The following is a 70,465-nucleotide window of genomic DNA, read 5'->3' as shown; positions in this document are numbered from 1 at the left end:
ATCACAATGAACTTAATTACTCTGCATTTTCATATATTTATATATTTAAACATTAATTTAATACATTTTAAAGGAGTTTGGTTAAAAGGAATCAGAAATAAATGAAAAGTTAGTACCAAGTATGTATGAGACTCAATTCTTTGGAAGATCATGCATTCCAACTCAGAAATACTGTTAATAATCCAAATATAGCAAACCCCAAAAAGCATTTCTGAACAACCTCTGTTGGTTTTCCGTCAATAAGTCATGAAGCAGCAATGAGACTGTCTTAGCTGTAAAATGTAGTATTTCTCTAACCTTTTTCTATTAATTTAGCACATTCATCCAGGAATGCTTTTAGTATTAGTTGCTATTTTTGAACCACTATAAAACCAAGCACAAGAACAAAGAAAATGTCAAGCAGGAAAGCATTTTAACTGCATTAATACTTCCAGCCACCTGAATGCAGCAAACAAAGCAAGATGCTGACTTTGCTTCCCTCAGAACACGTTTGTGCATGGAACATTTGGATATTTGGCAGGAAGTTCTGTCCAGAGGGGTAAGAAAGACAAACCCCTCCAGGGCTGTACCCACCTTCCAGCAGTTTCTGCAGGCTGCTCCTCATCACATGGATGTTCTCTATGCCAATGAATTTAAAACGAATGTTTTCATAATTATCTTCATTCTCATAGCCCTTCCCAGCAGCTCTGTTGGCCATGGCATTCAACTGGCAAATTCAAAGAGCAGAAGAGAAAAGAAAGAGAAAATCACAACAAAATTCAGAAAAGCTGTTTTGCAAATACTTTTTTTTTTTTTTGTTTAAATCTCCCAGAAAATGTACTGGACAAAGCTGTTACTCAGCTGTACTTCCCCACCTCCCAGACAGTTCTTTCAGCTGTTTCATTAAAATTACTGCAGTTCATTAGTCAGAAGCTCATTAAAACCCTGCTTAGGGTAGTATAAACCCCCAGTTTCCACTATCAGAGACACTAAACCTGCCCAAACTGAGCTTACCTAAGGAAATTCAGAGACAGCCACAGGAAAGCAGAACTAGGGAACCATTTTTAACATTTTGACATACATGGTATAGAAATAGTAAGGGAATTCCCAATTTTCACAGACATACATGCACAGAGAAAATTAAGCCACCTGAGGGAAACACAGAAACATTGGAGTTGAGCAGAAAGAATGGAGCAACTGCAAGACAGAAGCAGAAATTAAGCCAGTTGCTCTAACATTCCCCAAACCAGTTCAAGAGCTACCAGGGCATCTCTGGTGGGACAGAAAACAAAGCAGCTCAACCCCCCCCTTATCAATTTGGGTAGCTTTTGGGAGGGAAGAGTCAGATATGGTGCAGACACCTCTAGAACTGTAAAATAAGCCCAGTGCCTCAGTTCTGCCAGAGTGGGACAGGCTGGCTTACAAGAAGTGTCACCAGTTATAGATGTTCCCCTTATCACCAAATAGCACAAATTGACACCAGTGAAGGATTTCAGAGGCACATCCCTGCCACTGGCAGCTGTCTGTACAAGAAATGCACATATCATGGCAGAACAGGGATCTCCAGGGAATGTCACACTAAAAACCAAAATACCCACTGAAGCAAGATGGGAAACACTCCCTGTTTTCCCTAAAAATACACTTTCTTTCTTGCCCTTCCCACAATTTAACTAAACTTGTAGTTTATATAAAATAAATGCAAGATCTGAACAGTGGAGCGGGTTCTCAGAAAGCTCCATTTTCAAATAATCAGAGCAATTTAAATCTTTGCATTTAAATAATTGTGAGCCATGAAAACCCTTGTGTTCTAATTGGCTCCTAACAACACTCCTAATCCATATGTTTACAGGAGAACCATTGGAATTAGTTTCTAAACCCAGTTTCTCAAGATGACAGTCATTAAAATTTTCATTTTGCAAATACTTCCTTTCAAATAAATCCTCAGCTGTCAAGTTCCAGCCCCAAATAGTGGGGCTGAGTTGTATTAAGCTCCATCATGAGTCTTATTTTTAAAAAAAGGGGAGGGATTGCTTTTCACAGCTTCACTTCCTCCCAGATCTGCCAGTAAAAGCACTTCAGCCTTGTGGAACTGAATCCTGAGGCTTCTCTCCAACTCCACTTCCAGTTCTTGTCTTTATCCTTTAGGACTCTGCAGGAAAACGCTTCACTGTCCCAGCCAGGTTCACAACTGCCAGTCCCATCAGGTCATCCTGAACACAAACTTCAAACCCAGGATGCTCCAGGAGGCAAAACTCCTTAGGATCAACTTCACATTCCATTTGTACACCCTGAACCAGGAGCCCAATCCCACACTCCTCTGCAGGACCAACCCAGAACTGTGACAGAATGAACTGGAAACAGCACAGCACATTCATACAAGAGATTTAAAAGCAGCCCAGAGCCCATGGAGGTACCTTTGGCCTCGTGTCTACAACATACATGAAGGGGCAGCCGGGGTTGGCCTCTCGGATGGCCTGGAGCATCTGCTCGTCCTCCAGGCAGCGCGCGCTGAACCCGGCCAGGGGCTGGCTGCAGCGGCACAGGGCAGCCTGCAACACACACACAGACACACACAGGGTCAGCCTGCTGCCACTGCCCCAGAGCTCACAGCTCCAGCCCCTCCTCCTGCCCCAGAGCCCTTGGAGTCACAGTTTAACTGCCCCCTGTACTCCCTCTGAGGAGCTGCTGCTGAGGTGGACACACACTGGGATGTTTCACAAGTGACAACTTTGGGGAACTTGGAGTAGTGAGGGTGAGGAGGCTCTGCCTGATGGTCACCATCCCAAATGTCAGCAGTTCATGGAATCCCAGAATGGTTGGGTAGAGAGGACCTTCAAAATATCTCATTCCACCCCCTGCAATGGGCAGGGACACCTTCCACTATCCCCAGGTGCTCCAGCCTGGCCTTGGACACTTCCAGGGATCCAGGGGCAGCCACAGCTTCTCTGGGCACCCCGTGCCAGGACCTTCCCACCCTCCCAGGGAACAATTCCTTCCCAATATCCCATCTGACCCTGCCCTTTGGCAGTTTAAAACCATTCCCACTTGCCCTGTCACTACGTTCCCATATAAATTCCATCTCCCTCCTTTCCATGAGCCTCCTGAAAGTACTGGAAGGCAGCAATTTCTCATGTTTTCCATTTGGTTTTTATGTCCAAACCATTCTTTTAAGTTTTCCTTATCAGTTGTTGCTGTTGGACATTCAGAGCAGCACAGGGTGCATTTTAAGGAAATTTCATTAGTTTCCAGCACAACTCCAGGCAGTGCCCAGGTCAAGGCACACTTCCTCAGGAAAACAACAATTTGGCTGTGACTGAATTTTCCTAAGATCAGCATCTAAAACACTGCTGAGGCAGCAAAGTTATAAATTTACATTCTGGTCTTTAGTGGAAAAAAAAAATGAAACCTTCACTTATTCTGAAGTAGTGGGGATTTATTTCAGGGTGGTTCCTCCTCTTCAATACTAAGAAAATCCAGCCGAATCAACATATAACTTGGTAAAACATTATTCAATATAGCTAAAGAGGAGATTAAAAAACCCCACATCAGAAGGAATTGCTGAAAGCTGATTAAGAAAAAATTCCCAACAGGAAGCTTGGAAAGTCTGTGCTTTTGGCAGAGCTCTGGATGCATTCCAAGTGATTGCCTTCAGCTCATTCTGTGACTCAGAATGAAAGCCATTAGGAGAAGCACAGTTCTCAAAGGCCTCAAATCTAATAATTATCTTATTCTTTCCTTTCATTAGAAGGGAACTGGACAAAAAGGAGAGCCCTCATCCCCCCCAGGCAGCAGGCAGTGAAGCACTAACATTGTTTTCCTTGTACAAGTAAGAAAGCACCGGAATCCGCCCTCGGCTCCTGAACCTTGAACTTCCCATCACCACGGCCTTGGTGGCAGCTCGAGGCACCACGATCTCAGGAGGGTATGTGCTGCAAACCTGAGGGAAAACAGAGAAAAAAAAACCAGATATTGCTCCTGAGCACTTCAAAATTAATGAAAAATTCATCTTTAGCTTATTAGGTTACAAGGTATTTAGGAAAAACGCAGGAAGCAATCAACTCTGCAGCTGAACCTAAAAACTGGACCGCACAAAGCAGTTTCAAAGAAGTTCTTTAAATCCAGAGATGTCAGGCAAATTTCTAAATTAGAATCACAGAATGGGTTGGGTTGGAAGGGTCATTAAAGCCATCCCTGCCCTGCCATGGGTAGGGACACATTCCACTGTCCCAGGGCGCTCCAAAGCCCTGTCCAGCCTGGCCTTGGACACTGCCAGGGATCCAGGAGCAGCCACAGCTGCTCTGGGAATTCTATTCCAGAGCCTGCCCATCCTCCCAGCCAAGATCTCCTTTCCACAAAAAAGAAATTAACTCTATTTTAAAAGTTCTCTCTAAATGTTATGCAACTTGAAAGGCACTTCCAGCACTCAGGTGGAATCCTTAGAGAGCAGCTTCATCCCTTCTCCACAAACAAGCAGTCTTTGCAGCATGGACTTCAAAGATAAGCTGCTCTCCAAGCCTGGCTTTACATCAGGCTTGACAATTCTAAAACACAGACTGGAAACCGTGAGGAAACTCTAAAGCACCTGAGAGTTCCACTGCAGCAAGCAAAGCCTCTGAGTGATTACTGATTTGAGATGGCCACAGCAGCTACTTCTCACATCAGAGCTCAATTCAGGCCCCGTAGGCACAGGCAGGTAAAACTGGCAGTCACCTCTGACAGCACAGGCTTGTATTTCTCCAAGCCAGAGCTTAAAGTAAAGAAAGTTACCAGGGAAAGAGATTCAGGGTTATGAATATGTTGGTGTCTTCCTTGAAGTTGCTTGCCTTGCTTTTCAACAGTCAGGTCTGACTGCACACAGCCTCCAAGGAAATAAAAAGGGAAATAATGTGGAGCAGGATTTTGAACAAGCTTGTTGACAAATGTTTTTGTTTCATGTTGTTTAGATCCAAGTTGGCCTTTCAGGGGAAATAACAGCAGCAGGCAGCTCAGACTGAAATGACAGAGGGCCCTTAGGTAGCAGAAGATCCAAATGAGAAAGCAAAAAAGGCTCTGTTTTCCACTGCTGTTTTTCCCTTCCTTCCTTCCCTAGTCCCTCTCCACTCTGCCTCATTTCCCACCAATCCAAACTGCTGCCATTTCCTTCTCTCCTCCACATCTGTCACCAGCCAGGTGGGACAGGCTTTGGAAATACCAAAAGCAGCTCAGGGTACTTGAGGCTTTGCCTAACAGATGGGTTGACATTTCTGCAGAAAAACAAGGCTCTGCTCCCTTGCCAGGGGGATCAAACACAACATGGGACTCTCCTGGAGCATCATCATCATCTGCAACTCCCCATCAAGATGACTGACTCAGACCAAGCGAGCTCCTTCCTCCCCAGAGGCAGCAGCAGGGCTGTCATGAATAACAACAAGGAGATAGTGCATGGCACAGCTCCTCTGGGCAGGAATTACCTCATAGTCCTTGTTAATATCCGTTATCTCCCAGGAGTCGTTGGGGATCCCCATGCGCTGGTAATCCAGTTTCAGATCAATCAGTTTCCAGCCCATCTCCCGGCTCTCTTTGGACATTTTAGGGTTGTAAGAGAAAGCATAAAGTTCTTCGTGTTTCACTGGGAAGGAGAAAGAAAAAAATCAACAAGTTAGAGATGCAAAGACACCCAGGGAGGCCAAAACTTCTGGAAATCAATGATTGAGTGCTACAGAGGAGCATTCAAAGAATTTAAGACTTCTCAACCTTTTATAGATTTTTGTTTTGGGATAGTACCAAGTGCTGAAATTCATCCTGAAATCCTCAGGAATTTCCAATACTCAGTTCCCAAATGCAGGGAGATAGATTAATTCTAAGAAAGTGCTTTAGCCCAAGTTGGAAGAAGTACTTTTTCCTAAACTAATGATTTCCTCCTGAATTCACTGTAGTAAGCATGTTAGATGGGATTTGTATCATAACCATTAAGCCACACATGAAAACATGGAATAAAAGATCTGTTTTCTGTGGAGAGTTCATACAACAGCTCCTGCACACCTGTAAGGTCCTTGCTCAGCAACAAATTCTGAGACTGGAAAACATGAGGGATGTCTGGAATATTGCTGTCAGCCCAACAGAAGCTTCAGGCTGGCTCTGACAAGTGCCCATTTACCATCCCAACCTCCTTCCCTCTCACAAAATGCAAATCCAACCAATAACTCATCCAGCTGATTCCCAAGGCAGCTCCAGAGACAAAGGGAAACCTGTCAGAGGCTGATAAAGCAGCTGGGTACTGAGCAGGTAGGCCAGAGCTGTCCATCATATGTGTGCAAATAATCAGTAGTGATGTGATCTGCCAAAAATCCATGAAGGGAGCACACTCAGACATCTTAAAACAACAAAAATGTGCTGTTGCAATCAAGAAGTAGAAGAAAAGAAAGAGCTACAGCATGTACACAGTTAAGTAGAGACCAAAGGAAACTGGTGTGAGCCCCTGCAGAGACACCTCCCACACTTCAAGCACTACCCAGACCTCTAATTTTCAAACCTCAAAGAGCAGTGACAGCTTTTACATGTAACACCACAAACCTGCCAGCTACACCATCAGAGGCAGAACTTCAGAACTAAGAAAACTCCAAAGAGCACAAGGGGGGTTCTGGGAGTAGACACAGGCCTTAATATCAAATTAAAAAACATCTAAACTGGGCAAAGCCCATTTCTCCTACAGGATTTCCAGCCCAGCCCTGTGTGAAGGCCAGCAAGAAGCTGCCTGGTGCCATCACTCCCCTCCCTCAGCCTGGTGACACCATCACAAATTGCAACTACAAATGATATCCTTGTAATAACACAACTCCAAAATGGGTTCCAGCATCCCAAAAGCAGAGGCTGCCAGAGGCAGAAGCCAGGCAGGAGCTCAGTGGAATGCTGTCTTGCAAGAAAAGCCTGAAGATTCATCCATGCTGGAATAAAAAGCTGGAGCTAGAAGAGAGCACAGGCTTTTGAGGGTGTCTGGCTCACACAGCAATAATGACTCCAAGTCAGGGCAGGGTGAAGCACGGGCTTCACTGAGCAAACACTGCAGAGCAGCCTAACCATGCTGCTGGAAACACAGCCAAGATGCCAAACTGTGGGATTTGGGAATTCTGTGAATGCCTGGATCAGCTGGAAAGGGCAGAACTGCACACAGCCAACAGCTGGGTGACACAAGGGACAGGCAGTGGCCAGGTCTGGGATATGAACTTTGCACAGCTCTCCAGAAGTTCCTCATGGGAGACCACAACATTCCCACTGCCAGAGAGTGACAAAATCACAGAGAGGTTTGGGTTGCAACAGCTCATCCAGTGCCACCCCTGCAGGGACACCTCCCATTGTCCCAGGCTACTCCAAGCCCCAATGTCCAGGCTGGCCTTGGAACTTCCAGGGATCCAGGGGCAGCCACAGCTGCTCTGGGCACCCTGTGCCAGGGCCTCACCACCCCCACAGGGAAGGATTTCTTCCCAACATCCCAGCTAACCCTGCTCTGTCATTCCTCCTTGTCCTGTCACTCCAGGCTCCTGTTAACAATCTCTCTCCATCCTTCTTGGCTCCCAAGACTGTGTTTAGTTCAGAAGCAAATGTCCTGCTCCACAGAGCTCAGCTCCCTGAGCCCTGCCATTGTCCCTGCTGTTGGATGCTGATTCTGACTCCACTCCCTCTCTCCCAAACCCAAGCTGGGGCAGCAGAGCTTTCCCAAGGCTCAGCTTGGAGCATTCCAGAGATTCCCAGGACACATTCCCAACCCCAGCACCTGGCTGGGAGAGCTTGAGCAGGGAGGTGAACACGTCGTGGCAGTCCCTCTCCTGCCCGATCACAAAGTGAGCCACGTGGAAGTTCTTGCAGTGGATGAGCAGGGGGTACCCAGCCGTGGTCAGGGGCAGCTTCTCCACACTGGAGATGTGGTGGTGCAGGATCTGGAGAAAAGGGAACAAACATCATCTGTCACTGACAAAGCGGTGAGCAGTGCAAGCAGATAGGAAACCTCTGTAATACAATCAGGTGATTATGCCTCCTGCAGCTAAGGAGCAGCAGGAAATGAGTTTATTTGTGACATCAAACATAAACTGCACCCAAAACCCAGGGAACTAAAGCAGGACCGAAAACCCACAATTTACAAAAATTACTTTCAGAGACAGATGTGCAGCTCAGTTTACCTGATGCACTTTGCTTTCCTTTCACCTCCATATGAAATACATTCTGTCATTCCCATTTCACCTTAGGATTAACAAAACAGGCTCATTTCAGGCTAAATCTGCACTTCTAAAAGCTGCAAATTCACATTTAGTGGTCTTGTATATGGATTTCGAGTCAGGAAATTACAGAAGTTTTTCACATTCCTTGAACTGACACTAACTCCATGAGTGAACTCTATCAAGTCACGTCACCATTGTGCTCATTTCCTTCCAAACCAACTGTTTCTGGGAAGCATTTGGGATCAAAATGCTCTACAAGACTACTACAGCTCTGGAATTCCCAAACCTGCTCATTCTGGAAATGAAAGCATTACGCTCCAGGACAAGGGGGAATGGCTTCCCATTGCCAGAGGGCAGGGATTGATGGGATATTGGGAATTGTTGCCTGGGAGGGTGGGCAGGCCCTGGCACAGGGCGCCCAGAGCAGCTGTGGCTGCCCCTGGATCCCTGGCAGTGCCCAAGGCCAGGTTGGACATTGAGGCTGGAGCAGCCTGGGACAGTGGGAGGTGTCCCTGCAGGGGTGGAATGGGACGATCCTTCAAGTCTCTCCCCATCCAATCCATCCTGTGACCTGAAGCAGCTTTCCCAGGTGTGTTTGCAGCCCACCATACCCATGTTTCCTTCCTGACTTCAGCAGAGGCATCCACGTAGATCAGGTGTGTGGCTGTCAGGTACAGGGTCCCGCTCGCTGCCTTCCTGCTGGCGTAGCGATCCAGCAACTTCACGTTTTCCACCTGCAGCAGGAACAGGACATGAGAACACCACAGAATCCCAGGAGTGCTGAGGTTGGGAAAGCCCTCTGGGATCATGGAGTTCAGCCTGTGCCCAATTCCCACCTTGTCACCCAGCACACATCCAGGTGTTCCTTGGACACCCCAGGGGTGGGGACTCCAAGTCTCTCTGGCAGCCCCTTCCAAGGGGAAATTCCTCCAAGTCCAGCTCTGATGGAAGCACTGCCTAAACACCTGTTGAGCTCCATTCTTTCAACTTCTAATACACAGCTCATGAAGCAAGACAGAAAAACACAAGATCTTAAGTCCCCCCTGCAACACCAAGCCACCCTTGCACCATAGACTCAAATTATTTCTCCATGAATTAAAGCCATAAAGGTTAAGCAAACAGCCGTGGTTCAGCACCAGCAAACCCTAACAGGATTACTGGATTTGTAGCCAAGATGATCCCAGTTTGTTACTGTGTGAGGCTGCAGAAATAACAAGACAAAGAACTGCAAAGGAAAGACTTGCCTGTGCTCAGGGTGACCAACATGTTGCTCTGAAAGGAACAGCCCTCTCCAGTCTGACTTCCCACTGCTCATTCCCTGTTAGTAGCTACTTCTTGTAACTCACTTCCTGGCCTCCAAGTGTTATTTCATAAACCACACCAAGCTAATTAATAAAAAACAGCTTTAAAGAACTCAGCGCAGACATAATAAAATATGTTACAGCACTGGATTGATTTTCTCCCGGCCTATTTGCCGCCTAATGAACGCAGATGGAATTTTTCTTTCACCATTAAGCAGAAATAATAGGAAAAAATAATTGGATGGGCAATGATAACAAATGTTTCAGCAGTAAATGATATATTAGTTCTGGGTATTGAATGTGCGAGCCTCCTTATATCTCAAGTACAAATGGAAAATCTCTGCAAATAAATTGGAGAGCTGAGGCCTGGGCTCGGTGTCCCCTTCGCAGGTTTTGTTTTTCAGCAGATATAACTATCAAATACAATATTGCCCTTTTCAGGGCACTACAGACACGCAGCACCAGCGGAGCACCTCAGAGCAGGGGGTGAGGAGCATCCCCAAACTAACGTCCTACAGAATAAAACGAGGAACAATAACCTTCATTGCAGTGAAGGAGAAAATTCAATTATTAACTGCTGCCTGAATAAATGCAATTCCTTTTAGCACAGCATTACCGGAGCTCCTGTTTGACTTAATTCAGTGGGATAAAAAAAAGCACCCTTTGGTTCCCTCCTTGGGAGTGAGAGGGATCTCCGCGCTTTGGCAGAAAGGAAACATTCCAGAATCGCCCCCAAACCACCTGGGGCTCTGCCCAGCCCTGCAACCCCCTCCCCACAGAGCGCCGGAGCCACCAACACCGGGGGACCGCGGCTGTGATCCCCCACCCGCAGCCCCGAGGGCCCGACGGCCGTTCCGCGGCGGGGGAGCGGAGGCGGCGGCGGCGGGGAGCGGGCCGGGGCCGCGGGCGGCGGGGTTACCTTGGGGGTGCTGATGTGCTCCATGGCCGCCCGGCCCCGCCGTGAGGGGCGGCCCCGCCGCCATCAGGGCGCGCGCGCCCCGCCCCGCCCCGCCCCGCCCGCCTCGCGAGAGCCGCGCGCCAGCGCCGCCATCTCGGCTGAGGGCAGCGCTGAGGGCAGAGCCCGCCCGGGGCCGCCGGGGCGTGCCCGGGGAGCCGGGGATGGGCCCGGAGAGTACGGGATGCGCCCGGAGAACAGGAAATGGGCTCGGAGAGTACGGGATGCGCCCGGAGAGCACGGGGTGCGCCCCGACCTGCTGCCCCGAGCCCCCGGGATGTGCCTGAAACTCCCGGGATGTGCCCAGAGCCCCCAGGATGTGCCCGGAACTCCCGGGATGTGCCCGGAGGCCCCGGGATGTGCCTGGAATCCAGGATGTGCCCGGAGCCCCCGGGATGTGCCCGGAACTCCGGGGATGTGCCCGGAGCCCCCGGGATGTGACTGAACTCCCGGGATGTGCCCGCAACTCCCGGGATGTGCTTGGAACCCGGGATGTGCCCAGAGCCCCCCGGAGCCCCCTCATCCTCCTCTCCATCCTGCTGCAGTCCCACTCTCTCCCCGTGTCTTTTCCCCTGCCAGCACCGGCGATCGCGAAGCTCTCGGGGAATATTTCAGGAAAAAACACCATTTTTTTCCCCCCTCAAAGCATGCGGCCATCAGCTGTGCCGTCTGGGTGAGCAGCAGGCTGACAGCATCCTCCCCTCGAGAAAGGGGTTGGAGGCGCATTTGTCACTTTAACACTTGTCACACTTCCCACAGCTAGTAACACCTGCTCGTCCTGTTTGCCGTGTGTTTGAAATTCCAAGCACGATGCTGCGTCTCGTGGGTGCCCAGCCCGAGGAACTGCTGGAATTGCTGTTCACTGCTGCAATGAATGTTGGTGTCTCACAGCCCCAAGGGCAGCAGCTCCCAGGAGTTTGTTCCAAGCCAAACTTTGAATTACCAAAAAATCCCCTTCAGGAGCCCCAGAATGTACCGGTTTAAAATGTTGGTGATCTTGTAGTGAGTCTGAAAATTTAAAGGTTTTAATTATTGGTGATCTCGTATCGAGCATGAGAATTGACAGCTTTTAATTACAGCAAAATCCGAATCCCAGACTGGTTTGGGTTGGAAGGGATATTAAAGCTCATCCAGTTCCAATCCCTGCCACGGACTGGGACACCTTCCATGGGCGTTATTCCATATTCTATAATTTCTACCGCTTGTACAAACCCACACAGCCTTAGATCAAGGGAAGAGGACACACACACAGGCTGTAATTCCCTGTCATTCCCGGTGCGGAGCAGCACAGACTCCTCCTCGGCAATTAGTGGGGGCAGCGCTCGTTAATTAAGGCTTTGTGTTTGTGCTCCACGTGATCCAAAGTCGTTTTTTCCCCCGGTAGCTTCTCCTGGGGTTTACAGAAGCATGAGCATGGTTTTTAAGTTAATAATAAACGGGGTGGGCATCACTTAGGGACTTTGCAGCACTGCACAAAATGTACCTGAGGAATAGCAATGCAGCTTCCTCCTCTTCCCTAAGGAAAGTGCAAAAACAAGACAAAAATAAAAAATGAGGGAAGAAATAAGGATGTGGAATGAGAAGAGCTGAAGGAACAGCTGCATTGCTCAGCCAGGCTTCTCCCCAGACTTGTGCCACAGGGATCAGTTTGAGTGGGAATCTCAGGGAATAAAGAGCTGACTTATTCCAGGGAGCTTTTCCCAAGTCACAGGTGGGTTGTGCCCATCTTGTGTCTGAAATCTGCACTTTTGGAGCCTGAGGAGATGAGGCAAAGGGAGGTGTCAGAAGAAAATAAACAGAGAACGAGACCATGGTGTGAAGCTTAGAAAATGCACTTTGAGTACATCTGAAGAGGCTGAATGCATAAAAACCCACCCAGATCAGAGATAAATTGGACTTTAAAAAAGGAGCTATTCCACCTCTCCTCCAGCTGCTATGGATGGATGGATGGATGGATGGATGGATGGATGGATGGATGGATGGAAGGAAGGAAGGAAGGAAGGAAGGAAGGAAGGAAGGAAGGAAGGAAGGAAGGAAGGAAGGAAGGAAGGAAGGAAGGAAGGAAGGAAGGAAGGAAGGAAGGAAGGAAGGAAGGAAGGACAGTGCTGGACATGTCCTGTCCAAGGCCACCAAGGCAATGTCCCATCCTTGACTGAACTGCTGAGTACAGCCCACAGCATCTTCAGGACACCCATTTTTTGGTGTCATTTGAAGTCACATTTATTCCAGAATTTCCCCTGTACTACAGGAATCTGTAACTCTTTTGGTCTTGCTCTGAGTTCCTTACATTGGCATTGATTCTGCCATTCATCCTCATGCTGGACAGGCTTTGTGCTGTGAAAATTTAGAAAAGCGATTTTCTAAATTTATTTTGCAATTTGCAGATCAGTTTGAAGTTCCTCAGCTTATAGGAACAAGTGAGCTAAATTGTAGGCCTCGTCTGTTCCCCACCAAGCAATTCCTGTAATCTCATTTTTATTACTCACTCCCCACTTAGGAAGTGTTTAACAGGCAGAAAAAATCTAGCACAATAAATCCCTATCAACAAACCAGCGAAATCTTGTGTGATGCAGATGAAAATGACATTTTGGGGGGAGATGTTTGAGAAAAGAACAATTTCTTGTGCTATTTTTACTTCGAGAACGTGGGAGGGGGCATTACCAGACACCCACACTGAGTGGCAGAGGGGCTGTTGCAGAGCCTTGTCTACAAGTGTCATCAAGAGAATGCTGCCAAAAATACCCTGAGATGATGAGTTTAGATACAATTCCACCCCCAGCACCTGCCCAAACACTGGCTCTTATAATTTGGGAAGCAGAGAGCCCAAGGAATGTGCAGAGAGTGCCAAGGCCAGCTGAAACACCAGCAGGAATTCAGCCCTGGAGTTTGTTTTCCTCACTTGAGGGATAGTCAAGAAAGAGCTCTCTCAAAAAGAGCCTCAGGGAGAACAGATCCTGCCTATAGTTTAGAATTTTGACTGCCACAAAGAGATTGTGAAGTGTTTTCCCAGAGAGGAGAAAGGAGCTTCATCCGGGGAGTATGAGGCTGCTGAGAGGAACGAAAGCAGAGCTGGGCAGGGGCTCCTGTGGACTTTAACCCTTGGGACTTTTCTTATCCCCAAGGGATTTTTAAGTGAGTTTTGCTCTCCTGAGCTGGTGTCAGGGTCCTTGTGAGGAGTTGCACATCCCTGTGTAAGCTGGGCTAGGGAAGGTGTCCCTGCCAGGGAGGGGCTGGATGAGCTTTACGGTCTCTCCCAGCCCAAACCAGTCTGGGATTCTGGGATTATAATTACAGCCTGTGCTGACAAACATGAAATTATGCAACTGAAGGCTGGAAAATAATCTGTGCTGTTTCTTCCACCTTTTCCTGCTGACATCCCTGGACAGGGATGATGTTAGTGCCAGGAGTCTGGAGCAGTGCAGTGGTTGCTGGGGTTGGATTTCCATGCCATGGGATATCCAGGGATCTGCCGGCCCAAACACAATCACCTTATGCTGCTGAAGGAGTCCCACAGGTGCTGCCTCTGAGCTGATCCTGCTGCAGTAACGCCAAATTGCAGCCCCTGCTCTCCCTTCCAGAGGTTTTACAGCAGGCAGGGGCTGTGATTGCAGCAGCCCTGAGGACTCAGCATGCAGGGCCCATCCCTCTCCTCCTCTCAATTCCCTACAATCAGGTGGAGCAATCAGGTGTCCTGGGTATTTTTAGCCTCCCTGGTTGTGTTGCTCTGCCTTGGATTAATGACCTGCTCCCCACGCTGTGCTGGGGCTCTGGGACAGGCCCCCACCCTGCTCCCAGGCAGGAGATGGCATTAATTAAAACATCACTTGCAGAGATGGAAAATCACTGAAGGGGCTGTGAGGGAAGCAAAGGTTTGGTAGAGTTGTTTCTTTTCCCTTTACAGTTGCTGTGGCTGGATGGCTTTAATGGAAAGAAGATAAAATGTCATCTTAGTGGGTGTGATGGAATCACCTGACACTTGTGTCCTCTTCCAGCAGAGTCCAGGAAGGGAAGTGAAGAACACAGAGTTTCACTGTCACTCTTGGGGCTGAACTGGATGTATGACCAAACAGCTCACACAAGGAACTTCCTTCTCTGTTCCAGTGAACAGCCAGGAGCAGGTTGTGATGATTCTCAGTTTCAAAATTATTCTTTGAGATTCTTCTCGTTTATTGTCTTGCAATTTGAGCTGCACTTCTTGTTTTTAACAGTCCAATAATTTGGGCACATGGTTTGCACCCCTGAATGGGAATAGCATCCTGAGCATCCCAAGGCACACTCACAGAAATTCTCCTTGCTCTGAACCTGAACAAACAGCCATCAGTCTGCCTTTCCCAAGGAGACAGCTTCCTGAGAACTCCCTGGCATGAGCATTCACAGACTGGGAGCGGGAGGGAGGGCTGAGCAAGGCCAGAGCAGATGTGTTTACAGCTCCAGACAAATCTCTGCAGCTCAGGCAGTGCAGCGTGTCTGTCACTGCTGCAGAGCACAGCCTGTCAGTCTCCAGCCCTCCTGCATCCCCCAGGACAGAGCTGCTCTCCTCACCCTGCTGCCAAATGCCAAAGTTGTCTCCTGGAACTCTTCTTTACCAGCTCCCATTGCACCCTGTGCTCCCAGCTGGATTTAAGCCCTCCATGGATGAATGAGCCAATGACAGAACTGGGAATTATTGTCTTCCCCTTGGCACTGTGCTGAATTTGGTGTCTTCTGTCTGCCACTGACACCTCAAAAAAAGCCCCAGATCTTGTTGAACCAGCTCTAGAGCAGAGCAAGTGCCCTGTGAGGGTCTGATCTTCCTCCAGTGCAAGACCTGATCTACAAACTCAAGTGATCCAGTGCATTCCCGAGACTGAATGGAATTTCCTCTGCAATCCAAACATGTTCCAGGGTCTTAAACTCTTTGTTCCTGCTCACAAAGCTCTGACCCAGTCAAGCTTGTTAGCAGTGGCAAATTTATTCCTAACTGCTTTTCTTTGATGCGATGGAGTTGTTCTGAGGCATCAATCCCTAGTGACAAAGGGTGGATTATCTGCCTCCCAGCAAGACACCGAAACCCATCCCAGGGAATTCGGATGTGTGCTCGGGAGAGCTGTGGAAAACATGCCAAGAACTGCATCACCCAGGAAGGAGAGCAGCCATGGGACTGGAATGCAACATGCTGTTAGGATGTTCATGGCATCTGCAGAGCTGAGCTGGTGTTTGGCAAGTGCCAGAGAGGGGTGGAATTCAGGATTGGAGCCAGACTCCAGCTTTACTTGGCTGCAGACAGAATCTCCTCTGGGCTTTTCCCCTGTCGTCCTTAGGAAATTGTTTTTCCCCTTTGTAATGAAGCTCAGATTTCAGGATCTCTGCATGTCTCTGTGTGCAGGATATTTCAGTGAGAAAATTGGCTCGACCTTTTCCTCAGGCCCAGCTTTCATTCCTAGGTAAACAGAGGGGCTTTTGGGCAGAGCTTCTTGTTAGACAGCAAATTAAGGAGAGGTGTCCCTGGGGCTTGCAGTGGGAAAAATACTTCAGGATTCAGGATGCTGTTCTCTCCAAGAGCCTCCTTCTCCATCTTGTGCCAATCTGTGGGTCTGACTCTCTTGTTTAATTACAGTTCTAATCATCTTACTCATGCTTCATTTCTCACTGTAAATAAAAGGAATTATAGGCTGCATTTCCCTTTTTTCTTCCAAGTGGCTGAGTAAATTTGCCCCTTTTTGAGAAGTGACTGATTATTTTATTGTGAAATTGTGCTCACCCAGTACACATGGCTGGGCTGAGTCAGCCCAGGGTCAGGGGAGCACCCGAGGGACAGAGGGACAAGTGCAGGGTGTGTCACCAGCAGCGTGGGGAGGACTCAGGCTCTGAGTGAGGAAGGACAGTGAGGTGACTTTGTCCTTACCCAGGAAAACCAAACACACTCTGCTGAAAGCTTTGCTGGCCTTATCCACGGGGACAATGGCAGATTGACAAGGCAAACTGAACGTGGGTGTTTTTCCTGATCAGCCCACTCATCCTTGACCCCAAGGGTTTCCCTGATCTTTCCAGGGTCATGCCTGCCTGTTCCAGTGGGGCAGAGTGCTTTGTTAGGTTCCATTTCCCAGGAATACCATCCCAGAACTTCCATGCTACCTCTGCTCACTGCTGACAGGGTCAATTAATGGAAGAGTAATAATTACCTACATTAAAGTCTGGGAAATGCATGAAGAAGGAAAGGTGCCACAAGATGAGCTGTGCTTCTGTGCCTCACAGCCCTAAAGCTGACATCCCCTTCAGGAAATCCATTATTGCCTTGAGTGTGGACAATTCCTTACCCTCCTTATGCACTCCTATTACACCTTTCTTTTCTAACATTCACATTTGTGGGTTGTATTGATTGCTTTTGGCTGTGAGACTCAAACCAGAGCAATTTAAAGACAGAGGGGAAGAACATCAAGCCTTACACAGCCAGCCCAGCCATCCATCAATGTCCCAGGACCAGTTTAATGTGCCCCACTGGGAGCTGCCACCCCCTCTCCAAGGCCATCAGCTGGGACAGTAGTGGCTTCACCAAGAACCAAGATGTGATTGCAATTTGGGAGTCAATAAACAAAAAAAGCCTGGCTGGGGAGCTCATGCCAAGCAGTGATTTCTGTCAGTCCCTGTGTGACTCAAACCCCATCCACACCCCCCCTTCCCCCTCAGAGCAGGAGCAAAGCACCCGGGGGGGACAGGGAGGATGTTCTGCCACATCCCCTTGGTTTGAAGCTATTGTTTTGGATTTATGAGGATTTTATGAGGATTTTTCTTTCTGGAACCAACTCTCCTGTGCCATGGCCAAGGAAAGCTGTGCACAGAGCATCAGCTCCCTGATCCTGGGGCAGCCACGTCTCCAGAGGCTGCTGGAGCTGTTTGGGAGGTCGTGAGGTGGGGTCAGTCCTTTGTTCCTGTAACAGCTGACAGCACCAGGGGAAACGCCCTCAGGTTGCACCAGGGGAGGGTTAGATGGGGCACTGGGGAAAATTCTTTCCTGGAAAGGGCTGCCCAGGGCAGTGGGGGAGTGCCCATCCCTGGAGGATTTAAAAGCTGTGTGCATGTGGCACCTGGGGACCCGGCAGTGCCAGGGGATGCTGGACTCGATGTTCTCAGAGAGCTTTTCCAACCTGAATAATTCTGTGCCTCTGTAAGTTCAGTTTCAGCTCCTGAGTTAAGGAGCAGCTGGCAGAGCCCAGTTTTCCCACAGCTTCTGGGGGTGCCAGGAATGCCACCAGTGCTCCCAGAGCATGCTCAGGGCTCTCTGTGCCAGGGCAGGGCAGGGACTGCCCACACAGCTCTGCAGACTCATCCCTGCCTTAACCCAGTGCCAGGGCTCCCCCGTGCCTGAGCCAGCATCACCAGCCCTTCCTGGCAACATCCTCCTATGGGGGCAGTGCCACCCACTCCAGTGACACCTCTGCAGCTGGGAAATGTCAGCCAGATGAGACTCAGGCTAGTTCCTGGATCACATCTGCCTCCCCTGAGCAATGAAGGCTGCCTCATTAGTCCTGCAGTCCAGCCTGTCTCTGCCACGGCTTCCTGTCCCTGTCCCTGTCCCCCAGCCTCTCACTGCTGCAGGTGATTCCTGCCTGACATTCCAGCAGAGCTCAGGGATTTGTTACAGCACCAAAGAGGAGCTCTCTAAAATAAATGGGGAAATAAAATCTCATCTCAGAGCTCCAGCTCCATCATGTGCCAGTCAATCTCCATCCCAGCACAGACAGACTCACCCCATGGATATTTCTCCATGCTCAGCCCCTTGATCATTAAAGATTTGCAGACCAAACACCACCCTTCATTTCAAGTGTTCAACCTTGCCACTGTCAGGGGATGTTTCAGTGGGAACGGGATCTGAAAATGAGGGAATTTCACTTCTGGGTTTGCAGCTGATTTTCCTGTCACTCACATGGTGACTTCAGGCAAGGCAAAACAAGCTCCAGCCTGTTGGTTTCTCACCTTGGTCTTTCTAGAGGGCTGGTAGGAGAAAAGGGAGTAAATTTGCCATTGCTGGGACAGGTAAAAATACATGAACCGAGAAGAACAAATTATTTTTATCTTCTTTATCAAAGAAATTAAAGATTTTAGGTCAAGCCTTCAGCTGAGGATTAATCAAGTTGAAAAGTTTTATTTCAGGTGAGGAACTGCCCTTTAAATTTTCCCTTTGCTTAGGGACAGGGGTTTGTTCTGGGCTTGGCAGTGCTGGGGGAACAGACTCCATGGTCTGGGAGGGCTTTTCCAGCCTCAATAATTCCATGGTTCTGGGAAAGCCTTCCAAGGCTCTTGGTGGTGGTTAAGAATACAGAAAATCCTTTACAAGCTGTGCACTCCGAGAACACCTGGGGGTGGATGATTTCCCAACACCTTGGAGCTGGATCCAGATGGAGAATGGGGCTGAACATGGCTGTTCCCCTGGAAAACCTCGGTGCCAGTGCTGGGGCTTTGTGTCCAGCTCTCCTGAACTCTGCCAAGGCACAACATCTCCCCTTCCAAGGAGGGAGCTGGAAATAAAAGCCGATTTCCCATCTCTGTGTATGTCCCCGTGCTCAGGAGCACTGGGAGCTCTGAAATCCGGGTTTCCCAGTGCCTGGCACCCTCTGGTGTCAGAGGGCTCTCAGGGAGGATTTCATTGCTCAGGCACAAGGGTTCTTTGAGAGGAGTTTCTTTTGGCACTGAAGTCGCTGCTTGAACCTGGACCCCTCAGGCTTGTGGTGGGTCTTGGTAAGATCCTGGAACCGGCCAAGGGCTGATCTCTGCCTCTGCCCTCTGAGCATGGCAGAGCCTCCCTGGACAGGTGAAATCAGAGGCAAATCCCAGTGAAAGTGCAGATTTCAATTCCTGATGGAATTCAGGGATCTGAGCTGACCCCTCAGGTGGCTGGAGAGGGAAGGGCCACAGTCCTGAACGTGGCATAGACTTCAAAGACACATTTTCAACTCTCCCCTCCTTTTTTGATTATTCTGCTTTCTATCAGAGACCAGCAGGAAGAGGAGAAGGGCTTTGAGCAGGGGAATAAAGAAACACATGAGAACTGCTCAATGACTTCATCTTTGGGGATTCAGTCCTTATCTCTGAGCCAGCTGGGGAGAATAAAACACTTTTCTTGGCTTTAGATGAAAATTAAAACATCACTCATAGTAATAATGGTCAAGCTGAAAGAGGCTCAGAGGTTGAGGTTTGGCTCTGTTCGAGTGTCCTTAAACACCAGTGCTCTGAGGCTCTTGGTTAACAGGACAGGAAGGACACTTTGCTTTTCCAACATTTTCTGTTGTTCCCTGGGCATAGGGATGTAATGAAATGTGGTCATTTTCCTTCCTTTTCTACTCAAAATCAATCAGATTTTACTTTAATGGCCATGGAGCAAAAATTAAAATACAGTAAAAACACCAAGTGAATGGAACTTTTCTAAAATTCTTAAAATATTTGTGGGCACAGTCTGGTGAAGTTGGCCTTAAATATTTGCCTTTGCCTAAATTTGACGTGCTCAGTTTTACTGCACATGCCAGAGCTTTTGGTTCAGGGACTTCCCAGCTGCTTTTCCTTCCTGACCTCCCTGCTTTGTGTCACATAGATCTTGTCAGGACATTTGAGATCTCCAGATCCAAATTCATCCCTGCTGTAACTTTGAGAGAAAAGGAGAGAGGGGCACCAGGAAAAGATTTGATCCCTGTGCTACCCCAAGTTTTGTAGTCTGTTGACTCCTGCTTTTATTCCAGCCTGGGTGGTGGGGCTGGAGTGTGAAACAACATCCACATTCCCAGGGTTTGTCCAGGCTTCATTTTGGGAGAATTCAGGATAAACAGCCTGGAGGGAGGGCTCTGCAGCCTCCTCAAGCCCAGTTTTGTGGTTTCCTCCCCACAGGCCTTTGCACACTCAGTGTTTTGCTCAGAACTGCTCTTTGCTGCTTTGTGTATTCTCTGTGTCTGTCCTGCAGCTCTGGGCTCCCAAATCTCCGTTTGTGGCACCACCTCATTTCTTGTTTAAAAAAAAAAAGCCATTTAGCAAATCTTCTCCATTATCCCATCTTCTTTTCTTAACCAAACTGTGAAGGATGTGTTCCTGCATGAAATTAGCTGGTAATTTTCTTGTCTTGATTTTCAGTGTTTCAAGTGTTCTTAGGAGCAGCCCTGCCAGACTTCCAGCATATTGTTATGGTTATCACCTTGATAAATATAACCCAGTTCTGTCTGCTCCAACCTCTCTCAGAGTCTTCCCTGCTGACATTTTCCTCTCAATAAGTTCCTTTTCTTTATTTCCAGCACCTCCACAGCCTTTTCCTCAACCAGTTTCCAAAACCTTCATGATTGCTCTTCACCTTTTGCTCTGAGGTTGCTCCTTGCAGTTCCCTGCCAGCCCACAGAAAGCCTCCAGCTTGTTAAAGCTTCAGTGAAATTGGGTTTTTGTGCACTTTCCATTGCCCTGATTGAGACGAGGTGCTGTAACTACTCCCAGCTCCTCCTCCAGGGCATCTCTGCTGTGCTGGCAGCTGCAGCTCACCCTGAGCTGATCCCCAGCCCCTCTGCCTCATCAAACAGCTCCTCAGGAACTCATTCCTGGATTATTTTCCAGCACCTTGCCCAGCTCTGCTGTCTGGCAGGGAATGCACACCCAGAAATACAAATTAATTTGCTCTTCCCCAGCCTAACAGCCGTGCTCTGGAGAGCCCCAGTGCTGCAGAGAGCTGGAGCTCAGCACAGTTTGAGCTGTCAGGGTCCCCTCAGAGCCTCGAGTTCAGCTGTAAAGCCAAGCTGTGGCAGCAGTGTTTGACACTCAGCTCAGCAATCCTGCTGCAGGAAAATTCAGCAGAAAATAATCACAGCCCAAGGGTCAGACTCAGCCCGTTCAGAGCTGGAGATTTTAAGAGCAGGTTTTCCTGGGAGATTTGCAGCATTTCAGGCTTCTAATCCTTTCAATTCTGGAGGAGCTGCATCTCAGAAAAGCAAGAAAAACTTACAGCTGCCTAACCAGAGAAAATCTCCAGCCCTGTTGAGGTCCAAAGACGTTGAGGCAGCAAAGGTTTCGTTCAGCTCTTCCTGGGTTTGATTTTTGGTTCCACCTGCAATGTTCAGCACCACCTGGGCCAGAGCTTTCCATGGATGTTACCAAAATCCTCTGAAAACACTGAGGAAAAGAAGAGTTTCTCTAATTTCCCAGTGTCAAATTTTTTATTGACTGCAAGTCAGGCATTACTTGATTCTTGGCCGGGGTTTTTGTGTGGCTGATGAAGTTCCAGCCTCCTCACAGACCCTGATACAAAACTTTTTTATTTATTTTTACATTTCTAGCAAAGAAATGAACGTTCACTAGTTCTAAGTCACATCATTCTCTTCAATAATCAGTATTAATTAATAATGAATCCTCTGTTGGTTATTGATTTTTTTTCTATCTTCAAGCTAAGATGAGCCACATTCTTTAGTCCTTCTGTCCTTTTTAGCTCAGACAAGGAATTTTCAACTTTCCAGGCCTCTTGTATCTTCTGGTTATTCCAACATCCTTGGAAGGTCATAAATTTAAGATCCCAGATGTCCAACCTTCACCTCCCTTTGGCTCTGCTTATTGAACCTCATCAGTGTCAATTTTAGCAGATTTTAAGTTTTGGTGATTTAATGATCAATGTAACAACAAGAGTCTGTGAGAAAACTGAAGTGGTGCTGGCTAAAAGTGGGCATGGTTTACATTAATTAAAACACTTCATTAAAAATTAGTTCATTTCCAACACAGCCAGAGCTCACCTGGTCCTTGCACAGAATCCCAGCAGCTCCTGCTGCCTCCCAAAGAAGCCACTAGGACTCTGCTCTGGAAAATCAGGTTTATTGTGTCTGAACAATGCAGAGATTTGAGGGTGAACATTCCCAAATCCCCCAGGGAATCTCCATCTCCATCAGCTCTGTCACCACCTGGGAGAGGTGTGGGGCTCCTCAGGAGAGGCCCCTGGGCTGGGCAGCCTTTGGGAAGAGCCAGCAGGGAGCACAGGAACCCCCAGAGGGGTGAAATCCATGGATCTGAGCACAGGAACACCCAGAGGGGTGAAATCCATGGATCTGAGCATAGGAACACCCAGAGGGGTGAAATCCATGGATCTGAGCACAGGAACACCCAGAGGGGTGAAATCCATGGATCTGAGCACAGGAACACCCAGAGGGGGGAAATCCATGGATCTGAGCACAGGAACACCCAGAGGGGGGAAATCCATGGATGTGGGCACAGGAACACCCAGAGGGGCGAAATCCATGGCTGTGAGCACAGGAGCACCCAGAGGGGTGAAATCCATGGATGTGAGCACAGAACACGTAGAGGGATTAAATCCATGGATCTGAGCACAGAACACCCAGAGAGGTGAAATCCATGGATGTGAGCACAGGAACACTCAGAGGGGTCAAATCCACAGATCTGAGCACTGGAACACCCAGAGAGGTGAAATCCATGGATGTGAGCGCTGGAACACCCAGAGGGGTGAAATCCATGGATGTGAGCACAGGAACACCCAGAGGGGCGAAATCCATGGATGTGAGCACTGGAACACCCAGAGGGGTCAAATCCATGGATCTGAGCACTGGAACACCCAGAGAGGTGAAATCCATGGATCTGAGCACAGGAACACCCAGAGGGGTGAAATCCATGGATGTGAGCACTGGAACATCTGATAGGGTTAAATCCATGGATCTGAGCACAGAACACCCAGAGGGGTCAAATCCATGGGGGATCTGAGCCACTTCTGTCCCCCCTCTCTTTGCTGAGAATGAGCTCCCACCTCCAGCTCATATTTCCCTGCTCAGCCAGGTTTGATTCTCTCTTCTCCTTTGGGCCTCTCTCTACTCAACAATTCCCCTGGAAAATCCTGATTCCAGACCCTGCTTCTGCAGGGAAGGCAGAACAGCTGCACATCAGGAAGTTTCCAATTTATGCTTGGAGAATAACAGGAATTTTTAATCACCTTCCTGCCTACATCAAATTGACAGGAGGGGAATGAGCATTTCCCTAAATAAGAGAAACAAGCCTCACATGGAAAAAAGGCTTCTCTCCAAGGGCTATTTCCATGGCAACGTGTAAATGCCAAGCTCCAGCTGTTTTGGCTGCTGGAGTACTGGCAAAGGTAAGAAGGTTGTTGTTAATTATGAAACCATCACAGTCCTCTCATGCAAATTAGGCTGGATTTGGTTTAAAACCTCCCCAAAGCTGGCAGGGGACAAGCTTGCAAAATTCCACCCTGGAAGCTGCAAGCTAAGAAAGCTGAGAGTGACAGAACAGCAGGAATTGGGGAAAAAAATTGGGAAAATCCTTCCTGATTTCACCTGGTAGTTCACAGCCATCATCCCAATATCCATGCAGCCCTTTTGATGCTGGCAGAACTTGGAGGGAGCCCCAAGTTATGTAAGGATACATGATTTTATACACAATTCTATGTGATATTATACAATTTTGTACTCAATTATACATCTGCTCCTGCAGTGGTTCAATGGACATTGCAGCACACATCAGTCCATGGCAAAACAAATGTGAAATATTTTGAAATGGGGAAAAAATGCCCCCTGAAACACACAGAGAAACTTCTCACCAAGCTACCCAAACACACTCTGGCCCTGAACAGGAACTCTCCATTTAATTTCCAGGATTTTATCCCTGCAAAGTGAGGCAGGGTAATCCCGTGGAGGGAAAATAATCCACATTGTTGTGCATGCAGAGAGAGGTGATCAGCCAGGGCAGGCAGCGAAGTGTTTATGGAATTCACTTCCAGCAATCCCCTGCATTTGAATTTCTGCCTTGGCAGGAGGCTTTGAACTCCTTTAACCTGGAAAATGGGAGGAAATAATTGCATCCAGTTATCTTCACTGAGGTCCATTTTCTTCTGAGCACTTGGAGGAGCTTGGCTGAGGCTGCTTTTTCCACAACAACAAATAATGAAAGTTGGTTTTTGGTCTGGGCTGAGAGAATGTGGGAATGAACCAGGATTTACCTGAAGGCAAATGGAGCTTTGGACTTGCAGCATCACTTCAGTGATTTGGTACCTCATCTCTCACCCCTGGCTGGCTGGAAATACTTCAGGATTTCCTGACTCCTTCTCAGGGATTTACGGGATTAGTCCCACAGGGGCAGCCAACCTTACAGCAGGGCAAGGGCACATCCCAAAGTGTCTCTGCTCCCAAACATTCAACAACTCTGAATCCAAGGATCTCTCTAACGAGGACTGCCAAAAAGCCAATTAAAACTGATGCACAAGAAGTGATGAGCAATTGATGTCTTGAGCAGGTTAAATTACCACTCAGCTGAACCTACAGGAGGGTTAATAAAGCAGAAATGCACAAGCTGTTATCAAACATTAGAACAAAAGCCATCAGAAAGGAGATAATTTGGTGCAAATATTTTTAAAAGTTGGCATTACTGGGCAGCTTCTCTTAACAATCAATAGCAACACTCCTAAAAAATTCCTGTGGGCCCAGCTTTTGTGTACATTCAATATTTGAGGTCTTCAAGGGAGCCTCCAGACAAGGGCCCTGGAAATCCAGCAGCACTTGGACATGGCAGAGGGCTGTGAAAGACCCAAAGGGTCTGGGTTTCATTTTAGTTCAAAGCTGAAAAGGTCACCATTGCAGAAAGGTAGAGGAATTATAAAGAGAAGCCGTATAAAATCGATGGCTGGCATTCTGAAGCTCGCACTTTGTGAGCTCCCATGTGAAAGCAATCCTGGGGTGAGCAGTTTGTTAGCATAACAACCTATTCCTGGGGAGAAAAGAACTTACACCTGTACAAACTGGTTTTACAGTGTTAGAGAAATGAAAACTGTCTCTCACAAACAACTTTTCCTGCACGTCCACCCCGGGGGTTGGAGTGACCAATCTATACAGAATAACAATTTGTTAACGACCAAGGAACTAATTGGCAAGGAAGCTCCTGACCAACTGGAGTGACACACCAGGTCTGTAGAACTGGATAAAAAGGGGTTGTGTGGATAAAGAAGGGGCTTTTCCACCATGAAGAAAATGCAGTCCATGTGATTTATTCCCATAGGTCACCACCAAGGGGGTCTTTGGAATATTTTCAGGTTTTCCTGTGTAGATGAAGCTTCTGGAGATCTTAAAACAGACATTTTATTCCCTGACCCATGGGGTTTAACTCGAGGATTGCACCCTGTGTGGGGAAAGCAGAAGTCTCAAAGACCCTTTCAGATTTTCAGCCTCCAGTTCTTCAACTACAGAGACAGAAACCAAACCAGCTTAAAGCTTTCAAGATAATTTTTTCATGCCTTTTCAGACAAAAATATTTATGTCATGGATTATCTATGTTAACCAGGTAAAAATCACCTTGAGTCAGTTTGAATCAGTTACACCTCAGAGCCCGCCAGGAGCTGATCATCCCTGTGTTTTATTCCTGCTCTAGAAATTTAACTTCTTGCTTGTCACCATGTGTTGTCCCAAGTTTGACACTTCAGCCACTAAAGAGACCTTGAAGGAATGAAACTTTGGCACCGGGGTTTTCTGTATCCCTCTTCCCTACAAGTGAAAAGTCCAGGCAGTTCTGTGCACTTCCAGCAGGAATGGGAGTGGGAGCCAGGAGGGAAATGAGGAAGGTGCAGCTGGAGGAGCTGCGAATGCGTTTCAATCAGCGGCTCCTTTTTTGTTGTTGCAGAGAGGGGATTAGGGCAGGTCCCAGGCCAGGGGATAAAACCTCCTGTCCCGGAGCTCCGGCGGTGCCTCGGGCTCTGCCTTCCCCAAAATCACCGGCAAAATCCAAAGGGCAGCCGGCGGTGGCTCCGCATGGCTGTGCCCTGGTGCTGCTGCTGGCCCTGGGCTGACCCGGGCAGGGGAGTTCTGCCAGGGCTGGGCTGGCCCGCCTGGGCCAGGGGCACTGCCCACGCCTGGGACACCTGCGCCAGGTGAGCGCTCCAGCCCCGGCATCCCTTCCATGAGGCACTGCCACCTGTGCTCCCTGGGCACTGCCACCTGTGCTCCCTGGGCATCCCTCCCCTGTGGCACTGCCACCTGTGCTCCCTGGGCACTGCCACCTGTGCTCCCTGGGCACTGCCACCTGTGCTCCCTGGGCATCCCTCCCCTGTGGTACTGCCACCTGTGCTCCCCGGGCACTGCCACCTCCAGCCCCAGGCATCCCTCCCCTGTGGTACTGCCACCTCCAGTCCTGGGCAGTGCCACCTGTGCTCCCCGGGCACTGCCACCTCTGCTCCCAGGCATCCTTCCCCTGTGGCAGTGCCACCTCCAGCCCCGGCCACTGCCACCTGTGCTCCCGGGCATCCCCTTTGTGGTACTGGCTGCCCCTCGCACATGGACACTGCCACCTCCAGTCCTGGGCATCCCTCTCCTATGGCACTGCCACCTCCAGCCCTGGGCAGTGCCGCCTGTGCTCCCCGGGGCACTCTCCCCGCTGGCACCGGCCGCATCCCGCCCTGTCCCGCCTGGCACGGCCTTTGTTCGTGGCCAGAGCTGCTCTGGGAGCCGGGAATAACCTGGGGGGTTCCACGCCGTTTTCTGTCAGTTCTCCTCCTGGAGAAGCCTTGGAGCTGCCCCCAAAGCCAGCTGGCAGTGTCTGTCGCTGGTGTCACTGCCCTGCCAACACCTCTGGGCTGAGCTCCTGCTCTGCCCTGCAGCCCTTAAAGCCCGAGCAAGAGGGAACCCAGCAGCAGTTCCAGCCCTAACTGCAAAACTGGGTTAGCAGTCTGAATTTCTAACTGGTGCACAATTAAACTGTGACAGCCGAGGGCTGGACCAGCTCCTGCCTGCAGCACTGGCTGCTCTGAGCCCCTGCACCTCAGTGTTCTCAAAGTGCTGCAGCAATTGCCAGGCTTCAACCTCCTTGCTGCAGCAAGAGAAGAGCTGAGAGTAAAACCACCCTGATGAAGGAGTGTGCTAAGGGATGGGGATAGAGCCTGGAACCCCATGGGGATGGGAATAGAACCTGGAATCTGAATGGGCATAGAACCTGGAACTGCTAAAGGGATGGGAATAGAATCTGGAATCTGAACAGGAATAGAACCTGGAACCCCATGGGAATGGGAATAGAACCTGGAATCTGAATGGGCATAGAACCTGGAACTGCTAAAGGGATGGGAATAGAATCTGGAAACTGAATGGGAATAGAACCTGGAACTGCCACAGGGATGGGAATAGAACCTGGAATCTGGATAGGCATGGGAACAGAAGCCAAACCCCAGCTCATGAACTGGCAGAACTTGTTGAGAGGGCTTTAAACTAGGATTGAAGGGGATCATCAGCCCTTGTTCTTGTAGGTGACTTTAACCTGCCAGACATCTGCTGGGAGCTTAGCACAGCAGAAAAAAGGCAGGCCAGGAAGTTTTTAGAGTTTGTGGAGGACAACTTTTTGTCACAGCTGGTGGGTGGGCTCACCAGGAGAGGGACTGTGTTAGATTTGTTCTTTGCAGGTAGAGATGGGAGATGTGGTGGTTGGAGCTGCCTGGGGCACCGTGATCATGAAATTATAGAATTCTTGGTATTTGGTGAAATCAGGAGGGACGTCAACAAGACTTTTACAATGGACTTCTGGAGGACAGATTTTGGTCTGTTTAGGAGACTTATTCAGAGTTCCTTCGGAAGCAGCCTTTAAAAACAAAGGAGATCAGGAAAGGTGGGCATGCTTCAAAACAGAGATCCTGAGGGCACAGGAACAGACTGTCCCTGTGTGCCAAAAGATGAGTCAACGAGGCAAATGTTCAGCCTGGATGGGCAATGAGGTTTTGGAGGAACTTAGGAATAAAAGGAGGATGTATCATCTTTGGAAGGAGGGTCAAGTCTCTCAGGAAGTATTAAAGGGGGGTGCTAGGGCATATAGGAAAAAAATTAGGCCAAAGCTCAGTTCAGACTTAATTTGGCAATTTTTGTAAAGGATAATAAAAAATGGTTTTACAAATGTATCCATTATAAAAGGAAGGGTAAGAGCAACTGGATGCAGGAGGGAACTCAGTAACTGCAGATGAGGAGAAGGCAGAGGTGCTTAACACCTTGTTGGCCTCAGTCTTTAGTGAGCAGATGGCTTGTCCTCAGGACAAGTGTCCTCCTGAGTTGGTTGATGGTATCAGGGAGCAGAATGGGCCCCCTGTTATCCAGGAGGAGGCAGTCAGAGAACTGCTGAGCTGCTTGGATGTTCATAAATCCCTGGGACCAGATGGGATCCACCCCAGGGTGATGAGCTGGCAGATGAGCTTGCCAAGCTGCTCTCTGTGGCACTCACATTCTCTCAAAAAATTCCTTTGCCCAGGAGTTTTCTCCTGGGAAGCCGGGAGGCCTCAGAGGAAAAGGAAAACAATTCTTATCTCATTTGCTTCTCCTGTGTTGTGCTCACATGTGGGATGTGTTTGGAGATTGTTCACCCACAGGTGATTGTTCCAGTGCATTCTGCTGGGAGCTGTTTTCACTCTTTGCCCAGTCAGGGCCAAGCTGTGTCAGGGCTCTGGAGGGAGTCAGGAGTTCTCATTGTTATCTTTTTAGCATTCAGTAAGTATCCTTTCTGTATTCTTTAGTACAGTTTAGTATAGCATTCTTTAATATAATATAGTATCATAAAGTAATAAATTAGCCTTCTGAGCACATGGAGTCAGATTCATCATTCCTGCCTTTGTCGGGGCATTCCCTGCAAATTCAATATCTCTCCATCATTTACCAGCAGTCCTGGCTCCCTGGGGAGGTTCCAGATGCCTGGAAGCTGCCCAGTGTGACACCCATTCACAACAAGGGTGGGAAGGAGGATCCTGGCAATTATGGGCCAGTCAGCCTGACCTCAGTACGCGGTGAGGTGATGGAACAGTTCATCCTGAGTGTCATCACCCAGCACTTATGGGATGGCCAGGCCATCAGAGCCAGCCAGCAGGGGTTTAGGAGGGGAAGGTCATGTCTGACCAACCTGGTTTCCTATTATGACCAGGTGACCCTGCTGGTGGATGCAGGAAGGGCTGTGGATGTGTCTGTTTGGACTCCAGCAAGGCCTTTGGCACTGTGTCCCACAGCACACTCCTGGAACAGCTGCAGCCCAGGCTGGGACAGGAGCACTCTGTGCTGGGCTCAGAACTGGCTGGGTGGCCCTGGGAGTGGTGGGGATGGTGCTGCTGGGCCAGGCACCAGGGGTGTCCCTCAGGGCTCTGTGCTGGGGCCAGAGCTCTGTTCAATGGTTTTATTGATGACATGGATGAGGGGATTGAGGCTTTCATTAGGAAAACTGCAGACCTATCTCAGGTTGCAAGATGTTATTGGGGGTGTGTGTTCATCCCCATCTGTCAGAGCTGGGCAGTTCTCTGCTGTTCCTGGGGCAGTTTTTTCTTTCTCTCTCCCACAGCCCATCCTCCCTCCAGGAGATCTCTGCTGTCCATGGCCAGGGAGTGTCCCTGCAGGGCTGATCCAATTCCACCATCCCATGGGGAGATGCTGTGCCCAGGGCAGGAGCCAAGCATTCCTACCTGGATCCAATCTGCCCTGGAACAGCACAGCAGCCTTTGCCCCCTGCATTCCCAGAGGAGCAGCTTTCTCCTGCCCTGCATTCCCAGAGGGAGAGCAGGCCCATCTCCAGCAGCCCTGGAGCTGCAGAGGAAAACTCCCCCCTTGTGCAGGATCCTGCTGCAGCAGAGCCACAGCTGGCACTGCAGGAGGGCTGAGCCCCCCTGGGATGGGGCTGTGCCCCCACCCTGACACACAGGGACAGGGCAGGCTCTGACTCTAACAGTGGCTTTTTTGTACTATTTCAGTTGTATTTTAATTTTCCCAATAAAGAACTGTTCCCATACCTTTCCCTGAGAGCCCCTTAATTTCAAAATTATAACAATTCAGGTTTACATTTTCCACTTCAATGGAGGCTCCCGCCTTCCTCAGCAGACACCTGGCTTTCCAAACCAGGACACGACCCTAAGCTGGGAGCTGTGTCCATCTGCTGGAAGTTAGGAGGGCTCTACAGGGAGACTTGGAATGGTTGGATGGATGGGCAGAGTCCACTAATACAATGTTTAGTAAGTCCAAGTGCCGAGTCCTGCATTTTGGCCACAAAAATGTGCTGTGCCCAGCTCTGGCCCCTCAGGTTGGGAAGGACCTTGGGACATTGAGCACATCCAGAGGGGACAGCAAGGCTGGAGGGGAGCTGAGAACACAAACCCTGAGAGGAGCCCCTGAGGGAGCTGGGGGTGCCCAGCCTGGAGAAAAGGAGACTCAGGGCTGCCCTCATCACTCTCACAGCTCCTGAAAGGTGCCTGTGCTCAGCTGGGCTGGGCTCTTTCTCCAGGCACTGACAGAACCAGAGCACACAGCCTGAGCTGTGCAAGGGAAACACAGGCTGGAGAGCAGGAGAAAGTTTTTTACAGAAAGGTGATAAAGTTCTGGAATGTTCTGCCCGGGGAGGTGGTGGAGTCCCATCCCTGGGTGTGTTTAACAAAGCCTGGATGTGGCACTGGGGGCCAGGGCTTGGGTGAGGGGTTGGGGCTGGGCTGGACTCCATGACCTTGGAGGTCTCTTCCAACCCAGTGATTCTGTGATTATTAAAATAATGTGAGATCCTGAGGCCTGCACACCTGCTCACCGCCTGACTGAAGCTGTAAAAATGAGCTCCAGCCTCCCCTGGTCCTTTCAGGCTGCCATGCCACCTTCTGGGGACATTCCAGAGATTTGGGCTCAGTCTCTGTGGCTGTCACTGCTCAGCAGTTCGGGATAGGGCAGTGCCTTTGTGGGGTCACAGCAGGACTGGATTAACCCCTCACTTCCTGCAGGAAATTGATGGTGAAACTGCCCTGTCCCTCACAGACCCTCAGTGCTGCTAAAGGAGCAACTTTTATCCCTGATTTCACTAAAGTAATTCAGTACAGATGCTACAGGAAAATAATAAACCACAAATGTGTTGCTTCCTCTCTTCCAGTGGCTTAGTGGTTGGTTTTTGTTTTTTTTTTTTCCTTTCTTTCCATAACTGGACACTCCAAATGCCTGAAGAATTAAAGGGTGAGGGAAGAACAAAGTGAGATTCCAGGCACTTTTCCTGAGGAGCAGCTCCTGGCTGCAGCCAGGCCCTTCCCAGCGGGAGACTGACGGAAAGAAGTTGTCAAAATCCACAAGTCCCTGCTGGAGTGTTTTAACAGCTCCTGCCAGCTGGGAATCCTGAGGGATTGGCTTGTTAAAAGGACTCCACAGGTGTCACCAGCAGGAGCAGAGCCCTTAAAAATCTTATCTGTATAGAAGGAAATGCTGGAGCTTTCCCCCTCCTAGTGCTGCCTATCCAACAGCAGATTGGAAAAATAAAAAGTTTGGAAATGTCTTCTGTGATTCTCTGGCACTCACAGACTTTGGATAAACAAATGTGACCTTACACTGATTTATTTTACTTCAGAATGTTACATCAGAGTTGTGGTGAGCACCAAGTCCTACAGTTACACTTATATCCAAGTGGCCTCGTTTGTAGGGAAAAAGTCATAATTTGATCATTCCTGGCTCTTTCAGGGGGGTGAATCAGGAATTTCACAGAATTCAGCTGACCCTCAAGAAAGGCACAGCAAGGGCTGGGGATGTGGAGAGCAGCAGGGTGAGACCAGAGCTGCCTGCTCAGCTGCCCTGCTGCCAGCAGGAGATTGCCCAGCACCTCCTGTCACCTCCCTGGGCTGGGAGAGCTCAGGTGTGGAAATCCCTGGGTGCTGAGCCCTGGCTGCCACAGGAGCTGCTGGAAATGAGTTCAGTTACCCAGACACTGCATTGGGAATGTGCCTGAGCTGCTGAGGAGGCCAGGGAGGCGTGGAGAGGGTGCTGGGAGAGCTGAAAGGAGAGGGGGAGCCCTGCCAGAGGGACCCAGGGCTGTGAAAGGCAGCATGCCCTGATCAATTAGAGAATTATTGCAACCAATCATTCAGAGATAAATCAAACACCACTACTCAAGTTCCAATCACAAAAGAATTCAGGAGCAAAGATGCCCATCCAGCAACCCTGAAATTTGCCTGGGTGATAACAACAGAACAGGAAATCACATTTACATCAGTGCCACAACCACAACAAATAAAAGTAAGATTCCATGTGTAGGGAAAGGGTTTGTGTCTCCTGGGTTGTAAATTATTTTTCTCTTTGTCATTGGTGCTCCTGTTTCTTCTGCTGAATAAACAATCCCACCTATTTCCCTGCTCCACATGACCTGTGCAAGCAAACAATATTTCCATTCCTTTTCCCCTTGCCTAGGAGGAAATCTTTCCTTTCTATTAGGAGATGGCTGCATGGGAATATTGGTCAATGATGTATGAAATGAGGGGAAGTGTGAGAGAGAAGCTGCCTGTAGGTAATTCAGATAGAGATTTATCTAAAATACCCAGATATTGTTAGATATTATTTCTGTGGGTTGAGCCCCTCAGTGAGTGTCATTTCTCAAACCAGAGGGAACAATGTTGTTCTCACCTGATTTCCTGAGTGCTTCACTTCTTTCTGCTGGAGAGACCCAAACTGTTCCTGGGTGTCACAAATCCCAGAGTGACACAACCTCAGGGAAATGTGTTCCCCATTTCTCGGGAAGGGATCCCCATTTTGGGAAGAAGGAGCCGTTTTTTGCCTCAGGAGGATCGGCCTCCCTGTCTTGGTTTGAAAAGCCAGGTGTCTGCTGAGAAAGGCAGGAGCCCCCCTGAAATGGAAAATATAAACCCCCTCCTTCCAAATAATTATATATATAACATAAATATTAAATAATTATCTATAATATAAATATTATATAACCCATAATATTCTATAATATATAATCATAATTATATTGTCACTGACATATTCTCTGAAAAATACCTTTGCTAGGATTTTTCTCCTGAGAACGTGAGAGGCCTCAGAAATTAAATGTAAACAATAATTATCTGATTGCTTGGAATGTGGCAGGTGCACCTTTGATTGGTCTCATGTGAATTGTTTCTGCTTAATGACCAATCCCAGTCCAGCTGTGTCAGGACTCTGGTCTATCATGAGATTTTATTATTCATTCTTTCCTAGCCTTCTGATGTCTTCTTCCTCTCTTTTTTAAAGTATAGTTTTAGTATATAATTTTTAAAAATATAACATATATCATAAAATAATCAATCAGCCTTCTGAAACATGGAGTCAAGATTCTCATCCCTTCCCTCGTCCTGGGACCCCTGTGAGCACCACCACACTGGGACACATTCCAGCTTGGTCCCAGCCAGGAGCTGGGCTGGCACAGCCCAGGGGGACAGAACTGAGGAATGGCAACTGTGTAGGCAGGAAAGGCAGAAAGCTTCCATGAGCTCCAGCTGCACTTGGGTATCCCAGCTCTGCTTCTCCCTGGAGGCAGAACCTGGACAGAGACACTGCAGGAGCTGAGCTCAGCCACCAAGCCAAGCTTTTACCATCAGCAGATCTGCACCCCTTTGCTCCCCTCAGAAGGATATTTCACTATCAGGCCCTTGGGGGAAGACAAACCTAAAAACAAAACTTTTCCCCTGGATTTTGTAGCATTTGTGCAGTGCCGAGACTGCTGGGGTCCTGCTCCCTCCCCACCAGGCACTAGGGAATAATTGCTACATATATTAGGCAGAAATTGAAAAATATGAGCAAAATCAACATATCTGGAGATCAGCTAAGCCCCAGATGATTGGCAACACCCTTCTTGTTCCACAGGGAACATTCCAAGGGTTTGAGCTATTTCAGGCATCATCTCTTCCCACAACAAAGGAACCTGCGTGGCAGAGAGTGCAAAACCCGAAAAAGGAGGGCTGTTTAAAACATCTCTTAGCAACCCAGAGATCCCCCAAAGTCACTGCTGCAGGAGAGCACTGGTGCCAGTGCCCGTGGGATTTCTGCTTTCCTTGGATCCTGGTGAGGAATTTATAAGCAGATGCAGGCAACTCGACAGCCTTTATCTTTTTATCTCACCCATTCTTATTCAGATAATTGTCTAATCCTCATTTGAAACTCCCCAAGGTCTTTGCCTCAGTAATTGAAGTTTTAGTCGTGCTCTGGGGTTTGAAGAGAAGAGAAATCCAGAGGATGCTGGAATTCAGGCTGTTCCAGGTGGGGGCTGTGGGCCAGCTGAGAACAGCAGAGATTTCAGCACCAGGGGCAGGGTGGGCACGCAGGGCTGCAACGTGGCAGAGGACACCCAAAATCCTGATGGAATTGCAGAGCTGGAGCCTGAAGGACACCCAGTCCTCACCACTCCTTCCCTCCCATACAGAATGTCCCATTTTCCACAGGTCAGCAGGGAGAGCTCCTCGCTCTTCACTGTTCTGGGGAGAATGGCCTTGGGTCTTACTGGGGAGAGGGAGGGAGGAGCTCAGGGCTGCTCCCCAGAGGTTAATTCCAGATGTGGGGCCGTCACTGAGTGCTCAGGTGGAATCTGCTCCGACAGGCAGAGCTTCCTGCAGACCCCAACAGGGAAGGGCAAAACACATCACAGTGAGCAGAGAGGAGAATGGGGAAAACCTGCCCCAGCTTCTGTGAGGGGCACAGGGGAGAGGGGTGTGAGAGGGGAATCCCAGAGAGGGGAAGAACAAACCATGTGATACAATAACAAACTACTCAGTGCAATAGAAAGACTACTCAGTGCAAATCTCCAATCACCCAGTGCAAAACAACCATTAAATAGACATTTAGTGCAATGCCACAAGCTTCCATCAAAGAAGGTTTTTTCTGAGTCTCCTCCCCACTCAGTGAGCAGGGATAACCATCCAGGAAGTTTAACCAAGTGATATTTTAAAGTCAGATAATTTTAAATCCCTTGCTAAGGGCTCCTGGAAGCATTCCAGAGCTAAATGCTCTGCATTTCCTGGCTGTCTCCACAAGGAACTTCCCACCACCCCAGGGTGCTCCAAGCCCTGTCCAGCCTGCCCCCATCACCCCTCTGAGGCAGAGAGGTGTTAAACACCTGAGCTCCTGCAGAGAGGGATCCTGCAAGGAAAGGGAAGGGAAGGGCTGGAAATTTGTTTACTGAATCTCAGTCTGAGGTGAGTTTTAGCTCTCTCATGAGGCTTTAGCCACATAATTGCAAATAGTTATTTTAGCTGAACTTCATAACTCTGAGTTGCAGTGATTAAACTGAAATTCCCATTCTGGACCTGCAGGAAGATGAGTCCTAATAACAACTGTTAAATCTCAATATCACATTCAGCCACCTCAGTAATCTGTTTAAAAAAGCAAACATCTGCAATCTCATTATCAAGCAGCCCAGGGGCTGAAACCTCCCAAGTGGGTATGTTGGGAAAGAGAGAAATTTTGCTTAAAAAGGAAGCTTATCTCATCAGGATGAAAAATCTCAACCAAGGAAAGCAAAATGTGTTGTAAAACTTAACCACAACCTTTTTTTGTCTCTCAGTGTCTGAGAAATTAAAATTCTCCAGTGGATTCTCCCCCTCTGAAATGCAGGTCCAGCCCATCTTTTATAACAATGGCTTCAGGTTTATCTCAGTGAGCACAGAATTGTTTCTTTGTGACAAACAGCTAACACAACAAATAGCCTCACATTCTTCAGGGGTGCTGGTAAATAAATAAAACTAATTCCTGCCACCAGCACAGCTCCCAGTATTTCCCTGTGATATCAATGCTCTGGAGCATTTCATCCCTGCACAGCCCTCATCCATCCCAGGGCAGCTCTTCTCCTTCCACCAGTCAAGAGAGAGGAACCAAATGTTGAGGCTGATCTTGCTGAATGTTTTTGGGTGGCTGAGCAGAACCCTGGCTGCACTATGATACACCCATAAAATAATCCCCAAACTCAGTTTCACACAGCTCACAGCACTGCTGGTGCTTCAGCTTCTCCTGCAGGACAAAGTTTCTCGGGAAGGAGGACAAAAAATATCATTACATTCATTAACTCCACCCTGTTTCTGTAAATTTGAAGGATTGCAGAGATGGGGACAGAGTTAACCAGCACTGCAAAGCACATTTTTAAGCACTCAATTTTACATCTTCAGTTCTCTACTGTTTTTCTGTGAAATGCAGAATGAGGGGGCTCTACCTCCAGGAAGCAATTGAAGCCTTAAATGCTCATTTGACTGAGTAAATTACCCAGCAACTCCTCTGAGCACCCAGCTGGAGACAGGCAGAGATGAACTCGGGGAGAAGCACAGCAATGGGTTTTATGCTACAGAATTCACCTCTCTTGGTGGGAAGCAGGATGCTGAAGGCTTTGGAAGCACTCTGATTTCCTTCACAGCAGAAATGCACTGGCTTTAGAAGGGGTGCTTCTAATTAAACTGTTGTTAATGTGTTGTAGTAAATAAATAAATGTGGGTTCAAGCCACAGCATTAAAACTTCAATATGAAAAAATGTGGGGTTGTTTAGATCTGGGGGTTTATTTTAGCAGGCTGTAAAAGACAGATCAGAACCCATTCTGCCTTTCAAATATGGAATTTCTACCCATGGAAAAATGATGAATGATGGAGAGCTGTCCTGTCAGCAGAGGACAGCTTGAGGAACAGTGGAAATAATATTTTATTACTGACTTTCCTTGGAATGGGCCAATTCCCTCCATCTCCCCAGCCCAAGGCATAGCTCTGCAAACCAGGGCACTCAGGATGTGCTGTGTATCCAGACCTAGCCCTGGACACTAATCTCCTTATGCTCCTAAATCAGCTGCCTGTGTCAGCCCAGGACAGCCTGACATCTCTGCTCCTCCATCAGCTCTGCCCCAGTGTCCCCCTGAGCCTGATCAAAGCAGAATAATGAACATTTTACTGGCACTGCACAGGGTTTGGGACCAGTGTCCAGCCCAGGCCAGCAGCTCTGTCCTTGCCTGGGGTCAGGGACAGCAAAGCAGATTTTACTGAAGGTTTCCCCACCAGGCTCCCACACCAGGCCATGCCTGTTACACAAGACTTAGATTAAAAATCAGAAATTGTTGCAAAAATATTGGTAAAAGGGCTGGCCAGGGAGTGTTTCAATAACTTCTGTTAAAAACATCACATGCTCAGCTCCAGCTCTGTCATAAGAACAGAAAAGTAGGCAATTTTTTAATTACTTTTTTGCCATTAGGACAGTGTCTTTTACCCAGAAGTTCAACACAGATGGCCCTCAAGACACCTGTAATTCTTTCTCTTCAGTAATAAACATGCAAAATGAATAATGAAGAGGCACCTGAAGCCATTGGAAGCAACATTTGCTGTGACTCCATAGTTTTATTTTCCTTTCTAAGTAAAAGATGCTAAAATGGGGTGTTTTTGTCCTAGTAACACTGAATATATCACTGCAACAAGAGGCCTGGGTGTGACAGCAGAACTGATAAAGTGACCTAGGCCAGGAAGGAATTAGGGGGAAACTCTTTTAGATGTGGCTGAAAAGATCCCAAATGCCAGCACCAGCTGCTGTGCCTTTGGAAAACTCAACAAACCTGGGAATGGCCAGGGGAAAGCAGGAAAACACAGCCAATCCCACATGGACACCACCTCCAAAGCAGCAGCTGGAACTGCACAAGGAGAAAGCTTCCAGGCCATTCTGGGAGAGGATCCCAGGACTCAAATAAATGAAGAATTTAAATTCTTGCATTATTTCCATGTGCACAGTGAGTAGGAAGTGTTCACAGGGATGTGGTGAAAATACCTGGTTTGAACCCAAAAGAGAAGGTGGAATTGGTGCTGGAGGTCACTGAGGAGAGCCAGGAAATTCTGCTTTTGTCTCCAGAGCAGCCCAGGGTGGCAGCAGCTGAGCCAGCCCCTGGCACCCTGATATTTTCTGAAAAATCCCTACACCAGGATTTCTTCTCCTGGGAAGGTGAGAAGCCTCAGCTTCTCCATGTTTTGCTGCTCTGGAATGTGGTCTGGAGATTGTTTATCCAAACGTGTGAATTGTTTTTAATTAATGACCAATCACCATCAGCTGTGTTGGACTCTGAGGAGTCAGTCATGGGGTTTTATTGTTCATTCTTGTGAAGCCATATAATATAATATAATATAATATAATATAATATAATATAATATAATATAATATAATATAATATAATATAATATAATATAATATAATATAATATAATATAATATAATATAATATAATATAATATAATATAATATAATATAATATAATATAATATAATATAATATAATATAATATAATATAATATAATATCAGCCTTCTGAGAACATGGAGTCAAATTCTTATTTCTCACCTCATCCTGGGGACCCTCACAAACACCATGAGCCCCCACTGGCCCAGGATTGGGGAGCCAGCCTTGGAGCAGCAGTGGGACAGGACTGGAATTTCAGGGGATGGGTTGAGCCTGGAGGGCTTTTCCAGCCAGGATGATTCTGTGGCTGGGACACAAGTGTGACCCCCAAACAATCCTGGTGAAAAGCAGCATCTCCCAGAGCCCCCTCCATGGAGCTGCCCTCAGCTGGCCCAGCCAGACACAGAGATTTTGTCAATATTTCCTTTATTTGGGGAGGGAAGAGAAAAAAGCTAAAACAACAGCCTTGCTTTTAAGTTTTAACAAAACTCCTGCAGCTGCTGGGATTCTCCCAGCTGAGATCAAGTTTGGACTCCTGAGTTTTCAGACAGCAGCCTGGTGTGTGATGCTCCCTGCTGCTGCCAGGGCCCACAGTGACAGTGAGAGGCCCTGCTCTGAGGACAAGCAATTATTTTATTTTATTTTATTTTATTTTATTTTATTTTATTTTATTTTATTTTATTTTATTTTATTTTATTTTATTTTATTTTTTATTATTGGGGTAGAATGCATTGAAGCACTAGAACTGCTGCTGCTCCATGCTAATGGTGCCACAGCCTCACTGGCCCATCCTGCTCTGTCAACTTGGGGGCTGAGTTATGGTTTTGGGATTTTTCACTCTCTGCTCTGACTGGGATTCGTTCTTTGTTGTGTTCTGGTCTGTACTTCAGGGTAATCCCTGGTTGGAGACACTCAGGCTGCTTGTCACAGAGCTCTGCAAACAGAAGAGCTCTTCACAAATTCTGTGTGTCTGGGGCTCTGCATGATGGGAACATGTCCAGGATCTGTGACTCTTCCAGAACATTTGAGCACAAATTCCTGACACAACAGAAATACATCTTCACACTTCATGTTTTAATGAAAACAATCAGCACATTCCAGTGTGTGTTTTCTCCATTTATGTATTTTCATTCAAAATGCATCTTCATACATTCTTTACAAGTATTTTTACTTCAAATGTTTAATGAACATCACAGAAAGTGCAACATAGAATCAATTTGGCTTTTCTTTAATAAACTATTCCCAAGGCACTACACATATGGCTATTCCTTAACACATAAATAAGTATGCAGTGGATCACAGTCTGGATTATTATTATTCATAACTAAGAGAGGACTGTGAATGTATTTTGCTTTTCAAAATTCAGGAAGAATCCAGCAGAGGCTTTTGAGTTATCACAGGAGTCAGCAGGTGTTCTGTGAATGAGGAATTGGAGAGCTCAAGGCCTCAGAGCGGTAAGCACTCCTTGGTTTGAAGAATTTAGAAAGGTAAATAGGTGCAAGAAATAATAATGGGAAATTCCATTTAATGCAGGACAAAGGCAGGGAGATGTAGAATTTCCCTTCCTGAAGGGAGCAAAGCTTGGCAAGGAGCTCAAACCAGGCAAAACCTTCACACAGCTTTCCCCAGCTGAATCCATTTGTGGATTGTACAAATCATAGAGGGGGAAAAGTGAAGATCCCTCATCCAATTCTAATCCAGCTGTGGAGAGTGAAATTTTTACAAGTTAGAAAGGAAAATAAAATAATTAAAGCTACAAGTTTTGATAGTTCTGCAGCTCAGGTGTAATTTTTGACAGCACTTTTGGTTCAGGTAACCAAAACTGAATGTTACTTTAATGACATTTCACCCATTAGGTCATTAAGATTAGTCCATTTGTTTCCCTTGTTTTTCATTATCTTCTGTGGAGTCATTCTGGTTTTCTGCTGGTGTAAACACATCCCATTCCATGCTGTTTAATTTCCTTGAAAATTTTATTTACCCATTTCTGGTTTCAAGAGGACTTTAACTTGCAGGTGTTTAAATCAGCAAGGAAACAAAAAGATCATCTTAGAAGGAATTGGAGTCAACTCAAGCCATATTTTAATTTTATGACTGTTCATTTTCTTATATTGGCAATTCCCAGTCAACAGCTCAGGTGAGAGAACATGACATTTTTAACCACTGAAATCCCATAATTTTGAAGGAACCGTGGGCTTCTGGTTGTTATTGCTTAAGATTCAACAGAGGCTGCATCAGAAATGAGCCTTTGAGGAAACCAAGTCCATTATCCCAGCTAGCTGGGGCAATGGCAACCATCAGCAAAGTAAAATTACTGCCATTAAATCAAGAAACTAATTAGAATCAGATCATCAAGTTCCTTTTCTGCTGGAGCCTTGGTCTCCTGGCCTGGGATAGGTGATTTTCTCCAGAGTACACAGCAGGGCTGAGCTGAGCCTGTTGGTCTAATGCTTTTCTGATACTTCCAGAAATTCAATAAACAGCTCCAGAAGGCTCAGTGGCACTTGTGGACGTGGATGTGGCCTGGCAGCTCTCAGAGAGGAAGGCTGGGAAGGCAGAGCTCAGGAAATCTGGCTCAGGCCTCTGGATGGAGTCAGAGGGAATCAGCCTCTGCTCTCCCTGCACAGCCCCGAGCAGAGCAGGAGCCTTCAGCTGAACGTCTCAGACACACAAATCCTGGCCTTGATTCCCTCCCTCTCCCAGCAGAGATTACTGAGATAGATATCAGATGGAAGGATCATGAGCACAGCTGTGCCCAAGCATCTCAGACAGACAGGAGGGATCTCTGTGGTTCCCACGAGGAGACCTGGACTGGCTGTGACAGTGTTTGTGTGAAAAACACGGTCACTCTCCTGGGAAAATGCAGGGAGTTTAATAAAGGACCATAGGAGACAAGGACCACAGAGCAAAGATTATTATGGGATCAGCCAAGAGCACACCTGCTAGTTTGGAAACACCCTTTATATCCCATTTCTATTGCATCATTCATAAACAATTATGCATAGTAAACTTTCTTCCCAAACTAGTTTACATTTTCCAAGAATTGTTCAGCATGGCTCCTCCTCCGTTCCACCTTTTTAGAGCATGCAGATTCCTTGTGGTTTTCAGTCCATTCTTATCCTCTCCTGGTTTTGGGCCCTGATCCACACTGCCTTCAGACACTGAGTGCTGATAATTGAAATATCTGTAGCAGGATCCTCATCCTGAGTTCACTGGATGTAATCCCATCCAAGCAGGCATTTTAACACAAGCACACTTCTATCAGCTATTTCACTAAGCTTAATTAACAACAGAAATAAAAACAATATCTTTCTAACAAAGTTACTTTAACACCACACATATAGAATCTATTTTAATATTTGCAAAAAGCCAATATTTTAATATGTATCTATAACATTTGGGAGGCTCTGCACTCTGAAATCTCTTTCATCCCCACACCTGGGGGTCTCCTTGGCCTGGCAGCATCTCCCCTGCCTGCCAAACTCACTGCCAGCTTCCTCCCATCAACCTTCTCCTGCTGTGGTGCTTCAGCCTCTCAAATGGAGCACAATTATTTCATAAACATCCACCAGTGAGCTCAGGAAACTTGGGGGGAAAGCACAGGACTTGTGAGTTCTCATATTGAGGATGAGAAAGACGATTCACTCCAAATGATTCCACAAGCAATTAGACAATTATCAAAGGTTAATAATGAATTACATGCATCTGTCACAGCAAGAAGTGCCCCAATGAGAATCCAGGCTGCCACTCCGACCTTACAGGAGCCATTTACTCTTTATGCCTTTGATTTCCCAGCACTCACCCTTATTTTCCCTGTATTTGGAGAGTAATCAGTGTTTTAAATGTTCTTCAAAATTATATGAGTCAGTACAAATTGCCTTCCCATTTGTACCCTTAATTGGGTTTTAAGGCCATTTTAAGCATCTGCATGCTCCCAAGTCTAACAGGAACTCTTAAAAGCCTGAAATAATTTGGGACCAGAATTGACACCTGAGGACCATTCTATTAATGGGAGTTGAGAGTTACCAATTTTACAGTTGCTTTGTTTATAACCAGAGGGAAGGACAGTTTACTCAGTAGCTGCAGCATTACTCAGCACAGAGACCTGAGGAATGTTCCAGAAAGCAGCAAGGAATTTGCCTGGTCCACAAATAAAATCACTACTTAAGATTATAGGGGCTACATTTATTGAGGGGATCTGCCTCAGATTAGGACACTGAAGTCCTCAAATGTCTACACACAAAAGTGGCACAAACTGGCTGCCAAACTTCAAATTAATGTTTATTTTCTGAGGTATCAAACAGTCCCAGAAAATGAAGGGAGAAGTTCTTTCCCAAAAAATATAATCACTCAAAACAGGTCACATCCTTCCCAGAGGGGAAATGCTCAGAGCAGCATTGATGCTCCTGCCTCCAGGACCATGAGATTGCTCAGAAATGAGTTTAAGCTCAGGAGAGATTATAAAAGTCCTCTGAACTACAAAATCAGTCCAGGTTCTCCAGTATAAATAATATTTCACCAGCAAAGGACTGGAAAGGAAAACAGAAAATGACCCACAGCAGGTGTAGGGCGCTTCAGTGCTTCAAGAAATTGGCTAAGGAACAAATAAATTCTGTGTTTTTAGGCTAAGCACAGAGTCAGTATGAAAAGCTGCCATTTCTAAATTAGAGCATATGCTGAACTGGCAAAATAACTCATTGGTTTGAAGCCAATCCTGAAAGATTCCCAAAAGAGTCAACCCATTACCAAAGCAAACTGATTAAAAAGCCAGTATTGATCTGCCAGGAGCATGGGATGCCTTTGGTGATCCCCTTGGAAGCTCTTCCCACTGCAATGCACTGGGAATTCAGCAGGATGGGCCACAGGGAAATCAAAAATAATAAAAGGAGAAGAAAATGAAGGAATCTCAAGCCTTCACTAGACAGGTTTCTGATTCCCCTCTTTCCCATGAATTAATGCCACGTTCAGGCTGTAATATTCTTTGGAAAAACAAGGGAAAACCACTGTTCTCCAACATCCAGCTATTTAAGGCACCTACAATAACTCTGTACAATAATTCTGTAAAAAGAACTGATGCAAACCTGCAGACAAGAACCTGAAGTGAGCTAGAAACCAACTCCTCTGAGTGTCCCTGGCAGCAGCAGGACCTGGGCTTTTCCCAGGCTGCTGGTGTGAAGCAGCACTGATTTATTCCCACACAAAAGATTTAAGGCTGTTGGGGAAGATGGAATTTAGAAATTCAGTGTCCAGTGAGGAGCTGGATGTTTCCATACACATGGATATCCATCCCTGTGAATGGAGATTTGATAATGCTGCCTCATGGAACTTTATTGCATTTTCAGATGTTTTCCCGCCGGGTTATTGAAATTCTGTAAGAAGAGAGGACTCACAAGGAAATCTGCAGTTTGCAGGCACAAAGGAGGAAGATAAAATTTGCTCTTTCCCATCTCCTTAGGAGAGGGTGAAGAAGGATATTTCTCCAGCTGAAAGCACGAGGAAAATCAGGAAGGCAGAGCATGGCCTTGCTGACTGGAGTGTTGTTTCCAACACCAATCCCAAAGCATAATTAACAACAGCTGCCTACAAATATGGATTTTTTTTTTTCCCCCCCCTGTCTGAAACTCAGTGGACACGTTCACCATCTCATTTGTATGCAGAGCTCTGATCTGCCAGGGACAGCTGCCAGTCTCCAGCAAAGATCAATCCATTTTCTAATTAGGGATGGGAGTTAATGGCAGCTGAGATGACCATTTAAAATACAGCAGGCCCTAAACAATGACTTCTCAGGGTGCTGCCTGCCCCAGAGCCTTTCCTTTGTAATCTTCTCAGCCTCTGCACTCTCCTGGATGATTTATGGTGTCTGGGGGCTCCTTGGCAGTACTTTCTGTGCTGATAAAAAGGAGAACCTTGACTGTATCTTAAATTGTCAACAAATGCTTTCAAATTTCCTAAGAGTTCTTGCATTTGTCCTTCATATTTCCAGAGTTAAAAAAATGTTCCAGCCAGAATCTGCCCTTTCCTACAGAGCATCTCATTATTGAGCCCCATGAACTTTCCCCACAATCAAAATGTGCTTAATTCCACTGGCCTCACCCTATAATTCCCAGCTGGATACCCAACCTTGTGGTGACAGCCCAATTAATTCTGCTGGCATCATTAATGAGAAGCTGATTATTGGAGAAACACACCTGGCAAGAGTGAGGTTCACAGGCTAAAAGGGATATTACAACTTTAATAGAAGGAGACATCAAAAAGCATTTGCCCACAGCAAGGAATTCAACAATTGTGTTTAAATTTAATATAACAAGTAATAAAGAGTTGAGCTGGAGTCAAAGTCTGTCACTGGCTCTCCCACAATATTATTTATGGCTCTATATAGGCCCAGCTCCATGACTTCAGCAGGCAGAAACCTTAATACGTTGTGACACAACTGGGCTGAGCCATCTAATATCACCCACAAATCCTTGAAAAACAAATACTCCTTCAAATAATTATGCTGTTCCAACATAATAACTTCCCAGGCAGTGATGAAATGCCCTGTTTTAGGGAAGACCACTGAAAAGCCTTGTCTGTATCCTGGGCTTCAAATCAAAAACCTTTAATATTAGGATCACACTCTGCACTGAATAAATGTCAGAGAAATAAACTTGACGGAACAATATATTTTTCATGGTCTAAAATGAATTTTAAAAAGGACCTAGAACAGGAAACTACAAAGTCTTTAACCTCCAGGGGGGAAAAAATCAAATACCACCCAGGTCACTAATAATCTAATGTCAACTGTTTCCATAAAAAATGGGCAATGATAAATAATCAAAGCATTTAGTGGGAGCTGTGGGGATCTGGGTTATCCTCAGTTATTCTGTGTTACTCTCTGTGCATGTTGATTAGATTTTTAAAGAAAAGGAACTGTTTCTCCCAGTCCTGTTTCCCTGTGGTTTTTAACCCAGAGCATGAAATCTCTCACTTTATTTTCTAGATCCTTCCAGATCCTGACCTCCCTCAGCCTGGCTGCCACTTTATCTTCCTGAGAAGGAAAACACCTCAGAGCAGCCAGTGCAAGGTGAACCTTTGGACTGGAGAGGTTTAGGACACAAGGCAGGTCTGGCTGATCCAAACTGTACAGAACTCCAGAATTCCAGATTCCTGCTTCCACAAGCTCCTGGCACTGAGCTGGCTCCTGCAGTGCCCTGCCACTCACACACCCCTCTGATCACTGCTCTCGTTTGGATGGGCAGAAAGGGCACAAGAAATGTTTATCCCACATAAATTATTTTAATTTCTTGCAGCAAACTACAAGACAAGGGCCAGCCCCAAGCAGCTCACTCAGCAAAGAAATGAATGTTACAACGTGAACAGTGTGCAGGCAGAGCTGTTTATTCCACTCTGTGTTACACCCCACTGCATCAACGCGTTTATTACTCTCCTGCATCCATCTCATCCTTTTTTATATTAAATGTAGAGATCAGCACAGAGTTCTCTGTTCCAAGAGACACAAGATCACTCTTGCTGCACTTCATCAAACGTGAGAGAAGACAAAATCTCTTGTCCTTTGGCCAGGCAGTCCAAACTCAGCATGAGGATAAAACCCCAGTGACAGCAAACTGGGTCCCAGGACTGGAGAATCAGCTTTTCTTGCCAAAAAATACTTCAATGAAAAAAAAAAAAAACCCAAAAAAAACCCCAAAACAAGAAAACAAAACAAAACCCCCCAAAAAACAACCCAAAAGCCAAACAAACAAACAAACAAACAAACAAAAAAAAAGCCCAAAAAAACCCCCTCACCAAACAAACAAAAAATGAATATAAAAAAGAAAGAAACCAAAAAACCAAAAAAAAGTGGTATTAGCTAACCTGAAATGGCAATTTTAAAGCAAGATCCCAGAATAGAGAAGAGTTGCTTTTATCATGATATAACCTATGGAAATTGTACCTGAAAATACAGGGAGATTTCATACCCTAGAATACTTTTTGCATCCTATTTCCATGAAGTGTCACATCCAAGGCCATCTGCCTTCATCTTCCTGGGCGTAATACACTGTCCTAAAGGTAAAAAAAAAAGTAATTTAAAAATCCCCTGGTGTTTCTCTTGGCTTTTGTGTCCTTGTGGCACAGCAGAGCTGGAGCTGGCTGGGCGGCGATTTTGCCACAAGCCGCTGTCACAGCTCCGGGCAGCCCTTCCTCGGTGTGTGTGCAATGTGCGGATCCTGTGGGGATGGAACACACCCGGGGGGGATGGAACACACCCAGGGGGGGATCAGATACACCCAGGGGGATGGAGCACACCCAGTGCGGATCGGACATACCCAGTGCGGGATCGGACACACCCGGGGGGATGGAACACACCCAAGGGGATCGGACACACCCAGTGGGATCGGGCACACCCAGGGGGATGGAACACACCCAGGGGGGATCGGACACACCCGGGGGGGATCGGACACACCCGGGGGGGATCGGACACACCCAGCTCTCCCAGCCCTGCTCCCTCACCCCTCGCGAACCGCCGGGCTCGCTCCAGCCCCTCAGAGCCCTCTCCAAACCAGGGGCACTCGCTGTGGGGCTCAGCCGGGACGGGACGTGCAGCACAACCCCAACCCCACAAAGCCGGCACCATGCAAGCCAGCCCCACAAAGCCGGCAGGATTTCGGGGCCGGATTTTCCGCCTCAGCCGCGGCCGGCCCGGGCTCCGCTCCCCGCCCCGCTCCGCCCTCAGCGCCCGGGGCCGCCCCTTCCCGCGCGGGGAGCCGGGCCGGGGTAAGCGGCGAGGTTCTGAGGCCCGGAGGGGAAAAGCCGCTCTTAGAGCCCGTCCCTGAGGGCCGAGAGCAGCGAGGGAAGGGCAGAGCAGCTCCCGGAGCCCGTGAGGGGCGGGCACGGCCCTGGCTGGGGGAGCTGCCGGGCACGGAGCTGCTGCAGGGCTGGAGAGGAGAAGGAAGCTCTCCAGGGAGAGCCCAGAGCCCTGCCAGGGCCTGAAGGGGCTCCAGGAGAGCTGCAGAGGGACTGGGGACAAGGATGGAGGGACAGGACTCAGGGAATGGGGATGGATGGGAGATTAGGAATTGGGAATTGTTCCCTGGCAGGGTGGGCAGGCCCTGGCACAGGGTGCCCAGAGCAGCTGGGGCTGCCCCTGGATCCCTGGCAGTGCCCAAGGCCAGGCTGGACACTGGGGCTGGGAGCAGCCTGGGACAGTGGGAGGTTTTTTCCCACTATTTCATCTAACCATACTCTCTTTCCATTTCAGCTCATTCCCCCTTGTTTTGACACTACCTGCTGTTAAACAGTCTTACCTATCTGTAAATAGTCTTATGTTTTCTTTCCTGTAAGTTCCTTTTAGGTATTAGATAGGGGGAAATTTGCATTTAATTTTTTTTAGTGAAGAATTTTATCCAGACATTATTGTAATCCACTACAGATTTGTAAAGTGCTGCTCAGCTTTCACAGCTAATGTTCAGTGCTAGCTGGTACTGTACATTTCCCCTGTGGATGTGAGTGTGTGCTGCTCTAATCCCTGCTTTGGCTTGATCACGACTGAGTTGTGATTTTACCCTCCTCTTGTGGTGGTTAAATCTGGTGTGATATGACTGTAACTTCCCAAAGTACCTCCCGTGTTGCTGTTGAGTAATCCTGTGAAACTGACTTTGTTTTTGTTTTTATTTGCAGTGCTGTCCCATGGCAGCAGTCCCAGCAGAGAGCTCCAGGAGCCATGGGAAGGGGCTGGGGTTGAGCCAGAGTCTCAGCAGCTCTGCCTTGGACTATTCAGGAGACACCTTTGAGTCCTTCAGCGAGGAGGAGGAGAGTGAAGCACCTGGATCCTTGTGCTCCACAGAGGATTTGGAGGGGGCAGCTGTGTCAGAGGCTTTGGAAAGCTCATCATCACTGACAGGCCAAAGTGCTGCAGGTAAGCAGAGCTCTCCCTGCTTGAGGCCTGCCTTCCACAGCTTCAGTCAGTGCGGTGGGGACTTGAAGCAGTAAAAATAAACATGTTAAAACTGCATACAGTGTCCTTGCTGTGCAAAGTGCCCACCAGATCCATGGGAAGGACTTGGCCATGGGAATCCTTCCTTAGTAATCTTGTGGTGCTGAAATTCTGTTGGCACCGTGGAAAACAATTCTCCAAGCTACTTTTTACCGTGTATGAAAAGTACCTGGGCCATAAAACAATTTTTCCATGGGATAGTTCCATGATTTGAAATACTGAAGAGGGCTGGGCTGGACCTTAAAGCTTCAGCAGAGGAGGGATAAAGCAGAAGCTGAAATCTGTGGCCTCATCTGTGTAAACCCTGCTGTGGCTCAGGGTTTCTCCTCCCTAGCAGGGAGAACTGGCACATTCAAGTGGAGGATTATTTGCCTCCCACTTTGCTTTCCTCACAATGTGTGCTCAAAGTTGCCTTTTTTCCTTGCAGAGGAGGAGTTTGAAGCAGTGGATCCTGCAGCTGTGGAAAGAGCTGCCATAGGAAAATGGATTGATGCCATGGGAAAATGGATTGATCTAAAAAATAAAGACACTGGGATTAGGGCAGACAAATCTGTCATCAGAACTCCTGCTGGTGAGTTGGGTAACTTCAGCAGAGGCTGTAATAGTTTCTTTTGGAAGGAGATGTAAACTTGACTGAAATTTTATACACAGGCTATTAAATTAAGCCAGTTAATTAGCCTGGCTTAATTAGCAAAGTAATTAAGTGCCAAGTTTCTCTTTTATGCTTTCTTGGAGAGCACTTTGTCTCCCATATCACACATGGCTTTGATGTTCCCCCCATGTAGTGACATTATCCTGGTGATGCATTATCACAAAACCTGGAAAAGTACATTAAAAATGTCCCCATGTTTGACATTTAATTGTTTAATTTAATTCAGTTTTTTTTCTCTCCAGCTGTAGAGGTACTAGGAAATTTGGGCATTTTTCCCTCCAAAATAAACATGACTTCAAAATTTATTGTGTGAAACGACTTTTCCCCCTTGTTAATCAAGAGTATTGATAATTGAATTATTTGTTTGCCCTTTTTTAGTTCTTTTCCCAAGCTGAGGGAGGCACTAGGGCACCAATTTTGGCAGGAACAATGGAGCAGCTTTACCAAATAATGATGGAGTGCAGGGAGGAGGAGGAGGAGAAGGGAAAGGAGGAAGGAAGGATCCATTTCCATGTACCAGTTATACAAGGAGCTGTGAGAGCAGATGGTGGGATGCAAGCCCTGCTAAAGTCTGTCAAAAAGTGGGTCAGAGATGCTATTTTTAATTAAGAAAAAAGAGCAAGAAAGCTGTAACTGAGCAAAAAAATAATGGGAGCAGAGGGGGAACCTTCCTCAATCTCCGTGTTGATGGGAGGTGAGCACACTTGGAGTTTTGTAGGTCACTGTAGGACAGTGATCCTCCTGCCTGGGCCCTTCATGGCGTGGGATTTGAGCATCCTCAAAGCTCCCATCTGTCCTGAAGAAGCAGCACCTCAGGTCACTTCCAGGCTGGTCTGAGTTGCAGAGCTCCTTCCCCACAGTGCCAGTGCTGGGGGCTCCTGACTCATCTCCTGCATTCCTCTGTTCTGCACTCAGGGAAGGCAGGAGTGTGGAGCAGCTCATCCTGGCCTGCTCCTCCAAAAGAATCTTCCCAAAATACATCAGAGTCCTGTGACTGATTCCTGGAGACAGAGAGGGGACCTGGTGGGTTCAGAGGCACTGGAGGAAGGATGAGCCACAGCTGAAGGCTGAGGATGTTTTCCCTTGGAAGTTGCACTCAGAGGATTTTATTCATAGAAGCTCTTGCAGATCCCTGCAGTTCTGCCCCAGGGAATGCTCTGCCTTTGGCCAGCAGATGCTGATGGCAGAGAGAGTCAGAGTGGTCACTGAGGCTGGGGCAGCAAGTCCTGTTCCATGATCCTGAGGTGATGGATGCAGAGCTGACTTGTCTTTGCTTGTCCTGTCACTTGTCCCTGTGGCAGCCTCAGGTACATTGGTGTTTCCAGTGGTCCATATGAAGAGCACAGAATGTGGTTCGTGCTTTTCTTTGATGCAAACATAGCATACCCCCAAATCCATCATAATTAGCCATGCACTGCATTTTTTCATTACAGAATATTACCATAAAATAAGCCCAGCAACTTTTGTCTTCTGATATCTAGAAATGCTTCTCTTGAACTTAATCCTTCAGCACTTGGTAGCCCCTAATTCTTGTATTGTTTTAGCAGTTTGGAGATGTTTTTTTAATGCAGTAGATGAGCTCACCTGGCAGTGGATTGCTGCGCTGTGAGTCCCCTCAGAACACTCAGCTCAGTGAATCGTGTGCACTGAGCACACAGGGTACTCTGAATTAGGGTTTGTTTTATTGCCTCAAGACTTCTCATCTTACTGCTAATAGGGTTAAATGTGATGGGGGGAGCAAAAGGTTCTGGTTTGCCTGTAGGAACACTCTGGAATGTAATTTTGATTTTTCATGGTTTTCTTTGTGGGCTGAAAGAAGGAAAACACGCTGGCCTCAGGAGAAGTGAGAAATTTTCATCAGAGTTGTCTTTGTCCCTGCACCCCAGTGTGGAAGCACGAGCTGTTATTAGGCAAATGCATCACAACATGAGTGTAAATCCTCAGTTCCACAGAGATTGCTCCATGTTAGTCATCTTTAAAATGTACTCAGGAAAAGGCAGTTCTTCAGCTTAGCTGTGTCTGAGAATTCAGGTGGGGGCTCTTTAACCCCCTGGCTGGTGCTGTGCTCACAAGCTGCCTCTCACTTTTGTGATGTGTCTCCATGAAATGCTTTGCCTGTTTATTTTTCTGCACTGTTCCCACTGCACTGTTCATGTAATTGTTCTCTGGGAGGGTGGGGATGCCCTGGCAGAGGTTGCCCAGAGAAGCTGGAGCTGCCCCATCCCTGGCAGTGTCCAGGGCCAGGGCTTGGAGCAGCCTGGGACAGTGGGATGTGTCCCAGCATGGCACTGGATGGGCTTTAAGGTCCTTCCAGCCCAGGTTGCTGTGTGACTCTGGGATGATTCACTGTGCTGGAGGAGTTTTACTCACTTTAAATTCCTATTTGTGATGAACAGCCTGACATTTCAGCCTGTTTCTCTCAGTCCTGTGTTACCTGCAGGGGTCTTTCTCATGTTCTTTACTGGTCAGGCTGTCAGCATGTTCATCTGAACTGTAAAAATCAATCTAGGTCATTATGAAGATGCAATCTGGAGCTGCAGAGGTAAAACCTTACTGAAGAGCAGTTATTGATTATTGCCTTTCACAGTTACCTCTTTTTACTTTTTACCTTCTTTAAAATAAGAGTATTGGTAGGGAATAATAGCAATAAAATGCCTGCCAATTTTCCTATTAAATCAAAATTAGACATCAAAGGAGAAGGAAACTCATAAATATTTTCTTCTTTTACTCCCTCCTCCTGGATTTCAAATGTCACACTTAAGGCTGGAGTTGAAACCTACATAGGTCACTGAAAAAACCTACAAAACCTACACAGGTCACTGAGTTCCACCCCCCTCAGCAGGGTTTGGGCTGCAGACATGAGGATTGGCTTGTCTCTCCTGGGCTGCTGGAATCACAGCAGCTTCCTGGTGCACTTTGTGGGGCTTTGCTGCCTAAACATTCCACATTTGGTGACCTTTGGGGTTGATGCTGTGCTGCTGTCACTTGGGCTGCTCTTGTCACCTGCTCTGCCTTACTCTCTGCAGTGAGGAGAGGGCACACTGGATTTGGAGCAGCCGAACACCAGGAAAATGTCCTTGTGGAGCAGTCATTGGCACTGGCAGGGATTCTGCACTGCCCTTAGATCTGCCACCCCAGCTGGAGAAGGAGCATTGCAGCAGGTCTGGATCACACATGGAAAAGAGGGAATCTGTGAGAGACATGGAATAAACCCAACCCCAAAGCAGGAGCTGAGATCCCCTGGGCAGGTGAACCTCTCACACCTGGGGGAGATCTGAATGTGCAAATGCTTCAGTTAAAAGACAAACTTTCCTCATCATTTTTTGGGTTTCTTTCAGAAAAATTCTAGTCCTTGATCCCTAATTTATATTCTTTCTGAACTTCCTATTAAGCATGAGTTAAAATGAAGAAGTAACTCCAGCACTGAGTCGTGCAGTGAGGTTTAAAAATTGCTGTTCCCTTTGCCAGTGTTTCTTCTGAAGTGTGGAGGTGCAGATGAGCAGATGGGTGGGTGTGTGGCAGCACAGGATTTATGCATTATTAGAAACCAATTCTTAATAAAATTGCACTTGTGGATGTCAGAAGAGCCTTAAGTGAGTTATTCAGGCAGGTATTAAACTGTCACTAAATGCTCAGTGGACCTGATGTGTTTTACTTCTCCCTTTGAGTACTCAAATGCTTTTGTTCTGGGTTTTTCCCCCCTCACAATGGTAACTTCTTCATCTTTTTATTCATTCTGTGTTCAGCATAAATGAACCTGCCAGGAATATTTTATTAGTGTGATTAAACCAGTAGTGGCACATGATTTCCACTTTTTTACACAATTCTTGTAAGGAAAATCACCTGATGACTGAAATGGAGGTTTCCACTCAGATATTTATGGTGCCCCTTCAGAATTTTTTTGAAATTAAATTTCATATAAGGCGTTGCTGATTCTTGTTTATGTGTTTATAAATTGTCTTTCCTTTTAATCATTTTGATACATCATCTTCTTAGAAGGAGTAAATTCTCTGTGATGCTCAATTCTGAACTTAAACATATTTTCCATGTTGTCAACGAAGCCTCAAAATTCCTGCTTTTAGTTTTAATTATGGGTTCCTTTATTCTTTAGAAACACTGGATTTCTGAGGAGATGCTCAGTTTCTTTGCAGAATTCCACAACTGTGTCCACAACTCAGGACTAAATAAATCCCAGGGAGTTTGGGGGAAGTTTTTTATTCCACTTGTTCAGTATTTTGAGGATTTCTGTTGTGGGACTGGAATGCCAAGTGCCTGTCTGGAAATTGAATTTAATCCTGAAAAGACAAAATGTGGAGGGGTTGTTCAAATGATACAATCCAAGCTCCCAGCAGGAATTTGGGTGTGAATCCTTGGAGTTAAACTGGCCACACTTTGGAGTCAGCACCTGCCTGACTCTGGGGGAAATCTGGCCATGTCTCCCCCTCAGCAGCCCCATCCTGTGCTGCTGTCCATGAAATACAGCACTGATTGTGCTCTAAGCCTCTGGAAAATCTCCCCAAAAGCCCTGAATGAAATTGTAAATCCATCCTAACCCGCCCAGCTGAAGTCTAATCTCTGTTTTATTTATTTTTACGTGCCACTGGGAAGGGTAAGAGAAGATGAAAGAGGGAATGATAGTTTTGAAATAAGATCTTATAAAGAATTTAGGAAATCATTGTTGAAGCTTTAGATAAGAAGTGTTTTCTAATTGCATTTCCTCCAAAAAAAAATGCCTTTCTGTAGTTTGTGGAATTTATTGGAGGTGTTTTCAGACTTCAGTGGACACTGCCTCTAATTTTTCTCACAAATTGCTCCTTGGAGTTATTGATGAAGAGCTCTCTTGATATATTAATTAATTTGGGATTAGCAAGTTGCAGTTTCAGGTAGTGAGGTGCTAAATCTGTATTATTGACAGCCAGTTTATTTAATGTCATAGTATTTAACTGCTTGCTTTACTAATCTGTTTATCCTGTGCCATTAACCTTTTGTCTTTTTTTTTCCTCCCATCTTTGAAGCCTCTTTTAGAGCTATTTATTGTGCAAGTTTCTACAGCTCCCATGCACATTTGTGCTTAAAATTCTGATTTTGCAGCCTGTTTTAGAGCCATTTGTTGTGCAAGTTTCTACAGCTCCCATGCACATTTGTGTTTAAAATTCTGATTTTAGAGCCAATTATTGTGCAGGTTCCTACAGCTGCCATCCACATTGAGTCTAAATTCTGATTTTGGAGCCTGTTTTAGGGCCTTTTATTATGCAAGTTCCTACAGCTGCCATCCACAATGTGTTTAAATTCTGATTTTGGAGCCTGTTTTAGAGCAAATTATTGTGCAAGTTCCTACAGCTCCCATCTCCACTTATATAAATTCTGATTTTAGAACCATTCATTGTGCAGATTCCTGCAGCTCCCATCCAGATTTGTGTTTAAATTCTGATTTTGCAGCCTCTCTTAGAACCATTTATTGTGCAAGTTTCTACAGCTCCCATGCAGATTTGTGTTTAAATTCTGATTTTAGAGCCAATTGTTATGCAAGTTCCTACAGCTGCCATCCCCATTTGTGTTTAAATTCTGATTTTAGAGCAATTTATTTTGCAAGTTCCTGCATCTGCCCTCCCCATTTGTGTAAATTCTGATTTTTGAGCCATTTATTGTGCAGGTTCCTACAGCTGCCCTCCCCATTTGTGTTTAATTTCTGATTTTGGAGCCTGTTTTAGGGCTTTTTATTGTGCAAGTTCCTACAGCTCCCATCCAGATTTGTGCTTAAATTCTGATTTTGGAGCCATTTATTGTGCAGGTTCCTATAGCTCCCATGCACATTTGTGTTTAAATTCTGATTTTGGAGCCATTCCTTGTGCAGGTTCCTGCAGCTCCCATCCAGATTTGTGTTTAAATTCTGATTTTGGAGCCATTCATTGTGCAGGTTCCTACAGCTCCCATCCAGATTTGTGTTTAAATTCTGATTTTGGAGCCATTCCTTGTGCAGGTTCCTGCAGCTGCCATCCCCATTTGTGTTTATTTGTGCTCTGTGTTGCCGCGGGCAGGGCCTGACCTGGGTTTGGCTCTCCGTGGCCAGCACGAGGTCACACAGATGAAGAGCAGCCATTCCTCTTTCCCTGGCACAGCCACTGATGCCCTTGCCCTGTTGATTTCTGCCTGGCAGGAGCTGCTGAGTGGTCCCAGGGAGAGCAGGGTGCTCTCAGCTCTTTCTGCAGCAGGAGGATCAGCAGGATGCAGCAGGAGCAGGCTGGCAGGGGCAGGAAGCTGCACTGGGGAGGCCCAGCCAGGCACACTGAGACAGGAGATTCCTGTGCTGTTCCTGCCCAGCTGATGAACAGGATCCTGCTGGAAAACACCAGGGAGGCTGTGAAACAGGTACTGGGATCACAAAGGAAGATTTCCCTAAATTCTGGAGAACCACTGCAGAACAAAGCCATAATAACAGCATCAAGTCAGGCAGACCTTACTGATGCCAGGCTCAGGCCTCTGGAAGAGGTTTTGCCTCACAACCCAAGATTTATACCTGTCATTTCTTAAACATCACTGTAGAACTGTTGGTAGCAAATAATCACCATAAAATATTGTCTGCTGATAAAATCCTGATTTATGTGATTGAGCAAGGCTGGGGTCATAATTTATTTTACAAGAAGCCCTGGATCAGCTGAAGGAAAAAACCTTTTTCTCTGATTGTCTTTGCCCCAATTATTTATCAAATTATTCTGCATATTATTTGTTGTGAAGTCTTTGGGACTCCAGGATTAGAAGAATTCCAAAGACAAAACCTCCCTGTGCTCCCAGCTTTCTCAGGTATTAGATAATGTTGATAAAAGCAGTTCCAATAAAATGTTGCTGACCTCAGGCCCTGCTTAAGCAGGCTCTGTCTCATCTTTACCCTGGTCAAATATCTTCTTTTTGTCACCAGCCCAGTGGTTTTTTCCTCCCACAGAATGGGTTTTATGCCTCAGCTCCTCCCCTCAGCCCTGCATCTAAAAACAACACTTTAAAGTCAGTTCTGATGTGATAATTATTTCAGGCTTCCTGTCTTTTAAAACAATTTTGACATTTTAGCCATCTGCTTTTTAAATTTCTGTTAATGTTAACCCACCTTGCAAATTTAGTGGAATTTTTTTATTTCCTCTTTATTTGTCTTTTATTGTGGGAATACATTCTCTGAGAAAAGTAACTGGATCTGCTCTTCTGCTTGGTTCTGTTTGTGGCTCCACACAACAACATTTTTATCCAGAGAAGTCAGGGAAAAGGGTTCAGAGAGGCCTGGGATGGGACTTCCTTGGGTTGATTCCTCTGTCTTTGTAGCAATTAAATGTCTTTATGCAGCCAGATGGAATCTGAGTCAATTAGATCAGATAAAACCATTGATATTTCATAAAAGCACAAACCCTGGGATTTGTGTAATGCTGTTAAATAAGCTTAAGATTTCATGGTGGATAAACTGACCCAGGAATCACTGAGCAGCACTGATTATCTTACAGACAGAACTGCAGAGTCTGGCTTGGATTCTGGCTCAGAGCTGCATGTTTGAACTAATGGCTCCAGAGTTTATTTGCCTCTTAATTTATTTATAAAATGTATAAATATAATTTATAATCATAACCTCTCTGGTTGCTGCTTAAGGCCTTGCACACAGCCAGCATAGGAGCAGTTATAGATGGTGGAATTGTGACTCTGAATTATTTTACCACTGCCTAAAAAGCCAATTTTTGTCTTTAGTGTATTTTTATTGATTGTTCTCAAAGTTGCCAGGCCAGACTTTGCTCATGGCATCAAAGTTTCCTCTTCCAGGTGACAGAATCTGAAATCCATGAGGTTTCAACCTGTCCTGACTGCCAGCAGAAGGAAGCAGAGCTGGCCAAGGTTTCCTTTCTCAGGCAAAAAAAGACTCTGCTGGAAGGTGCTTTAATCCAAGAGAAATTGGAAGAACAGTTTTACACCAGGGTAAGCAAATATTGTTGAAAAAAATTCATGCTACATTTTATAGGTGCTGTAATGAAAGAATCTGTAATCACATTCTCCCTGATTTATGGCAGTGAGATCAGTGCAAACCAAAATAGAATTTGGGTCCATTTCATTAATAAAATGCTTGGGACCATCGTTCTCCTCAAGTCATTTGAGCTGCCTGATTTGTGGCAGCTGAAGGTCATTCCCAGGATGTCCTGGAATGGTTTTGGGTCCCTTTTGGTTGTGTCTCCCCAGTTTGTTTTCTGCTGGGCTGTCCAAGCTGAAATGGTAAGTTAAATGATGTGATAGGAGGTGACTGCCCATCCTGGCCTTCCTTGCTCATCCTTTGCCATGGGAATCTTGCAGTAGGACACTGCAATGTGTGATGGAGGCTGAGATTTTTCTGGGATACTGGGATTTTTTCTGGGATACTCTGAGATTTCTTCTTGGAATTCCTGTCTCTGTGCCAGTGTCCCAGGGATGGAAGCTTTGTTGGTAGGAAGTGCCTCTGGAGCAGCTGGGGGAGCAGTGAAATGTGCAGAATTCCCTGGGCCTCCTGTGGCTGTTCTTCAGGAGGATCCTCCTGAGGGAAGAGCTCTTCTCTCCCTCCTTGGGAGGGGCAGACTGAAGGCAGGAGCCTTCCTGCAGCTCCCAGGTCTCTTCCCACGCTGATGAGCAGGCTGGGAGTTTGTGCTGTACCACACATTCCTTTCTTCCCTAATGTAATTCCACTCTCCAGAATTTTGACTCTTCCTCACTCCCTAGCTAAGATGTGAGAGCTTCAGCCTCAGGTGAGCCTTCACTTTTTCCCAGTTTCCCCCCCTGCTTCCCTGCAAGGCCAGCTGCTTTTCCCTGTCCCTCCTTGGGGAATAATCCTGCTTTTTGGGCCAGAGTTTTTAGACAGAATCCTTTCAAACCCACCAAGCTGTGTGGATGAGTGCTGCCCACCTGGCTGGCCTTGAGGGGCTGGGTGTGTGCTACAGGCCATGAGAAATGGCAGGAATGCAATCCTGAATAATCCCATGTTTGCTTTCTGTTCCAGGACATGCTCACACTTCTAGGTGAAGCACTCAGAAGCTTTCCCAAACCTTCAGAGGATCCCAGGGATTTGTGGCAAAGGCTGAAGGGTCAGGAGTGGAAAGACTGAATGAACCATAACTCCAGTGGGTGAAGAACTGGGAGAGTCTCCTGTGGGCAGTCAGCTCCAGAATTCCAATGATTTTGGATCTGAGCTGCTCTGGCAGTGATGGATTGGGTGCTGCTTTAATATTCCTGCAGGTGGAACCAGATCTGCCTGGCTGGGGTGTGAGTCAACCCTTCCTCCTTCCTCAATGCAAATGTTGCAGTATATTGTAATCCATCTCCATAGGTTTCTCAAATTCCAGAAGCCAACAGTTTCCATTATTAATCTGGCAAGGCAGAAGTATTGTTTTTTGTGGGATTGCTGTGGGATTGCAGAGCAGCTCCCAGCTGCTTCCATCCATAAGGAAAATAAATGATTCTGTTTGCCAGGGCAGGGAAGTGTAATTACTGCATCTCAGTGCAGGCTTTGCCCACTGCCTCGTGGTAAATTGAAAGTGAGAGCCCCAGGTGGAAGACAAAAAGCCAAGTTAACTATAAAAAGCAGTAAAATGAAATGCAGTATTTATAGAAGGGAATTAATGAGGTTGTAACAGAAATTAATCAGCAGGACTGGGGATGCCAATGGGATGAGAAATGATAATAAATTAATCATGGAATCTATATAGGATAGAGAAAAACAAGCAACAGATGAAAATTGGGTGAAGAATTGCAAGAAAATACTTTGGAATTTGTTGTTTATCAAGAAGACGAAGTCACTGTTGTTCAAAGACTGGATCTGGGGTTCAGTTCACATGCAAATAAAATGGAATTGTGCTGGGAATCTTTGGGTTAGACAGTGAAATCATCCTCACTGTGGCCTCCAAAGCCTGGTGCTGCTCTGTGGGCACCTCTGCAGCCCTTTGTGGTCAAAGCTGACAGCAGGGGCTCAGCCCCCTGCCCCAGCCATGGCCTGACTCTCCTCAGCCTGCCATTTCCTGACTTTTCTGCATTCCCATCTCTGTGGAAGTCTTGGAGGAACATTCCTATCTATGAACCCACACTGTAGTTTTGTGCCAAAGCAGAGAGAATTAAGTCCCCCTGTTGCATTTTTCTTCCCCCATTTTGGGACAAGAGCCCTCACTGCTGTAGTGGGGTTTGTACTTCATGGGGTTGTTCCCTCCTCGTGCTCTGGATTGTTTCTCAGAGTCCTTGAGGGCTGTTTAGCCTCTTGTTCTCCCTTCCCACAAACCATTGGAAAACCTGGGATATAAACAGAAGTGTTAGCACAGTTGTGCCTTTTGCTGCTTAAAAATCTGCTCAGAGGGATTTCCCTGGGAGTGGATCCTGAGTAGGTCAAGCACCAGGTGGGAGCCCAGCCCAGCCCTGAGTTACTCAGTGCTGCTTGTCCTTGCAAACAGCTTTAATAGTCCATCAAAAATACTCCCCCAAAAGCATCCCCTTTTGAATTGTCCCTGCAGGCCACCTGGATGATGAATGAACTCTGCTTGTTTCTTCCTGTTGCTCTGGGATCCTTGGAAATGTTTAAATCCCTTAAATCTCCTGCCTTCCAGTCTTTCCTGGATGCCCCCCCTCTGTTCCTTACTTGTTTTGTTCTGCACTCCCTGGTTCTGAGCCTCTGGAAGTCTCTGCAGACACTGGGAGAGGCACCCAGAATTTCAGGTGGAGCCTGGGAAGGGCTGTCAGGTTTACAGGAGGTGATCAGGAACGGAATCCTTTGGAAATGTCATTTTGCAGCACAGATTTCAGCCCTTGCAGACCCACAAAAAGTGACTTCCATGCACATGTTGATATTTCATTTTTCAGAACATAGAAGCTTTTTAGAGCTACTGAAATTTCTTTGCAGCTGCTGTCAGCCTTTCTGTAAATCCTGAGCTGTGAGTTATTTGGGTTATGTGTCTGACAGTATTTGTCTGTGGAACAGCAGCCTGCTCACACACAGTGCCTGCACAGCTCTTGTTTGTTTGCATAAATGTTACAAACAGAACTCAGGTAACTCCTCAGGAAAATCAAAGCAGATTTTGCTGATGGTTGTTGGATGCATTTTCCTGCTGCTCAATACAGTTGTTTCATTCTTTTATCAGCAGTGACTCTGAGATCTGAGTGTTTTCTTTAGCAGCTCTAGAGATATGCAATGGCATGAGTGATCTGATCTCCTAAATAATTTATTTTCTATTCCTGCACTTTTTGAGGCTGGAGATCCAAAATTCTGCCAGGGAGGATATGGGAAAGAGGGTGGGTGATGTATCCTCCTTTTTCCCCTTGCAGGAGCTCCTCCCTTCAGCAGAAGATTTTTCTTTTGATCCAAAGTAACCTCAAAACTCTGGTCAAGGAATATTGGCTCATCTGCTGCCTGGTTTGTGCTTGCTGGGGCATAAAAGGAGCAGGGTGGCTCAAGAGGGATTCCTTGGGAAAAGCAGCTGTGGCTGTGAAACAAATCAATCTGCCTCTTCAGAGTGCTCTGCAGCTTTGCCTTTGTGGCTTTCATAGCACCCAGAGCTGGATGATTTCATCTGGATGATTGCTGATGTGGTGGGGTTCATTGCTCTGAGCTCTGTGCTAACAGAGGAGGTTTCTCCCATCTCAGTTGTTTCACGCTCTGTGTATGCTGATATCCACTTCTGGGGTGTTGGATTTTATAAGTGACCCTTGGAGAAACTTACATTCCCCACATTATCATTACAATCAATTTCCCATGGACTGCAGCACTGTAACTTTCCCTTTCATTTGCTCTAGCTTTACAAAAACCACCCTGCACTCCAGGCTCCCTCATTCCTTGTCTCTTTCCTGCCTGCATTTCTTCTGCTCTGGGAATTTGTATCTCTAGGAAAAACTTCCAGCTCAGTCCCAGCAGGCTGCTAGCCCAGCTCTGAGTGGGAATGAAGGTTTAGTGGCATTAACTCCCTGGATATGAGCTGGCAACAAAGCTGAACATTCCCAAGGGACCTGTCCTGGTTGAAGGTGCCTCTGCCCGTGGCAGGGGTGGCCCTGCATGAGCTTTAAGGTCCCTTCCAACCCAAACCATTCTATGATTCTGGGATATTTGAATTTGGATTTCCAGCAACTGAGGAAATCCTTTGTGGTCCCACTGGTCCAGTGCAGGATCATAGAAGTGTTGGAAGAGCCCTTCCAAAGGCCACCTACCCTCCCTGCCATGGCAGGGACACCTCCCACTATTCCAGGGTGATCTGACCTGGCTTTGGACACTTCCAGGGATCCAGAGGCAGCCACAGCTTCTCTGGGAATTCTATTGCAGGGCCTGCCCACCCTCAGTGGAAAAACCTTCTTGTATCTGGTCTGAACCAGCCCTCCTGCAGGTAACACCATCCTCCCTTGTCCTGAGGGCACAGGGCCTGCTCAGAGCTGTGCCCCATCTTTCCTGCAGGCCCCCTTCAGCTACAGGAACATTCCCTTCTCCCACTGAACACTCCCTGCTCTCAGGTTTTCCTCAGGGCAGAGGGGCTCCAGCCCTCAGAGCACCTTTGTGGCCTCCTTCCATTAATCCTGAGCCTTTTCTCTGAAGTTACAGGAATATCTGCAATGCTCCAGGCTCCCCTGGGGTCCCTCAGTGCCTCCTCAGAAATTCCCTTCACGGGGTTGGGGTGTGGGGAGAGTTGGGTGGTATTTTAATTCTATTTTTTACCACAACCAATTTGATGAGGTTCCAAGAAAAAGAGCTGAGCTCATTTATTCCTATTGGACAAAAGTTTTCAGCTGGTGGCACCAAGGACAGGGGCTGTGTTCCCCTGGAGCTGGGGCTGCCCCAGCACCCAGCTCTCAGTAATCCCTGGGCTGAGTGCACTTCAAACCATCCACATATCCTCCAGCAAGGGCTGCAGTGCTCCCAGCTCTGCATTCTTCAAGCATTTTCCAATCCCCTTGCATTCCTCAAGCTGTGATTTTATTACCACTGGATGTGATTTCCAGAGAGTGACTTTTGATTGTTCCCCTGAGGGAGGCACTGGGTGTGTGCAGATCAGCCCTGCCTGCCCCAGGGCTGCTTTCCTGCCTTTAAATGATGGCAAAACAGATATTAATCCTACCAACAGATATTAATCCTATCAACACCACATTTGCATTGTTTTCATGCAACTATTTGTTCTTTTTTTTTTTTCTCCACAACTGATTTTGAAGATCTTTGGCAGCACTGACAACACCAGGATGTGGATGGGAGATGAGGGGGAGTGGATTCCTTCTGTCAGGTCCTCCATCTTCCAGATTACCTAAAGAATTCATCAGGGTACTTAAAAAAAACCCAAACATTTTCCAGCTTCTGGGCATGGATATTCACTGCTTATTTATTCATTTATTTATTCTGTAATAAAATAGTACTGTTCTCACAGACTAGGCTGTATGATCCATAAATACCCTTGTAAAATAGATTGGTAGCATGTAACAGAATTCTTTAGAATATTCTGTGAAAATTCTTTTTTTGTTGTTGTTGTTGTTGATAGCACTTTCAGAACATTTACATCCTTCATCCTGACATTTTGAAATAGAACATTTTTTCCTACAGAGGTAAGTTTACAGCATCATCACAGTATTATAGCTTGTTTAAAAATACATACAGCAGTACTGGTAATTGCAAGCAAGCTGTAGACTTGAGCAGGGGGCTGGTGGCAACTTCACATGGTTTCTACTTTATAAAACAATGACATTTATTAATATTACATCCATCACTTGGTTAGAAAAGATTACTTAGATGTGCTACTCACAAGAAATCTGTCATTTCTCTGTGACATCACAGGCCAGGCTATGGAAATAGAAACACTCCGTGGTATGGGTGGTTTAAAAAGGATTTGATGGCTAATTAAAAAAAGGGGTTTAGGCTGTCTCTTCCCTTAGGAATTTGAGTTCCATTAACACTGGAAGTCCTTAATCCACTTGTGGGAATGCCATGAGCAGCCCTGGTGTGAAGGAAGGACTGAAATGTCCCTCTGGGCCCAGGAGCAGCTCTGGAGGAGCAGCCTGGCAGCAGCAGCTGGGAGCCCCTCGCTCCAACAGCTCCAGCCCTGCTGGGACCAGCACAGCTCAGCTCCCCTGGTCTGGAGCAGCTGAGCTGCTCTGGACACCCCAAACCTGCCTCTTCACCCTCCAGGGGCTTGGTGACAGAGTGAGAGCAACAGATTTAAATTTACTGGAAATTGGGAAAAAATTTACAGAAAATTGTGGTTGGAATGGAGCTAAAAACTCATCCCATTCCAGCCCTGCCATGGCTGGGACACCTTCCCCTGTCCCAGGGTGCTCCAGCCTGGCCTTGGGCACTGCCAGGGATCCAGGGCAGCCACAGCTGCTCTGGGCACCTGTGCCAGGGCCTGCCCACCCTCACAGGCACTGCGAGGATTAAAATGACAGAAGAGATTAAAAATACATCATTGCATTGGTTTTACTTTGCACAAATGAGACTAAATGTATAAATATATATATATATATGTATAATAAAGCGGTAGGAAATCTCCAAACTGCTAACAACTCTTAGAAATGAGATAAAACAAGGATGTTTTTGCTTGGAAATTCCAAATTTGCAGTTCTCTTGTGATTTTCATTTTCAGGTAATTCAAGAGTCCTTCACGGTGGATCCTGGTTTTCTCTTTTTATGAAACAAGTCTGGGTGTGCTTTGGCAAATGCTCTTTTCTTGGTCTCTCTGATACTCCTCTTGTGCTTTCTGCAGTCTTTTCCCTCTGAGTTTCCACTTGTGGAAGCAGTAGGTGACGAGGGATGTCATGACCAGGGAGAAGATGATGACCAGCACGACGATGAGGGCGATGGTGGACGAGAGGGAGCCCTGCAGCTGCTCGCTCTCCGTGTCCCCGGTGGAGTTCACAGCAGCAAAGTTCTCATACTCTGCTGAGGCCAAAAGTGCAGCTCCAGGAGCCTCCCTCACCTTGGGCCTCATTGGGACTCAGGAGCTGTTCTCAGGAGCCTGGAGAAGCAGATCTGGGAGCGCCCTGTCACATCCAGGAGCCAGAGGTGGGTGCTGCAGGCATGGGGGAGCTCGGCAGTGGGTGTGCAGCCAGGGAGAGCAGGAGCTGCAGCCTGTGGCACAAAGCCTCCAGCACAGGTCAGCTTGATCCCAGGTGGGGCAGCTTGATCCCAGCTTTATATCCCAGCTTTATCCCTGATTTGGGTCAGGAATGTGCTGCTTTCCTCAAGGGGCAGGGAAGGCTCAGCCAGCTGCCAGTTTGAAATTCCTTGTTTTCTGCAAGAGATAATTGGAGAAAATCCAATCAGTTTTCCAGTGGTGGCAGAGCTTGTCCTGGGGCTGGAAGCAAAACCAGCGCTGCAACAAGTGTAACTTTCTATCAGAGGAATTGTTTCAGTGGAAGATTTTTTTTCCTCCCAAAATATTCCCAGAAGAGAAGAAAATCAAAGGCCTGTTTTGTGCATTACCCACAGCAACAAAATCAGCTGCAAATGGGAGTTCTGACATTAATGAAGGGGTCTCATTTCCCCTCTTCTGTGCATCTGCTCTTGGACTGGGCTGGAATCTGGGGTTTTAATCCTCTGGAGTTTTAGTTATGGTGGGACTGAGGAGGTTTCCTCACTGATTGCAAATCTGGGATCTGGAGAAAGGTCCTGGGTGAAAAACCACCCTGGATTAGTGGAGAGGTGAGCTCCCCTACAGGCACTGAGCTGTAAACTGGAATTTAACCCCGCCACCCTTCCACAGTTCTGGTGGAATTTCAGAGACTTTTAAGTCATTTGCCTTTGATATGAGCTGTGTGTGACAAATCCTAAAAAATTCACTCATCTGAGCAGTTCTGAAGCCCAAAGCTGCTCTGCCCTCCCCATTCCCTCCCTGATCCAAATCCCATTTTGGAGTTCAACCTGAGGAACAAGGCTGCTCTGCCCTGCATTCCTGCTTCCAGTCGGGACAGGAGGATTTGCCTCGGGATATTTTCCTCTGAGGAGCTGTAAGTATGTTCAGGGCTATTTATTTCAAACAACAGCTTGCTCCAAACCTCCTCCACCCTCCTCCCAAATGCTTGGAGGCCAAAATTAGGTTTCAGAGATCTTGGAGCATCATTGTTTGGAGATGCTGTGTTTGATAGGATGCGGTTCATCCTCTTTATAGAAATAAAGTTCATCCCACTCAGGCTCACTGAGAACTGAGGGTCTCTTTTCCTAATTAACAGCACATTCTGATTAGTAATAACCACTGTTTATATAGCTCAGCATTCTGTTGGTGCTAAAAGATGTAAATAACAGTTCCTGCCAGTTTGGAACAATATGTTCACAGAGTCAGAAATGGGGATTTTCAGGGAAGTTCAGAACTCAGACTCTGCTGAGGGAGAGCTGGTGGAAAGCTCATTTCACAGGAGGGACCCAGTGCACCGTGGCCCATCTCTGATGAATGTCTGCAAGGGGCACTGCTGGCGAGCCATGCATCAGGAGGGGTGACAAGAGAACATTTCAGCGCTCCTCTGCCCTGTGCTCAACATCTCTCTCGAGCAGCCTGAAGAAAGGAACTGCAATAAAAGCACTTGAGGAGCTGAGAAATGCCTCTCTGATTTATGGAGCAGCCAAGTGCCCACCTGCCCAGGGAAGTCCAGAGGGGGATGTCTCAGCACCGGGGAAATCTGATTTTGTCATACTTGCCTTGGCCTGGGTCTCATCTCATCTGTGCCCACAGCTCTCGGGTTCCTGGGGGAGGAGAGAACAAAAGCACCAAGTCAGCTGCAGCTGGCTCTGTGCAGCTCCAGGAGGGGCAGGATGATGTTTGTGACCGCCCCAACAGCGCAGGAGGTGAAATCCCAAAGCAAACCAGGAAAGATTTTCAGTCCCAAAGCTGCAGAGCTCTGCTTGGGCTCGGCTGCATTTGGGGAAGGAAACGGGAACAGCCCCCGAGGGCTCTGCTGGTGCCTGTGCTGCCACCTCGGAGTGACAGTGACCGAACCTGGGTGACACAGCAAGGCCAGCCCTGCCCCTGGGGGTGACACAGCAGTGCCAGCACTGCCCTGGGGGTGACACAGCAGTGCCACCTCTGCCCCTGGGGGTGACACAGCAGTGCCACCTCTGCTGCCTGAGGGCCAGGAATGCTCCTTGCTGCTCCTCAGGGGTGGATTGGGCACCCAGACTGGAGAGCAAAGGGTGAGAGACCCCAGGAAGTGCCACCCATGGCCGGGTGTGGGCACAGGCGGGAGCAGTGCCAGGAGCTGCAGGGAGAGGCTCCTTCCTTCCCGGGGGCATGGCAGGGGGGTGGCACCAGGGCTGCACAGCACAGCCTGCCAGGGAAGCAGAGGGGCTGTGCTCTCCAGAGCAGAGGAACACAGTGAGGTGCAGGCCTTGGGATCATCAGCTCCCATCCCATCCTCTGGAATCTCGCTGGCAGCATGGGCAGTCACATTTTCTGAAAAATCCCTTGGCCCAGGATTTTCTCCTGGGAAGCTGAGGAGCCTCAGAGAAAAAGGAAAACAATTCTTATCTCATTTGCTTCTCCTGTGTTGAGCTCACATGTGGGATGTGTTTGGAGATTGTTCACCCACAGGTGATTGTTCCATTGCATTCTGCTGTGAATTGTTTTGACTTAATGACCAATCATGGTCAGCCTGAGTCAGGGCTCTGGAAGGAGTCACGGGTTTTCATTATTATCCTTTGAGCCTTCTGTCTGTATCCTTTCTGTAGTCTTTAGTATAGTTTAGTATAGTACTCTTTAATATAATATAGTATCATAAAGTAATAAATTAGCATTCTGAGAACTTGGAGTCAGATTCATCATTCTTTCCTCCATCTGGGAACCCCACAAATACAAGGGGCAGCACTTCCTCAGGAGGCCCTTCCCATTAAAATCCCCCAAACCTCTTCCTCTTCCAGGCTTTAGCTGAATTCCAGCAGCAGAGAATAAATAAAGCTGAGATTGTTTGCTTGGGTTTGTGTGAGTCATAAGCCTTCAGTGACTTTGGCCTGAGCACTGCAAACATTGCAATCAGGAGCTCAGGGCTGGGCACGTTTAATTCCCATTAAAATATATTACAAAGATTCAAGTATTGACAAAAATAATGTGATTTTTTCAAATCTGGAAATTTGTTAGAATAAACTTCTTGTGCAAGCACATTAGAATATCTGAAAGTTTAATTCATTTTTAAAGCTTTTAATGAAATAATCATGTTTTACTCTGGGACTTACACAAGCTCAGGCTCTGGGTGTAGCACATCCTTGCCTTGGGATGGACTTTGCTCCCCTGGCTCACGTTCCCCTGTCTTTTTAGCAATTTATAAAGTAAAGTACAACTCAGTACAAGATGGGGAAGACAAAATCTGCTCCTTGATTTGTAATATCCTTAGGACAGGCATTGTCTTCCTTTTGTTCTCCAAGTCTGACCTGTGAGAACCTCAGAGAGAAATAGATTTTTGAGGTTTTTTACAGTTTTTGAGGGTGGAAAGTAAGAGAGGTTGTATGAGAGGAACAAAGGAAATGACAGTAAAAAAAGGCAGTGTCTCAAGATGAATTCAGGTTATTGGCATCTGTCAAATACTGAATTACTGAAAAGAGATAAGAATGTTCATCAACAGCTTTTTGATTTCCCTGGGAGTCCTCCCTTTCATTAGGGCAAACCTTGCCTCTGTTTGCCAGACAGGGCAATAATGATGTTATCAGTGTTACAGTCAAGACAGAAATGACAATTTGCTCTGCATTCCTAAAAAGAAATAAATTTAAAAATCCAAATACCGTGTGGAAGAGGAGACTTAAGTTTTACTGGATACGGTTTGGGGCTTTTATGTAGTTGGAGAAGTCTGGTTTTGATTTCAGTCAGCGTGGCTGAGTTCAGTGAATGTCTGGGATTCTCAGGTTTGTTGGAAGGATGAAGGGCAGGAATCCCAGTGAGCAGCTGCAGCTCCAAAGGGAAGCTGAGGGCACATCCTGACCCCCGGGATAACTCACACTTCCTGATGGGGCTGATCAGGACATCAAACCAAGCCCTGGGGAAAAGGAACAGCCCTGCTCTCAAAGGAGCACAAAAGCAGCTTCCAAAGGAAAGGTGACTGCCCTGAAACCACAAACCCTCCTTGGGAGCTGATAGAAAAAATCTCTTTGACAGCAGGAGAGCCTTGGGTTCTGTCTTTGTGTCTCATCCCCTCATCCTCCCCTCACCGTGCTCTTCCCACTGTTGAATTACTCCCTTCATTTATGTAACCCTAAATATATATTGATTTTTTAACATAGTTTCAGGCTTGCTTTCTTCCTTTTTGCCTTCAGCTTTCTTGTGAATCTCCCCGCAGCCTTTCAAATTGCCTCTTCCATTTTAATTGCATTAGGGAAGAATGCAGCTCCTCTCTCTGCATTTGCATCTTTTTGATGTGAAAACATTGGGATGAAAGGTGTCCCTCATGCTTCAACCTGGGCTGGAAAGGGCCTTTTCTCCTCCTCCCCCTGAGCTGGGGAGCGAGAGGAAACATCAGCTCCAGCACTTGTGCTCAGATAAAAGGGAGTGGGAGCAGTGGGAGGGGGACAAGGAGGAGGAAGGGATGGGAGAAGGCAGAAGATGCTTGGAAAAACACAGTGAGATGTTTTAGCCTTGCTGCATCTTCCATAAAACTCATAGGAACAGAAGGCCAGGCCTGGAGAGGATTTAAAATAGACTCACAAATATATATCTGTTTAATTTTGGATGCTTAAATTCTTCTGGAAATCTGCAGGTTTCAAGTCTCCAAAGTGCTGCTGAGTTTAATTCCTGGGGGGTTCTGTGTCCTTTGGGGTGTGTGCTGCTCCCATGCATTGTATTTGTAGGGTCACCAGGTTTGTGAGTGTTCAACACCACAGATTCCCCTCAAAGCCCTCACCCTACACCTCTTTGTGCCTCTTTCTTCTGTACGGGTAATCTCCAAGGAGGAAACACGATCTGCGCTCGGATTTTCCCCGTGGTCACCCCTAGGAAGGACATTTGCATAATCCCCTTGTGACTGCCCCCAGCGCCAGAACTGGCACCTTAGAGAAAGGCTGGAGCAGCCAATTAATCTTTTAATTAAGTGCACAAAACTCCAGCCCTGCTTTTACCCCGGTGAACAAGAAATCTGTGCCCTCCAGTGCTGTTCAGCGTGCTCTGCCTTTGCTAAAGGCTGGGAGCTCTGGGATCTCTCATTCCAGCCCTGGCCAGACCCACGAGCCAGGGGAGAGGTGTGTTCCAAAAAGGATCAACGTCTGGTGGGATCCTCGTTCTGCCTGGGCTTGGAGAACTCTGTGCACAACAAAACCAGGAAATTTTAGAGCAGAACCTGATCCCATCTTCCCTCTGCTGGGAGGATCCTGAGCAAAGCCACCCTGTGGACATTTCTGGGATCCTGAGGACCCCAGTTCTGGAGCTGCTGTGGGCAGGGGCTGTAAATGCAAGGTGCTGCTTTCCTGGGCATTTGTTTCACAGAGGACCCACGTGAGGTTAATTCTGCTTTTCATTTTCGTCCAGTAATCCTTGAAGTGGAGATTAATTAAAGCCGCAGGTGTGCCTGGCTTTAGGCTCTCTCTGAAGCTGATCTCCATCCCACTGATTTTATTGGTGACCTCTGATAGTTTAATGTGTTAATTTAGCCTAAGTGTGATTTGATAAACAGCAGCAGCTTTGAGGGTGTGATCACAGCCTCCTTCTCACTGCCTGCTTTGGCAAATCTCAGCTTTGCTCTGTGCCAAGTCCACATCCCTCTGGAATGGTTCCTGTTCCCAGGAGCAAACTGCACCTCAGCCATGGACAGACTGAACACTTGATGGATCCTCTCCCTAAAGCAGCCCCTGGAAGGCACCTGGACAGATATTTGAACCTTCTTGTCCAGGAAATGTGAGCAAAGTTTATTATCCTGAGCACTGGAATGCTCAGATGCCATTTTTAGGGTGGCATTAAATCACCATGAAATGCTCCCCAGAGGTGTGAGGACTGAGCTGGCACAAACATGTGAGGAGGAGACGCTGGGGTTAATAATAATAATAATTAATTAATTTTTTTTTTCCCTCTAGGAAAGGGTCTGGTTTTTTCCCCTTTTAGGCTTGGAGAACAGTACTGTATCCAGGTGTTCCCTGAGCATGTTCCTTCCAGGTGTTCCCTTCCAAAACCTCTCAAGTTGTTTTTCTCCAAGCAGCACCACCGTTCCTGCTTTTGGAGGGTGGATTTTCCTGCTCAGCCATTCCTGTCACAGGAGCTTCCATCAGCAGCCCAAGAGCACACCCTGCAAAATGGGGATTCTTTGTCCCTTTGAAATGGTATTTTGTGGTTCACTCATTGCTGATTTGCTTCAGACTCATTTTTTATGCTGCTCTTCCCCTCCAAAATCAGGGGCAGCTCCATCCTGTGATGACAGAGCCTGGGAATTTCCCCTTGGTCCATAATTCAGAAGTTATTCTGTGCAAACACAAACCCTGGGGTGAGCAGTCCCCAAACCCGCACTGAGCTTAAATTGCTCAGTGATTTTTTTTTTCCCCATTTGCTGTTTTTTTAAGCTCAATTTGCCCCAAAATTCCAGGATTTTGGACCCAGGACAAGCAGTGCAGGTAGAGGTGGATGATT

The 70,465-nt window shown here is 47.1% G+C and overlaps 2 protein-coding genes across 4 annotated transcripts in view; one reads left to right on the top strand and one right to left on the bottom strand.

Annotated features, from left to right (window-relative positions):
* The window catches only part of LOC311158083 (phosphatidylinositol-3,5-bisphosphate 3-phosphatase MTMR8), a 23,570-nt gene extending 13,097 nt beyond the window's left edge, over positions 1-10,473 (bottom strand). For both annotated transcript variants that reach the window (XM_084213221.1, XM_084213222.1), the window contains exons 1-7: positions 10,392-10,473; positions 8,783-8,905; positions 7,730-7,892; positions 5,430-5,587; positions 3,788-3,916; positions 2,394-2,528; positions 574-706 (exon numbers count right to left, since the gene is read on the bottom strand). In XM_084213221.1, the coding sequence (XP_084069347.1) occupies positions 574-706; positions 2,394-2,528; positions 3,788-3,916; positions 5,430-5,587; positions 7,730-7,892; positions 8,783-8,905; positions 10,392-10,415 (865 nt within the window). In that variant the 5' untranslated portion in view covers positions 10,416-10,473. The remainder of the gene's footprint in view (positions 1-573; positions 707-2,393; positions 2,529-3,787; positions 3,917-5,429; positions 5,588-7,729; positions 7,893-8,782; positions 8,906-10,391) is intronic.
* Positions 10,474-47,029: 36,556 nt separating this feature from the next.
* Positions 47,030-59,892, top strand: LOC311158131 (uncharacterized protein C8orf48). 2 transcript variants are annotated; one of them, XM_084213305.1, is made up of 6 exons: positions 47,030-47,073; positions 47,977-48,214; positions 48,720-48,863; positions 55,102-55,313; positions 56,739-56,891; positions 57,937-59,892. In XM_084213305.1, the coding sequence occupies exons 2-6, from the start codon at positions 47,986-47,988 to the stop codon at positions 58,039-58,041; spliced, it is 843 nt and encodes a 280-aa protein (XP_084069431.1). In that variant the 5' UTR covers positions 47,030-47,073; positions 47,977-47,985; the 3' UTR covers positions 58,042-59,892. The 2 variants fall into 2 exon arrangements, with proteins under 2 accessions (XP_084069431.1, XP_084069430.1); XM_084213304.1 differs by lacking the exon at positions 47,030-47,073 and adding an exon at positions 47,557-47,635.
* The last annotated feature ends 10,573 nt before the right edge of the window (positions 59,893-70,465 follow it).

Source organism: Fringilla coelebs (assembly GCF_963513975.1).
Source record: "Fringilla coelebs genome assembly, chromosome: 11".
Lineage (NCBI taxonomy): Eukaryota > Metazoa > Chordata > Aves > Passeriformes > Fringillidae > Fringilla > Fringilla coelebs.
The sequence above is the reverse complement of the archived record's forward strand: the minus strand, read 5'-3'. Positions and strand labels throughout refer to the sequence as shown.

What these genes read in the sequence shown, in the direction of transcription:
- LOC311158131 (XM_084213305.1), top strand. Translation starts at nt 47,986, where the DNA reads ATGGCAGCAGTCCCAGCAGAGAGCTCCAGGAGCCATGGGAAGGGGCTG. An exon ending in GACAGGCCAAAGTGCTGCAG is followed by an intron (nt 48,215 to 48,719) that starts GTAAGCAGAGCT and finishes TTTTCCTTGCAG; the next exon opens with AGGAGGAGTTTGAAGCAGTG. An exon ending in AAGAACAGTTTTACACCAGG is followed by an intron (nt 56,892 to 57,936) that starts GTAAGCAAATAT and finishes TTTCTGTTCCAG; the next exon opens with GACATGCTCACACTTCTAGG.